At 44.6% G+C, this 72,089-nt stretch overlaps 1 protein-coding gene across 1 annotated transcript; it reads right to left on the reverse strand.

Annotated features, from left to right (window-relative positions):
• Nucleotides 1-17,815: 17,815 nt before the first annotated feature.
• LOC148508387 (uncharacterized) lies at nt 17,816-32,313 on the reverse strand. Its single transcript, XM_088444588.1, has 3 exons — nt 31,843-32,313; nt 21,220-21,266; nt 17,816-18,312 (listed from the first exon to the last, which is right to left on the reverse strand). The coding sequence occupies exons 1-3, from the start codon at nt 32,311-32,313 to the stop codon at nt 18,171-18,173; spliced, it is 660 nt and encodes a 219-aa protein (XP_088300714.1). The 3' UTR covers nt 17,816-18,170.
• Nucleotides 32,314-72,089: the final 39,776 nt, after the last annotated feature.

A 72,089-nucleotide genomic window follows, 5' to 3' on the forward strand; every position in this document is an offset into this window, starting at 1 on the left:
GCCATCACTCACAATGGCTTACCTCTATACCAGGGGGGCAATTTAACAGAATTAGGAGAAATTGCTCCAAGCTAGAAGTTTATAATGAACAAGCTAATGAGATGAAAACAGCCTTCCTAGAAAGTGGGTACAAGGAAGAATTGATTGCAGAAAAACTTAAAGCTACGGCAGATATGGATCGGAGTGAATTATTGACTAGCAAACCCAAAAAAGTTAAAGATGATAGATTCCAATGGGCGTTTATTACAGATTTTAATTCACAATACAAAGGGATTGAAAGAGTTTTTAAAAAACATTCCTCAGTCAGATGCAAGCGACAGTGAAACGCACGTCTCAGACCCGCGAATCCGGCTGTGTACAGGCGGGATTCGTCATTGCAGCATACTGACAGGCTCTTCTAGTGGCAGATTTTCTATACTACACACCGGCTCCCTGGAGGTGAGTGCTCAGGTACTTTTCATACTACACTTTCTTTAGCGCACTGAGTGGCTTTATTTAACAGAGACAAGTTTGTGACCCTGCAATACCTTTAGGGCAACAGAGCTCCACTTGTCCTGTACTAGCCATAGTGCAGCTACACTCATACTCTTTCTTCCTATCACTGCATATGCGATCTGGGTTTCCCACCACTCACCACTACCTTTGGTATATGACTGGCAGCAGCACAGATTGCAAACCTATGCTGTGTTATTTCATTACGATAACTATTGTCTCTATGAGTACTCTCATTGGGGTGCGCCTATTAGAGGTTCCTGCAATGTTTACACCAGGACCTTCTTTTTAACGCAGTCCAACAGCAGATACTCATTGTACTTATTCCCTACCCTGGGAGTACCTTTATAGTACGCTCACATGCCATTCAATGGCTATACAATGGCATGCAGCAGCTGCTATTTTGTAAACTCCACATAAAGGAGTAGCTTTACTTTTTCCTATAACCTTACTGTCTACAAGTACCTGGGTGGCATCACAGGCGACCTACGTGTGATCTGCCTCTCATTACAACTTGTGATTTACTTATATTCATTTTGATATTTGCAGGGTCAGCTATTATTTCATCTGACCCCCTTATCATTGTATTTCTCTGATTACTGTTCAGTGTTATTGTGCTGTGATATCTCACGTAACCTATATTGAATATTGTATGGTTATTATCACATTCTTTTCTAGAAGATTTCCTTGTATGCTTCTGCCGTAATTCTGATTAGCCATTGTGCTATGACGACATTATGAGGTAATTGAACTAGTATATGTTTTATATAGGTCTCAATATTGTATGAGACAGAGAATTATAGACCTATTTGTAATATTTCACTTAGCTTCACACAATTGTGATAAGTATTGTATTATATGTTGTCTTATGTTCTATGTATGTTCGTGTTTTGCTTGTGATCATTTATAGCTGTTATTCCAACAGTAATGCCAATAAGTAACAGGCTCAGACTTGTTTTTGGTATTTTAAAATATATCTAATAAAAGTTATTTTTTATATATTATTCTTATTATAACCTTTACATTCGAGAGCCCCCAACAAGAGAGTTTTCTTCTTCTTCTTCCCCATACTACGTTTATCTATACTCTCATGGGGAGCACCTCCACACTTTACAATATTTTTGCTTGACACCTATACTAGGGTTTGATATTTATAATTGTGGATTTTCATTATTCTTTTGACTAATTATATCCAATATATTATATCCTGTGCTCAAACTATATCCCCCTATTCCCCCCTTCCCTGGTCATTTATGTTTCTATTTTTAAGATTATTGAGTTACAATATCTTATATATTTATGAATATTTATTCTATTAGTATAAATTATATATCAATTGTTCTTACGGATTGACTGTTTTTATGGACTGACTGTTATTATTTGTAGGGCACTCATTAATATAATGGTCTTCAACATGGACACCATACTCCAGGACATTTTAAAAATGTGCCGTTTTTCGTCTATGTGTAAGACGCGGGACACTAATGCCGGCGGCTTCCTGTTATTCCGGAAATGTTGGCTACATCGCCTAAACTTACCCGTCAGAACATACTAAGTGGAGATAACGAAGTTCCGGATGAACGTCAGATACACGCGATGTACGCTAGAAAAGTGACGCGTGGTTACGCGATCCCCGGAAGTGACCGAGCGGGACATAAAGACACGGAGAAAAGAGAAGGTGTAAACACCCCGGAATGTGGATTGTTCAATCTATAGAAATTATATGTAAGGGAATTAGATTTATACATACATGGAGGGGGTCTTTATCATCAATGGTAATTAACTACAGGTTTGGAAAGGGGTATTTAAAGCACCCAATGTTTGAATGTCCCACACACCTTGAAAAAGATCCGAACGGACGGATCGAAATGCGTCGGTGGTTATGGGACTTTGGTGATAAAGTATATTCTCGATTGCTGGACTTTGGGATGCATTAACCTGTTTTGGGAGAAAGATAGCGGATTCCGGACTCCACTATCAGCATTCCACAGGTCGTGATTTTATATATTTATGTTTTGTGTTTTGTCTTTGGAAATAAAATTATTGTTCAGCCACAAACACCATCCTTTTCCTTTTATAATGAGGATATATGAATGGTTGATGAGAAATTGAAAGGACAGTGAAGGGGACCCCAAAAGAAACCATTACGGACATTGCCAGCGTATCCCGAATGTGAGTTAGGTACGCAGTACTGCTTTTGTGTTGGGTCCACCACATATTCTGATTAGAAGCACTGTCGTTTTACAAAAGTGGAAGGATAAAAGATACCGAGATATACATAAACTCACAGCGTGTCATGTGAGTTCGGTACGAAAAACACCTATGATATTTGGATTAAGAATAAGTTGTTATACTTATTGCTATTTATGTGAAAACATTTTTTGTTTTTCCATTAAGAAGTGTTTTCTTTTGTATGTTTTTTCCACATATGTACCATATGGAGTCTCCTGTGGGGGCGATTAAGAGAATTTAAGACAACCTTAAAAGGATTAAGTATTGTTCTTGTTTTCATATCACCCTTATTGTATATCCAGCGCCAACTAAGGGCACATTAAGGTTTTTTGTATTATAGGATTTAATCCTGTTTATAGGAACACAATTACCACATCCATATATCAATTATAAACATGAGCTGCGGTATCATATCTATATAGAGAAAGCATGTGTTTGTGTGTCAGTGTTAAATCCTCCAACTACTGTCCGCATATATCAATTGCTACAATATTAGTAGTAACTGAATAAAGGGAAAAGGAAATAACAACCTCCACTCTCATGGCATCTGTCAGAATATAAAACATCAAACCATGCATGCTAATGATTGCTCTAATTGAGATAGGACTCTCAGAGCTCTCGGGGCCTGATTCAGAGCCAAACGCTATTTGCGCTCGCTCGTTCAGAAAAAGGCTCCGGATATTTAAATAGAGCGCTCACTCTTTGCGGTCTGTTGACGCCTCTATGTCTGAACGAGCGAACGAAACATGCGCTCGCAATTTTTTATAAAACGCCCCCTGGCCGTTCGCATCCTACGTCATCTCTGCTCTTTCTTAGATTAATCGAGTACATCGAAAGGCGTCTGAACTGCTCACAGTGCTTGTGGTTGGATTTTCCTACCGCAATCATGCGACCAGTTCAGGCTAAGAAACAACCAGGTGACGTGGTCGATGACGCTGCTTTGTTAATTATGCACACCCTTAAAACGCCCATTTTGACCGATTGGCACGCCTGCGTTCGGATCTCCACTCCCCGTTTTCATGCACCTTCCCCTGTTACCACCCACAAGCGCCTCATTCTGTCACTCAAATTAGCAGGCATTCGCTATTTTGCGAGCACACAATTTCCGACTGCAATGACTGGTTTACGCATGCGCAGTTGTGCGAACATCGCTCGGAGCGAACGAGCGGCCGCTTACGAGCGGCTCTGAATCAGGCTCTCGGTTCCTGTATCACATGAGATTATTGCTAGTTTAGTGGGTGTAGGTATTGGAACAAATGCATATCACCGTCTAATAAGTTGCAGTGTCTGCAGGGCTGGTTCCAGTGTTGGCTGGTCCCGGCTAAGGTAAATTAAAGAAGACGATCGTTTTGCCTGAGTGGTTTTCTGTCCTTCATCAACATAACCAATTTCAGGTGACAACCTATATCAGGCGTCAGGGAGTCAGAATACTACCATATTTGGACGACCTTCTGATATTGGCACAGACTCCGATTGTTTTACAAAACCATCTTCAACTGACCATAGCCTGCCTACAAAAGCAAGGCTGGATCATAAATTGGAAGAAATAATCGCTTTCTCCAACACAGCAGATGGTACATCTGGGAGCTCTGCTGGATTCTCAGGCACAAATGGTGTTTCTTCCAGAGGACAAGATTGCTGTTCGATCATTGTGAATACGCAAGCTGCTACATAAGCAAAGGGTATCCATTCTGTTAGTGATGCAGGTCCTGGAATCAATGGTATCCACTTTTGACATGTTGGGGTATGCTCAGTTGCATTCCAGGCCTCTGCAAAAATTGATCCTCTCCAGGTGGAAAGGAGAGTGTAATCTAATAAGGTCGCAGAGGATCCTTCTCACTCCAGAGGTTCGTCACTCCCTCCTGTGGTGGCTAAAAAAGGATCACCTGAACAAAGGGCGCCCATTCTGGATTCCAAATTGGGTGCTTCTCACCACGGATGCCAGCCTTCGTGGATGGGGGGCAGTGACAAGTCATTACACCTTTCAGGAAAGATGGACATGTCAAGAAAGTTGTCTGCCAATAAACATTCTGGAACTGCGAGCAGTATACAAAGCACTTGTCAGGGCACAGGACCTGCTCCAGGGCAGGCCGGTTCAGATCCAGTCCGACATCGCGACTATGGTGGCCTATCTCAATCATCAGGGAGGCACAAGAAGTTATGCAGCCATGAAGGAAGTGACAAGGATTCTGTATTGGGCAGAACATCATCTTCCGGCCATCTCGGCAATATTCATACCAGGAGTACTCAATTGGGAAGCAGACTTACATGTATTTTGTGTGATATTTTCATGACGTGTGCTCCCGATTCCTGTGCATGTCGATAAGAAACGGCAAGTGGAGGATGTCCCACGTTCATTCTGCAGTCTGTGACCTATATGAAGTACATGAAGAGTGCGGAAATCATCCTGAACCCCAAAAAGTGGCACGCAGGACAGTGTAGGAGGCTGTTAGTGGCCACCTGCATGAGTGAGTTCCAGCCTGGCTCCGGCAGTGGACGCAGCGCAGCCGTCAATGAGCGATGCTTTTGTGAAGTCATAAAGGGGCTGTGAACTAAGGGCCTGATTCAGAGCCGGACGCTCTGACCAGAGCGCTCGTTCTGAATCAGGGCCCTCCTACCTAAAAATGGAGCGGCCTCCTGGCCGCTCGCATAGCTGTGGGTGACCACCCACAGCTTATGCGAGCGGCCAAAAAGATGGTTGCGATGGTCAAGACCATCGCAACCATCGGGCTTGCGACGAGACCCTGCGGTAGGGTCTCTGGAGAGCCAAAAGCACTCCCACTGACATCACTAGTGATGTCAGTGGTGTCGGCCCCAGACGGTAGGCGTTCCCATGGGAACGCCTCCGTCTGGGCCGCAACGCCCCCGGCACACCCACCAAAGGGGGCGTGCTGTCACTCACCATCGACAACACGCCCCTTTGGTGCGAGACCCATAGTGACAGCTTGGCTGTCGCTATGCGGGTCTCGCGCATGTGCACAACGGAGCTCCCTCCGTCATGCGCACCATCGACCCGCTTGTGAGCGCTCAGCGCTCGCGAGCGGGTCTGAATCAGGCCCTAAAAGCTAGGGATGACCATCAGTGTGGTTACCATCGATTGCAAAATAGCAGGTGGCCATCGATAGTAACCAACTATGCAATGGATACCATCAATGGTTTCACCAACCGATGGTCATCCCTTTTCTTTGACTGACTGGGCCGTGGACCAATCAGAACCAGAGGGCGGGGCTTTGTGGCTGTCGGGAGTGGAGCTATGCTCAGTTTCCGGTACCTTGTAAAAAAAACACATTCGGTTGTGCTGTTCCATCGATGGAGGGAAACCTGCATCTATTTACAAGCACCAAGCCACCGGCAGGTCTGGAAAAGCACAGTGCTAAATGCTAAACAGATTGCCCGAGCAGTGCAAACACTCTTTGTATGCCACTTCATCCATTGTGCCGAAGACACAAGTACTGGGGAGAGAACCGAAGCAGCTGCAGAAGTACCACCTATACTACTAATGTACTAACAGAGGCGAGAAGGCATCTATTGGGGTAAGGTAGGGATAGTCTCCTGAGGCATTGCACTACAGCAGCAGGAATCTCACCACCTCACAAAAAGAGCTATAACATTATATACCTATGGTAAATTTCCTAGGAATCAAATTGCTGTTTTTTAACTTGTTTTATATTTTTTTTTTTGCCTCCACTCATTTTTTTAAAATATTTTTAGCAGTAGGTTTTAAGAATTAAAAAAAATAAAATAAAAAATAAATATATATATATTTTAATATTCTATTTTTTGATGACTGCCATTTCATTCATTACCTAATTTCTCACACACATCTTTTTACACGCATGAAATATACCACATATATACATTTTTTCAATCATTTTGCGACATACTATTATACGCCACACCCTCTAATTCACATTAAACACACATCGCTTCCCTATTACCTATGAAGGAGAGAAACCTTCTGGTTCTCCCCCATCGATAGTAAAAACATTTGACATTGGCCATAAACCATCGATGTTTATGAATTATCGATGTTCAATGGCCATCCCTATTAAAAGCAGTTCGCGGGCAGCCACAGAATCATCTACGCAGTGCACAGGAGTGGTTTCAAGAGAGGAGTGGGCCCGTGTGCAGTCTCCGTCCCGGGCCCCCTCCTCTCCTCTCGGTCTGGCGTCCAGCAGCGCACTGGGCGCAGCGCCATACTGATAGACTCTGGGCACGAAAGTGTTTCCAGAGTCTACAGAGCGGCGGCCATTTCCCTGTGTTTTCCATACTGCTCATGCACAAAACGCTGGGAAAATTCCCGCGGTGGCCATTTTCCAGGTGGTTTTTGCAGCGCTGACACCGGCCCCAATGTGGGACTCCGGCGTGGTAAGTATAATATGGGTGCAGGGTGCACGGTGCTGGCCACCCCCAGGACCCAGGGGCCCTTGTGCACCACACAGCCTGCACCATTGTAAATAAACCCATGGCAGTGCGGGCCCCCCTATGCGCCCGGGCCCGCTAAATAAGTACCGGCTGTACCCCCCTGATGGCGGCCCTACCTGTACCTCATGTAACATTGACCAATGATAAATGCATGAGAGAAAGAGAGAAAACCAAAAACATTGTTTGCAGCTGCACCACATATGTGTATTCAGTAATGTGATAGTCCTGCCAATTTGCACAGCTGAGAGGGAGAAAGAGATAATTACATCACTGCTATTATTACTGTAATGCATATACCAACAATCAGTTGTGTGTGGACTAGTGAGGAGTATTGTACACTGTAGTCCAATGACCGGGGGTCACATTTATTTTATAAATCACATTTGCCAACATCAGCTGCACCTACCGTTATCCTCTGTTCCTAGAGAGAGTACTCTATAATATACAGATATAAGTTTGGGATCCTAAGCATGGTTGATATTTGTGCATACTCAGTACTTACGTACTTTTTACTCCTCCTCTTCTCCAGTGATAAATTCGGAAATATGACGCATGTACAGATACTCGGGCGCAGTGTCAGAGTCTTTGCTAGCTCCTGTGCAATGCCATCTATCTGAATATATCACTAGCAAGATGGCACTCTGCGAGCAGCATAGGGGTTCAGCACACCACACACGGGAGGCACAGTGGTCAGTCCTGGGTGCAGGGTGTGCAGTAAGGAGCCCCCTGGACCCATGAGCCTGGTTGTGCTGCACACCCTGCACCCATGATAGATATGCCACTGTTACAATTCTTCCCCGATAAAATCTGCCTTCCCCATTCTTGAGTATGGGGATGTATAAATGATGTCATTCATCAAGTTCCGAAACAGCATTTTTTTCTGGAACTTGTGTTACTGAACGCCATCCTGAGATGGCGTACACCACCGTGTACATGGTAGCTAGTGCGGAAGAGGGATCTTTTCAGATCCCTCTGTCTCCCCATTGATTCACAACTACTCCTTAGTCCATTCCCCCTTCCTGTCTCCTCTCCACGGCACCCGGCACTGAACCCGAAGCAGCTTCAGTGTAACATCTGCGGCTGCAAGAAGATTGCTACTGCTAGTGTTTTTATCCATATGGAATTGGTCCTGATGAGTACTGGTATTCCAGCCTGCGACTTTGCCTTGTAAGCCTGGAAGCTATTATTAACATCTGATACCTGTCATCTTTACCAACTATTTCGTATCATGCTTGTTGCAACTATTCATACTGTGTACAGTAAGTCCGTGTGGAGCCATGCTATTATATATTGGGGCAGGCTCAAAAGAACAATATAAGGCCGGGTACACATTAGAACGATGTTTATCCCAGCCGACCAATGGAAGAATATTTCAGACGGCCGTGCACACTGCACTATCCTGTGTATGACCGCGCAATATATACTTCCATCCCGCATTAACCTGCATGCGGTCATCAGCGACATCGTTCCATCTGACGTGCAGCACATCAGATGGGACAACGTTGCTGACGACGCGCAATTGAGGGTACACACTGAGCAGTATAGACGATATATCATTCAATATATGGCCTGATCTGTCCCCCCAGAGTATATAAATAATAAATAAATCATAACCTTGTCAAAAGGGTTATAATATTTCAGTATTGATGCGGCCAGGAACAGTATACAAATTGCTGCTATTTCTATTTGTGCATTGATTTTATTTTTTAGACAACTATAGCTTGCTATGGAAATTTTTTTTTTTAATATACAGTATATACTTGTGGTATTTTATTATGTGTCAAGATAATAAATATGCCATTAGTGTGACTGTTTCTTCTTAATATCTTTTATGCCAGCGGTTACCAAACTGTGCGCTGCGGCACCCTGGGGTGCTATGGCGCTATTACAGGGGTGCTGCAGCCTGGTTGTCCAGTCCGGTCGCAAATTAGATTATTTGGGCTAGCAAGATACTAGACTTGCCGCACACTGATTTAGTTATAGCAGCTTCAGCGTGCAGCCATTTGCACAGAGACTAAGGAGTCTATTTACTAAGCCTTGGATGGAGATAAAGTGAACAGAGATAAAGTACCAGCCAATCAGCTCCTAACTGCCATTTCACAGGCTGTATTTGAATTTGACAGTTAGGAGCTGGTTGGTTGGTACTTTATCTCTGTTCACTTTATCTCCATTCAAGGCTTAGTAAATAGACCCCCGAGAGAGAGCTGCAAGCTTCAGCTCCGCCCCCTCCATTCTCCTCCCTGTACGGCTGAGGCTGACCCGATTCCAGGCTGATGCCCCTCTCATCCTGTGACCCTGCCATGGTCTTCCCTCTCTGAGGAGTAAGGAAGTCTCTGCAGAACAGAGTTTGCAGACTGCAGTGCACCCCTCTGTCACCCCCAGCACTTGCTGTCGTCAGGCTGCTCTGTGTGGTCGGAGTTTGTACAGGCAGCCAGCTGCTGAGGGGTCACAGAGGGCAATGGAAGTAGGAGCATTCTGGAATAGTGTTATTGGAACCCTCTGCACCTTCACCTCTGCAGTGATTGTAGTGGGAGTTCTGCTCTGCAGCAGCTGTATGCAAATTAGAGCAGCTAAAAAGCACACAGGGCCTAATTCAGACCTGCTCGCGAGCACGAGCGTGAATGCGCATGAGGGAGCCGGCTCCATCGTGCGCATGCGCGAGACCCGCCAAGCCGTCGCTATGGGTCTCGCTACAAAGGGGGCGTGCTGTTGATGGTGAGTGACAGCACGCCCCCTTTGGTGGGCGTGCCGGGGCCGTGGCTGGCCAGACGGAGGCGTTCCCATGGGAACGCCTACCGTCTGGGGCCGGCCCCACTGACATCACAAGTGATGTCAGTGCTCTCGGCTCTGATAGAGCCGAAAGCACTCCAGGGCTTGCGGCAGACGAGACCCTACCACAAGGGTCTCGTCGCAAGCCCGATGGTCATGATGGTCAAGACCATCGCGACCATCTTTTTGGCCGCTCGCTATAGCTGTGGGTGGTCACCCACAGCTATGCCAGTGGCCAGGAGGCCGCTCAAAAAAACCAGAGGGACGGCTCTGATTCAGAGCGAGCGCTCTGTCAGAGAGTCCGGCTCTGAATCAGGGCCACAGTGTGCAGCCCACCTGTGCCCCCACCCTGTGTATACTGCCACTGTGCAGCCCTGCCTGTGCCTTCACCCTGTTTACATTGGTACTGTGCAGCCCCACCTGTACCCACATCCTGTGTACACAGACACTGTGTAGCCTCATCCGTGCTCTCACCCCATGTACACTGGCACTGTGCAGCCCCACCCTGTGTACACTTGCACTGTATATCCTACTCGTGCCCATACCCTCTATACACAGGCATCAGGGATGATCAGGCTGGGGGAACAATCTGTTATGGGGTGGTGTTGCACCCCCTGTAACACCACCCTATAACGAATAGCTCCCTGTCCAGCTCAAAGCGCTGCAAAGTAGTACCTCAAATTCGCCGCTGCTGCACAGTCACGCACACAGGGTTGGGGGGGCTCTGCCCCAGCACTGCAAGTAAGTGGCCGCTCTGCCTGCTGCTGTGTGCCGGCTCCCTGGGACCATCACACTTCCCAGTAATCATGTGATGATATAGAGCAGCCTGGCAGTAAGTGGCACACTATGGATTGGGTCAAGTGGGCAACGGTTCATTACCCATCTAGGAAAGTTGTCAGGTACTGCTTGGATTTTACCAGGGTTGAAGTCCCAGAAATTGTGACCCGGGTTGACCCTTTCACACAGAAGAAATACCCAAATTAATCCCCAAATTATCAGGTCCAAATGCTTGACCCGGCAATTTGCTTTTCTGTGTGAAGGGGGTACAGGCTGGGACCGGCAGGAAAACCTGTGCATGAAATGCCGGGTTAGAAAGCGTGTTTTTGTATTTTCTCTGTGTGAAAGGGGTTCCGGACTATAGACAGACAGTAATTAGTTACACAATGTCTAGATAGACACCAGATGTTAGACAGTTAATAGATAGACAAGGATAAAAGTTCGATACAGAAAAAAGTCAGACACACTAAAGTTAGACATGTAAAAAGTTCGACAGGTACATAAGATTGACAGGGTCAAAAGTTCGACATGAAAAAGATCGACACAAAAATGGTCGACACATATTTTTTTCTGTTTTTAGTATTAGGGTTAGGTTTAGGCACTTACTGGAGGGTTAAGGTTAGGGTGAAGATTAGGGCTAAAAAAAACCAAAAAATTGTCGACCATTTTCATGTCGACCATTTTAATGTAGAACTTTTGACCCTGTCGACCTTTTGTACCTGTCAAACATTTTTACATGTCTACCTTTAATGTGTCTGACTTTTGTTTATGTCTAACTTTTGTCCTTGTCTAACTATTGACTGTCTAACATCTGGGGGTAAATTTACTAAAGGTTTATTTGGCATTTTGAGTGATTTGAGATGCTATTTTCATTCGATTTGTATTTGATTTTGCTTTTGGGTATTTACTAAAGGCCAAATCGAATGTAAAATCGGACTTCAAATCGAATTTTGAGTCAAATCGGCATCAAATCGACCATCGGAAAAACATTGGTACTTTTACATAGCCCAACACACAAAACCCTTATTTACTATCATTCGATTTGAAATCGACCTCAAAATCGGACTTCAAATTGAACTTCAAATCCCCAATAGAATAGACCTGCTTCATGCTGTCGATTTGAGCATGAGCAGGTCAGATTGACACAGATACAGATACATGCAGACATTAGTGAGATGCCTGCATGTATCTGAATGGAAAAAGTAATGAAACAATTAAAAGTTTTAAAAAAATTTATGTGAAGTTCCCCCCCCCCTCAAATCAGAACCAGCCCCGGACTGCTGAAACCGAGGTCTGGTTGACTAAGTACAGGGAAAAAATTCCGTAGGGTCTCCTTGTACTCAGTACAACCAGCACTGGGCTATGGGAAGCAGAGCTGGTTCTGGATTAACAGGGAAAAATTTGCGTAGGGTCTCCCTGTAAATCACAGAACCAGCCCTAGACCCTTTCTAACGGGGGACTGATGCCACAGCCAGGGGAGCCCTATCACAGGGCCCCCCAGCCGCAGCGTCAGCCCTGACTGCTAGTCAGCCCAGGCCAGGGATCCCTGAGCAGTTGGAGACCCCTTCAAAAAAAGGGGTCTCCCTCTCCAGGGCACCCCTAGCCTAGGCTGATAGCCCGGGGCAATCCCCGACACCCCTGGGCGGTGGGTGGTGGGTTGATTGTGTGAGTGATGTGTAAAAATAGAAGTAATAAAACATTGTCTTTCCAGTAGAACTGCAGGTCCCAGCAAGCCTCCCCCGCATGCTGGTACTTGGAGAACCACAAGTACCAGCATGCGGGGCATTAAGGGCCCACTGGGACATGTAGTTCACCTGTAAAGAAATGTTGAAAGAAACACACACACACCTTACACAGTATAAGTTTAATACATACACTCACACATACTCACCTATATTACCTCGAGTGGTCCCCTTCTCCAGTAGGCATCCATGGGTTAAAATAAGAAAATGAGAAACCGGACCCTCGCACTGAGGAATAATCATTCTAACCTGAATGATTATTCCTTCCCGAATGAAGCGCACAGAGACGGCTTCCTCCTTTGAAGCTCCGTGTCTGTGCGATCATTGGCTGAGAGAGGTCAGGCCCCGCCTCTCAGCCAATGAACGGCTCCTCCATTGTACTCAATGGTGGGAGCCGCAGGGTAACTAGAGTTTGATTCTATGATTTTTTTCCTGGTGACAATTCCGACATTGTTAATAAGGATAGTAACATCACCAACTTCTTTTTTTACCTGGTCTGCTACTTTATACACCTCTGAAAGAGCGTCCGGCTCTGAATCAGGCCCTATGTGTTATACCACACCCGTGTGAAAGTGGTATTACCTGTAACATGTATACTTAATAAAACAGCATCTTGTTCTCCATTATACGTGTACAGTGTTTCTTTAATAAGCAAAAATTTTAATTTCACATTACAAGGATAAGGTCTCTGAGTGGAAGTTGCATTTTATTATACATTATTGTACCTATTCACATGTATACATTGTAATAAACAGCATCAGACTGACAAATTAAATAAGCAACAAATAGAACAAACTTAAACAATAATCTGTATACATATAATAAATAGTTTACAATACATCTATTTTAGGAGTATTTAATGCTTTTGTTTAAGAAGGAAAATGCTCCATAGTTTCATTTGTATCAGATTAACCAAATAATGGGCCAGATGTAATAGCAGTAAGATTTAAAGCTGTGTTTTCTTTCTATTTAAGTCAAAAACACTTTCAGCCACCCGCAGCCTATTACATTTCACCCTGCAAGTTTTTTTTTATATCAGGCCAAGAGGCAGATACTTAAATAACTGTTGTTTCCCTGGAATGGGATTGAAATGCCGGCGGCTCAAATCCCGACAGCAGATGCCCAACATGAGGAGTCCCGACTGAGGTAGGTAAGTATACTAACCCTCCCCTGTACCCCCCCCTAATGCTCCCTTAGTGGTGCCTAACCCTAACCTCCCCCCTTAGTGGTGCCTAACCCTAACCTCCCCCCTTAGTGGTGCCTAACCCTAACCTCCCCCCAGTTGTGCCTAACCCTAACACCCACTCCCCGCACAATAAACCTAACCCTCCTGGGGGGGTGCCTCAACCTAACCTCCCCCCGGTAGTGCCTAACCCTAACCTTCCCTCCTAGAGGTGCCTAACCCTAATCTCCTCCCCACCCCAAACCTAACGCTAACCCCGCTAGACTCCCTAATACTAACCCCCCCCGCGACTAACGCTAAGGGCACCCCGGACATCACCTGTGCTCTATCATGAATTTCCTTAAAACATGGAGTGTTAGGGTGCCTTGAGGACTGAGGGCCTGATTCAGCAATGAACACACAGATGCAGACGCACGCACCCGGCAGCTGCGAGAATATGCTAATGAATACATACGCATGGCAATCTCAGCACAAAGATGCAGACGCCTAGCACTACATAATGCCGCCCCCTTTACCGTCCGCTAACGTCCATACTGATGCGCAAGGCTGAGAAAACATCGGGAACATCGAGTCAATTCGGGGCAGCCCGCAGACTAAAGGTAGACCAACAGCTATGATGATAAAATGTTGACATTCTCATAATGTTTAGCGTTAGACTGCGTATGAGAGGGAAAGTCAGGCTGCTGGGGGAGGTTTTGGTTATGGAGGGTTAGGGATAGGGGAGAAATTCCCACCTGAATGCCGGAAGATCGGAGGTCAGACCCGGAAGTCACAGACACATGACTGTCGGGACCCAGAAGACACTGCTAGAGTCATTGCAGCCATCTGGAGCAAGGTAAGTCACCTCTGGACCACCAGGGACAATATATCGACATTCTAACATGTCAACATTTCATCACTGTCTACATGATGAATATCGACACGGTCAATAACGACATTATGAATACCATACCCAACCCTGGTCTATTTATGAAACCCTATTATCTGGGGAAAGGCCTAATCTCCGTTTCTCACAAGTTAGCAAGAGGTAAGCCATGCTTTCTCCTGCAGTACCTCATTCTCCAAAGCATCAATGAGTTTATGGGGACAGCAGTTTAACAAGTCAATTTAACAAGCATCAAAAAGCATAGACCTTTCCCGCTAGCCAATGCCATACTGGTGGCGTTAGCTATACCCAGAAATGGGGACCAGCAAAGCAAAAGAGAGTTGTACATATAACTGTAACCTTTCACCGGCAACGACAGGCAGCCCATAACCTGGAGAAACCCTTTCTGAGGATCGGTACTTTCGTCAGAACTACCACATAGTAATTGCAGGTAGTACATTATGTATAGCAGCAATACATAATTATTGCTAACACAGCATCTTGGTAGAAAGACCCCCTTTATCAGAGCCATAACTAGACCTTTTGGTGCCCTGTGCCAGAGAGAGCATTGCCCCCACACCCATTTTTTAAATAGGGACATAAGATAGTGCACCTGAAAAAGGGTCATGGCTTCATGGGGAAGGGCCAGGGGAGAGATAGGTGAGGCCAGGAGATGCTGGGGATAAAAGAAGAGGAAGCTACAAGTGAGAATGATAATGATCAGGAAAACTGACAGGCCCAAACAGCGCCTCCTGCCCTGCGGTGCCCTGTGCCATAACACAGGTTGCACTACCCTAGTTACGGCTCTGCCCTTTAGTGTATAAGGTGCTCACTGGCATACTGCTTGGCAGTTGGTTCTGCATGTCTGTGACTGTGCTCCTTCCATGGATATGTATGACATGGTGAGTGCAGGTCACACATGTACTGAGGACAGTAGAAAAGTATTACGAACATATCTGCCAGGAAAGGGAACTATCTGGGTCCTATGCATGGGTGACAGAAGAAGGGAAGGCAGCAGATAGCCAGCAACTACTGCCCTCCAGTGGAGAATGTGAGGTTTTAGTCTTCTGTGACCACTACAAGACCCTCTGCTCACTTTATAACAGCTTATAAATGCCTCTGTCTTTCATCGTCTACCACTATGCCTTGGTCCTGGCTGATAAGTAAACCTGAAATTGGATATATATTATTATTATTATTATTATCCTTTATTCATATGGCACCACAAGGGGTCCGCAACTCCTTACAAGGTACATAGACAGAATCAGAATGAACAAAACAAGAAAAAAGTGACTTATAGTACAGAACACTGCAGAATATGGACATCGTATAAACAATGCTACATCAGCAGTCATAATACTCAAATAGGCAACAGGGCAGCAGAACTTTGGTTGGGGTTGGGCACCAATGGCAATAGGTAGTAGATGATGGTGTAAGCAAGGGAAGAGCACATGAGGGAAGAGGGCCCTGCTCGTGAGAGCTTACATTCTAAAGGGAGGGGCAAACAGACATGGGTGACACAGAAGGGCGAGACAGTGAGTATTGTTTATATAGAGCTTATAAAACTACTGCAGATCCCATGTGATTCGGGCATCTTTGTTGATGACTTTATATGTTATTTTTGTAAATTACAATTATTGTTGATTACTACAAGGACATAAATAGGAAATGTAAAAACATCACAAATAGGTCCATTAAATGTTTTTGACATTGATAACCACAGCACCATGGTGCTGTGGTTATCAGGGGGATGTAGTCAGTATCCCAACGGTCAGGATGCCGGCGGTCTGAATCCCGGCAGCAGTCTGAACGGTGTGTATTAGGGATAGGGTTAGGTTGCGGGAGGGGAGGGTTAGGGTTAGGCTGCGGGATGGGAAGGTCAGGGTTATGGTTATTTTACCAAATTATGTTGGTAATCTAGCTGTCGGCATCCTGACCGCCGGGAATCCCGTACCCAACCCTTATCAAGCAAGTACCATTAGCCAGCCTTTGTGCCTCATTCATAGGCTTTACTCTATATCTCACCTTGGGCGGGATACATGACACATCGCACTCGGGATTCGATGCATCCCGCCACTCTTCGCATGCACGCCAGCGTTAATTACACCGGTATTCATGAACAAAATCACAAAGGACAACTCTCTCGGTAAGAGCTGTCCTTTGCGAATGAGGGACTTCCGAGTCTATGACCCAGAAGTCCCTGTGATGTTATTCTACGCATGGCAGAATGACACACACACCGCGGAGGGTGCTGGGAGGGGATCAGATTGTGGTGCATATGAGAAATGCATCCAAACCCGCATTTTCGGGGGTTTGACCGCATTTCTCACAGTGCCACATCCCGCCCCAATATATTATTACATGATTCATCCATGGGACTATGCGCCTGATTCAGAGCTGCTCGTAACCGGCCGCTCGTTCGCTATGAGCGATGTTCGCACAACTGCGCATGCGTATGGGTTGTAATGCGCATGCGCAAACCAGTCATTGCGGTTGGAAATCATGCGCTTGCAAAACAGCGAGGGGCTGCTAATTTGATTGACAGAATGTACCGTTTGTGGGTGGTAACAGGGGAAGGTGCTTGAAAACGGGGGAGTGGAGATCCGAACGCAGGCGTGCCAAACGGTCAAAAGGGCGTTTAATGGGAGTGCATAATTAGTAAAGGAGCGTCATCGATCACGTCACTTGGTTGTCTTTTAGCCTGAACTGCTCGCAGTGATTGCGGTAGGAAAAACCTACCACAAGCACTGCGAGCAGTTCAGATGCCTTTCGATGTACCCGATTAATCATATAAATACCGAAGATGACGTGTGATGTGAACGGCAAAGGGGCGTCTTTACAAAATAGCGAGCGCATTTTTCGTTCGCTCGCTCAGACATAGAGGCGTCAACAAACCGCAATGAGCGAGCGCTCAATTTAAATAGCCGGCCCCTTTTTTGGAACGACCGTCGGCAAATAGCGTCCGGCTCTGAATCAGGCCCTATGCCAGTTCTAAAAGAGTCATTAATAGATATTCTACATGTAAATGTAACATTTTAACATCAACATTTGTTCAAAACGTACAACATGCATCTATTCTTTATTCTGGACCTGCCATAACAAATATTGCTAAAGTAATTTTATAATTGAAACAATGCAATTATCTAAATGATGATAAAAAAACCGATGGCATTCTCTACATTATAGCAGCATCTGAGCCATAACACTGGGTGTATGATTGTCAAGAGCATGAAGCTGTAGCTATCAGATGCCCAGGTTACACATCATTCTTAGCTGACATGAAACTAACAAGCCCCCAGGCAGGAAATTCTGGGCTAGAACAACCCCTGTCATTTTTTAATTCAATAGAACATAAACATTCGTCATTAACTTCCTTTTCCAAGCAAGCATAAAAGCATGCACAACTGCACATTGTAGCTGCTCAGGAAATAAAAAGAGTTATTAGATATTTCTAGTTATAAGTGTGAAGTGTCTGAAAAATATCAACTTTAGTGCACATATAATTAGTGGCCACTTATAGAAGCGCAGTGGGTGGGTCTTGCCTTTGGCAGTATAACATAAACGTTTGTGAAGCAATAAATAAATAATATAAAACCCCAAACAGCCAGGTGGGTGTAGCACCGTTCAGGAGTATGGAGTTTAGTTTAGGGCATCTCTCTGTGGTCTTTGGTTGTTTGCTCTCTCCTTATATTTTTAAACTACATACAGGGGTGTTGGGCTGTAATAGTGAAAACTCCTGTTCAATGCTGTCCATCAGGGCTTCTTCAGTGTCATCGTACATGACAGGGGCCGGTGCGTCCATCTCAGCAGGACATGTGTGTGGAAACCTGAAAGTCCATAGAAGACACAGAGCAATATATGAACTACATGAGCTACTTTTAATGTGCATATTATATAGACCAACCCTGGCAGTCCGCCCTCACTCGCGAAGGGGGAGTGGTTGTTATCAAGGGAGCGTGCCGCAGTCTGGCCTCGCGGCACGCTCCGTCTCTTCACGGCTAAGCACACCGCACTGCCCCATCACTGCCGCCACTCTTTCAGTCTCCCTGAGCTCACATAGTGAATCCGGAGGTGGGGGTGGAGGGCGGGGACACTTCCACCCTCCTTGAGCCGGCCCTGAGGCCATCGGCCCTTCTGAAATTTGCCAGAAGTCCCCAATGGCCAGTCCAGTCCTGACTGGAACAGTCCATGTATTAGTAAGGTGTCATAGCCAACAAGATCTAAAGTAGCCTAATTGGTATTTGAATCCCTTAGAGAAATAAATTTGCTCTTCATTTAACATAAATGTGTTCTTATAAGCTGATAAACCCTGTGTGGGGTTTTGGTTATTCTTATTTATAAGATATAGGGGGGGAATTCAATTAGCTGAGGTACTTTACCGCCAACTAATTGATCCCCCGGGCTAATTCAATTAGCCCCGAAGCTGCACTTATAGTGGGTCGTGACCTATTTGTGGGAGGTGTGGACACACCCCCACTTAGGAAAAAATAAATGTATAAATAATTGTCGCCATGCTGTGAGCACCAGCCGGGGGCAAATCCAGGAGATTGGGGGATCTCATTTCTTTTCAGGATTTCAGCTGGCTCCAACCCCACCCCCCCTCACCCCCCCCCGATAACTATTTGTCTTCGGGCAGGCGCAGGCGTTAACACATAGGATCATTGAACTTATTCACCCGAAAACAGATAATTGTTCGGGTGAATAAAACGGGATCTAATTGAATTGCCCGAAGCGTTAAAATCCCGTTTTTACCCGCCCGAAAAATGATCTGGTCTAACTGAATTCTCCCATATTGTACTTAGGTTTATTGACAGCTTGATTGCAATTAGCTTAGATTTCCCATGAGTTCTGGTTTTCACCACTAGACAATTTAACTTAAAAAATGAATCCAATCAATTAGGAGTGATGCAAAAGAACACAGAAACTGTACATACAGGAGGCTGAAATGATCCATATTCATAAACACCTCTATGGGGCCACACACTAAAATGCATGATGTATAGGCTATTTATGGACGATGGGACCTCCTCTTACCGGCATTCAATTGCCATCACAATGGCACTTTGCCAGCATCTCCCCTACATTGCTCTGAATTGAATGGACCCTCAAATGCTTATTTTCCTAGATGTCCAATTCTTGATACAATTATAACTATTGTATCAAGAATTGTTTTCATTGACTAAGCAAACTTCATGTTCAATATGTGTTCCAATTTTGTGTAGATTAAGGTAAAGGATGACTAGGGTTCCATAACATACACTGAATAGTCATTACTGTATATTCTGGACAGCATCTATCAACTATAAAACCACATTATTGTAACATTTTTTTTTTCAGTCATCATTTCCTGATTTGTGGGATGCTACACCGAACACTACTTAGAGGAAACCAGAAGATCTGTTCTTAATATATTTTCAAACTAGGACAAACCTATTTCTGAACAGTCTTTTTAGTTTAAAATTTGTATATTTAGATATTCCATGTAGGGATGGACAATTTGTGGTCCGCTATCGATATTCCCGAATTGATACATGATCGTAATATGTTATCGATAAGGGAGGGGGAGATCCCATGAGAATAATATTGATATTCTTACAAAAAAGAAAGTTATTCAATACTAGACATGCTCCGTTGCAGTCTTCACCATGTCTGCTCTCAGATTCTTTGAGATGACTAGAGAGCCTATCATAAGATCATAAGAAGTTCTTGGTGCCTTCTCTCTCAGCCTCATGGAGAATCTCAGGACAGCCTCCAACGAAAGCAGGAGAGAGCTGAGATGGGAAAAGTAGCTAGGTGGCTGGGAAAAAATATGTCATAATGGCAGGGGAGTTTCTAGAGAGGAGGGGGCCCGTGTGCAGTCTCCGACACAGGCCCCCTTCTCTCCGCCTGGCGGCCGGCAGCGCACTGAGCTGTGCGCGGCCAGCTCCGGAGTTATAGACTCTGGGCACTAGAGTGTGTCCAGAGTCTATAATGAATGCATGCGCAAATGACGGGAAAATGGCCGCGGCCATTTTCCAGTCGTTTTACAGCGCCGGACAACCGCGCTGACGTGGGACTCCGGAGAGGTAAGTAATATTATAGGTGCAGGGTGTGCGGTGCGGGGCCCCCCTGGACCCAGGGGCTCGTGTTCCCTGCACACCCTGCACCCATTATAGATACGCCCCTGCATAATGGCAGAATTGATTCACACAATAGATCACACCAACAAAAATATTGTGCCGGGCTAAAATGTTGATTCAAAACAAATATCAATGTCCATCCCTAATGTTATGTCTATGTCGGACACAACTGAGCGATTTTTTTTCTCTTCTGGTAATGCGTCTGTCGCAATACACATGCCCAGTTGCGATTGAGACGCACAATCTCATAAATATCTTGAAAATGAATTGAGCGTACCAGCGCGGTGACTGGAAGGTGAGGCGGAGGTGGTTCATCTTATGGGCATGGTATGGAAGTATGGCGGGCGTGACGCTGAAGTGGTGGCAAGCTGAAGACGCATAATCGTTCGCATTGGAAGCCATACTCAGGCAGGCAATCTGCATGAGGTTGGTGGAAGTTTCGATGGTTCCACCGATAATTGTGTCTAACAACACACCTAAAGGTATTTCAGCACTTAAAGATGCTCTAGATGGGTGTTTCAGTCTTTGTACACACAGAAAAGAATCAGACACAGACGCTGCAGCATCCAACTCAGAATAATGCCCGTAGTGGAGCTATATTCTCTCAATACTTACTTGAGGAGGTTGTTTTCCATGTCCGGGACGATTCTGCTTACACGAGGCTGAAATGGAACAAAGTTGGTTCATTTGTTGGCTCATGCCAAAGATTTATCGTAGCATTATGAATGAAGAAGGACTCTTATAAAACGCACATATTACCATACTACATCCTAGCAGAGAAGATTGTTAGCTCCCTGCCGTGTAACGACAAACTAGTGACTATAATTAGTGATATTAAATAAACATTAAAACATAACAGTTTATGTCATGCCTACTGGTTATTTCAGAGATATCCACTTACTGGGGTAAATGCAATAGCCTGTGTGACGCAGGCACCAGAGACCGGTGAGTTTACCTGATGCTTTGAAGGGCAGTCATTTAAATGGCAAAACCAGGTTGGCATTGCCTTTCAAATGATTGTTCCTTTAAAACATCGGGCAGAATTTCCGGAAAGTTGCTGATGCCTGCGTTGCACAGGCTGTTACATTTACCCCTCTCTCTCTTCGCTGATGTTGGGGTATATTTTTTGCACCTGTCTCCACTGTGTTAATAACACTAGTCAACAAGGTTTCGGCACAGATGAAAACTGTACTTTTCTGGTGACTTTTATGTGCGGATTCAGAATATGATACTAAAAATGTTCTGTCACGTCACATTTTTCAGATACAAGCAAAAATATCTTAAGAAACGCTTGAAAATGCTTAAAAAATGACAATGCCGTCTGGAATTGAACTGCATTCCCTTTCTATGTTGCATTTATTTATAAGAATGGACACTATCTTTCCGGTTTACATGTGGAGGGATAGCGGTGGCAAATAACAAGTACTGTTAAAATCCTTTTTATGCAAAAATATGTAATAATTCTGACCCATCCCTATCTGTGTTGAGTGCCTGTCGGGAGATTATTAATCAATAAAGTTGTCCTCCATTTGAACCAAATACAAAACACGTTTACTTCAGGAGATAGTTTTGGTATATAAGCTGCAGTGGTGTTTGTTTTGTGAGATATATTATACAATGGAGCGATAAACCCTGTGCATATATAAATTCGCCAAATATTTTTTTGCTTTATTTGTGGACAATTTACAGTGAAGTCACAACGTCAGTCAATCACACAGAAAGTGAAACTAATGCAAGTTACTATGCTTATTTAAACTGCCGTGTGGGTGATCAAGATAAGAGTTGAGCACAACATATATGCTGTATAATGTGCTATGTAAGTCTGATTAAATGGATGAAGGAGAACATCGGTTTGGCTTATGCGGTTCCATGTACTGTCATAAAAAGATCAATCACCTGTGTAAATACGCCAATAGATGGTTGATGTGCTAAATGCTGTTAACAACAAAACCTACTGCAGGGTTGCACTGAAGAGCATATTTGTAGCAATTCAGGGCTTAGGTTCCATTAGACCAGAGGTTCCCAAACGCGGCCCTCAAGGCACCCTCACAGTCCAGGTTTTAAGGATATCAATGCTTGACCACAGGTGACTTAGGGCCTGATTCAGGTTTCTATTGTAGTTGCTAATTTACATGCAGTTGGCTGAATGTTGCGTTCTGCCCATGTGTACTCATCGGGACTGCGATTGCAGAGGCTACGCAGACCCATTGCAGAGTGATTGACAGAAAGTGCCGTTTGTGGGCGGTGATGGGGTAATGGTTGGTCGAACGAAGGCGCGCCAGTGCGTTTGCACGCCGTTTCAGGGGCGTGTATAAATTTGCCACCACTGCGAAGCCATACACAGCCTGAGGTCTCATAGCGTGCGTGGCTGTTAGCAATTTCTGAGTAAGGTCAGGGCTTGTGCAAGGGTGCGTATGGGGCCGATGGTACTCGATTGTACCGATGATTTCGCTATTCTGCTAAGTATTACGGATGTGCATATGGTAAAGTGTGCGTCCTTATGTAGAGCTGAGTTTGCATTGCTATCGCAGTGGAGTGCCCAGGGGCGCCGAGAGGGGGGGAGCGGGTACTGATTACCCGGGCCCGGCAATGCCAGGGGGCCCGAACCGTAGCACACCAGCAACCGGTTTGTTTTTTATTAAAAAAAAATAAAAAATCACCTTTATTCAATCTCCGTCGCCAGGGGCGGCAGTTCGTTCATATGATGGTGTTGGTGGGGGGGTGGTGGATAGTGGGTCACCGGACTACCAGAGTGTGCTGCTGCATCACTCACTCGCTCCCAGATGCCGCGCCGCTGCGGAGCTAATGGTCTCGCGAGATGATGACGTCATCATCTCGCGAGGCTCTAACTATACTACACCAGGCTCCGGGAGACGGGCGGGTATTGGGAGAGAGAACAGGGAGGCAGTCATCAAGCTGGACGGCCCCTGGACTCAGAGAAGGAGTGATGTGACAGAGGGGAAGGGAAGAGCTGAGGAGTGCCACGCTGATTGCTGTGAGTGACTGACATTGTGGTCCCTGCAATTTCTATATTTTTAATTTATAAATGCATCCATCCCTTAGTGTATTAGATATGTATATGTATATATATATATATATTATATATATATATATTTATCATTTGCAAATGTGTATATATATATATGTTTGTACAAGCGGACCGGCACTCAGTCTCCAGACTGGTTTGTTTTGCCTGAGTGCCCTCCAATGTAATAATGCAAAAGCTATACAAGAATGAGGCAACACTCCAGGTCTTATGTAAAGATATTTGTATTAATCCATAACACGATACACCGATATATATATATATATATATATAAAAATATATATATATATATATATATATACTGTGTGTATATATTAGGGATGTGCAGGCTCGGATAGGTTCGAGTTTGCACGTTGAGTTCGGATTTTTCCCTCCAAAAAAACGGAACTCAGAAAGAGACTAAACGTCATCTTACATGGACGAACATCATCATTCCTGGACTTCATCATTCCTGGATGAAGACCGATCACCACCGTGTTAACAGAAGCCATGCACGGCGCACAGCATTTTTATACCATGATGGGAGAGCTTGGGGGAAGCCCAGCACCGCCGTAAGTGTTGGGCATGCCCCATGTGTGATGAATTGGTGGCATGTCACAAGTACACGCCCATTCCAGTTGACCACGCCCACTTTTCAGAATGTGCATGCAGAGACTTCCTGTCTTGCACGCAGTCTAGTGGAAACACTAATCCAGTTGCTATACGCTGCGGCCAATAAGATCTTGCGTCTCCTCCAATAGACAACAGAAATGTCAAGCGCTGCATATGGCTAGGGGGGCCCCAGAAGTTGCTGTAGCGGGGCCCAGGATTTCTCTTGGCAGCCCTGGGAGTGCCTTGCTATCACAGTTGAACTGCGTGCGTACGCAGTATTGCGATCCATAGTGGATCAGGCTCTTAATTAGTGCCTCAGTCAATTTGATTTAACCACCTGTGCTCAACCTTGGATATCTCTAAAACCTGACCTGTTGGGGAGCCTTGAAGACCGCGTTTGGGAATCTCTGCATTAGACTACATTTTTAACTCTTTCATTTACATATTTCTCAGTTTAGGTGTGCAATTTAATATTGTAAGCATTGCTGGTCAGCGACACTTTTATTAGTAGATCAAGTGATCACAAGGAGTAAATACGGGTCCAGAGCGTTATGTGGTAAATTACAGACCCAGGGACTTACAGTATATAATAGGCTGCGAGCTACAGACGCTTGCGGAACTCCTGCGAGTCTTCCTGTATTTTTAAAGCGGCAATAATTTTAAAGGCAAAACCAGCTTGGTTGTGCCTTTAAAATGATTGCTGCTTTAAAAATACGGGAAGACTCGCAGGAGTTCCTGCAGCAGCTGCAGCTTGCAGCCTATTACATAAGCCCCCTAGTGTATGCCTATATGCATATAGAAATCAACAGAATCTATTCTACAGAATATGTTTGTGTCAGATTCTGAAACATGGCTGCATCCCACCCTTTCCTTATCTCTCATACACACTATGGTCTCTTATCTCTTAAAGGAACAAGTTACTAAAGCACACAATCTTCAGCTGCAATACACATTTTTCTCTCATCCCACTTATTTCTCAGAAACATGGCATTAAGGGTGCAAACTTATCACATCCCACATTTTTTAAATTAATATTTTTCGTTGGCATTTATCATAGTTGAAGTGCCAGACAGAGCTTCCTGCATGCATCAATACTGGCTGATGGGGAGGGATCCAAAGGTATCTCTGTAAATAAATAAATGCAGATATCTTCTTCAGTCACCCCTTCATAAATCCTGGGGATGCTTCATTTCCTGGGTGTAAAGGATCCAGCTGAAACAGACGTCCCATCGCCGTCCACATGCTACGATCAGGCAAGGAAGTCAGCTCACACACCCACCACACTCTTACGTAACAGCAGAGTTCCATGCCCCGGAATTGCCCATTTCACGGAAAGTGTGGTCCACCAACGGAAGGATCAATCTGTAATCACTAGCGATCTCCGTCCATGTATGAATACCTTATCCGGTGCATGCGCAGAAGCCACTTTCTTTCTTTGGCGCATGCGCAGTATGATGTAACCCTTAAAATCCTTCCTCATTACGACTTGGGTGTGACACAGAATCAGCCCTACAGTGAGTAGTTTTATAAGGTCACAGATTTTATTTACTAAATATATAAACAAATCTGTGGCCAAAGAAGCATTGTAACTCCCAGCCCTAGTCCTAAATAAAATTAACAAATGGGGGGGTGGACGTACACCCCTGATGACACCTGAGATGCTAACCCCTGGCACAGTACTGCTGGACCCAACTTCAAGGAAGAAGTCCAGGTATCTCCGTAAGTGTAAAGACAACTTGCACAGCAAAAGGGAAGAGATCTACAGCCTCTTCCATATTCTAAGCTTCTTGAAGCATGTTATTTTGGGCAAGGGCGACGTTCCCACACATGAGTAGGGGGACGGCTGTAGCGCTACTATTTTTTTTATTTAACACAGGTGACATCTGTGATACATCCTGTGTTAGACCCATTTCAAATTCCACAATAACCTAAATGTAGGATATTCAGCTGTTTCCACATGTTTATTGAGAATAATAAGTTCAATAAAATGTTAGTGCCCATGTAATGCTCCAAAATAGGGAGCCAGCTGCAGACATAAAGGAGAAAAACTTTTTTTTCATGTGAAACAGTTGTGAACCACTCGTGAACTCCAGTGATACATTGGGAGTAGGCTGTGATGTCTCAGCAAAGCATCACATTCCCAGGAGCAGAAGGCTCCGTCCCCTTCCATAGGAGAGTTTTTATGTAGTTATATCTTTTTGATTTGGGAAAGAGTATAAAAATGTATTACAATTATTTTTATAAAGCTGATTAGCTTTATTGACTATACTTAAAGGCTCAGATGCCAGTGACACACGCAAGAGAGTGGGGTGATCTGAATACCCAGAACGACTAAGTCTCTACTATGCCAATGTTCTGCCATATTTACAGGAGATATGTGGCCCTTCTGTTACATCCTCCTGTATTTAAAACACAAAATGCTCAGCATGCTCAGGACTTGAACTCTCAACCTCATACACCTAACACATGGAGCTATTTGTTCCTGCGTAGGAAGTCCGGTAATTCTAAGATCTAAGATGTAGTGTGTAGCTGCGTGTAGTTACACACTGCATAGATCTGCTTAGCTGCAATGGTTTAATACTAACATTTACAAATAGCTTTGTATACTTACAATTACAAGCTCTGTGAAATTGGCTTCATTTCACCAGGGTTTTTTTTTTTACACAGTTTATTAAATGATACACAAATACAATTTGTACATTATGGAGATACTAGCCAGCTGCTATTCCCCAGTCAGATCTATTAGAATCATTTTTTGGTGGATAGCTTTCTGTCAGCTTATCTGTGGTCTTTATTTCACCACAAGGTGATGCTGTGAGGCCGTAAGCAAGCATACAGTGTGATAGCTTTAGTTCTCTACAGTCTGTGTAACCTAAGGTCTAGGCTGTGGACTGAAGCCAATTCTATATGAGGCATTTAGCTTTTCCAGTGAGGGCTCAATTTAAAGTCACCTGCTGCATACGAGTATCTCCGAACATCTGTAAAGGCCAAAGAGACGTGTGTACACAGATACACATTTGTTAGGCTTTGTGAACAGACTACACAATATACAGTATGGCATTGTTAATGGAAACACCACTGATAATCTGCGGAATGAATACCACAACTGTGTAAAGTCATTAATATGACCACTGTAGGCAAAATGATAAAAATGGCTCTTAAGACTTGGAAGGACTAAAGTGAATACAGCTTTAACGGCACAATATGTGAAAATATTTATTTTTATTTTCTTACCTTCACTTAACTAATACTTTGGTGGGGACCCCTCTCTCTGTGTGTGCAATCTGTTCTACTGAGCAGAGGACCGGAGTGAGAGATGAACGCAATGGTCATTCCAAATGCAGATGGAACGATGGGTTGCCATTGCGTATGCATGTAAGTCACACTGCACGTGGGCTGCAGATTGCACTGCCCTTTTGAACGCACATAGGAATACATTGAAAGTATGGGCGTGGTGACAGGGGGGTGGTCAGAAAAAGGCAGGTGTGTCTGTACGTTTGAAAGGCGTTTCATGGGTGTGCATAGATTAGCCACTGCGAGTGCATACGCAGCATGAGATCTCTCTGGTGAGAGGAGAGCTGCCAGGTCAGACCTGCCGCAAGGGTAAGATGGCTGCCCATGTGCGTTGATGTTACCGATATTTACTCAGGTATGCTTTGTTGCATGCAGATAAGAAGGCAGCAGTGGGCGCCTTTATGCTGGGTGATCTCTGCAAACATTAGCATATTTTCGCAACTGTGTTGCGTACGAAAACACAGCTGTGATCGCATTAGTGTTCATCTTGGAATCAGGCCCAGAGTCCTAATACATCGCTAGGAACACTTGTTCTCATCTACAGCAATCATTGGCTGTCTTCTTAGCAGGAGAGTTCCAATGCAGTGATTGTATTTGAAAGCTTGTGATTGGAGGAATTCCTACCAAAGTACGGTACTATAAGGTACAGACAGGAAATATATAATATATTGCATACTACCTTACATTGGGGGATTGTAGGGTTGTTACGTCCATGGCTCCGGCACCATACTGTCGACATTATGAATACTGACATTGTGACTGTTGACATGTTAACCAAATCCCATGATGGGTGCTCACAGTGGTTGTCTAAATCAGACATGCTCCACCTGGTTACAGGTGAACAATTGTTACAAGTCGCGGTCACGACTTGTCTTCTTCCAGCGATTTACCTTCTTCTGGCGGTGCTGTTCTAGTTCCGTCGATTGCTAGGCAATCTGTATGCCACAGGATGTCACGTGTTATCCACAACACGGCATGATTGGTTCCTTCCACTATTTGTGCACGCTGACCCTTTGCCGCCTCGCCGTCTATAGCGTTCCCTGTGGATCTCTCGGCTCTACTGCATGGTCAGCATTCCTGTAGTTTTTATCCATTGGTATTGTATCCAGTGACATCGGCTTCCCATCCGCACCATCAGCTCTCAAGCTGCTACCAGCTTTGTTGCCGCTCCATCGGCTTCCCAGCCGCACCATCAGCTCTAAAGCTGCTACCGGCGTTGTTGTCGCTCCATCGGTTTCCCAGCAGCACCATCAGCTCTCAAGCTGCTACCGGCTTCGTTGCCGCTCCATCGGCTACTCAGCCGCACCATCAACTCCCAAGCTACCACCGGTTTCATGGCCGCATCACCGGCTCTCCAGCCACTCTACCGGCTCTCAAAGCTACATGTTACCACCGGATCACAAGCCACACTACCAGCTCTCAAAGCCGCATCTCACCACCGGTTCATAAGCCGTACTACCGGTTCTCAAGGTCGCATCTCACTACTGGCTCACAAGCTGCATTACTGGCTCTCAAAGCCGCATCTCACCACCAACTCACAAGCCACACTACCGGCTCTCAAAGCCGCATCTCACCACCTGCTCATAAGCCACACTACCGGCTCAAAGCCTGGCGGCCACTTAAGTGCCGGTGAACGTCTTCCAGTTCTAAGGGAAGAGCAGACGGCTGTTAGTGGCGGAAGACCTCGCTAGCCTAGGTTCTAGAAGTTTTCACGGAACAACCTAGGAATCAGTAATAACAATGTCCTGTGGCAGAGGGGTTTATCTAATTATAGCACCCTCTGAAAGCACATTATATTTCAGGAGCAGATACCTAAAAACAGGGCTTGATTATGGGGGGCGACAGAGGAAGTCGCGCCGGGACCCCCACACAAAGAGGGACCCCTACACAGGGTCAATATGACCCTGCCGAAAACAGGTGTCCAGCGGCACCTGTTCCTGGGTGGAGGCTCAGCAGCTGCAGCTGTTCTACTGCCTGCAGCAGTGACACATGTCCGTGACCCTGAGGAGGGAACTCAGCAGTAGCTTTGCCGGGATGTCAGGTGAGTCCGCAGCGGGGGGGATCATGGACCAGTAGGCTCCGTATGACTTTGGGGGGAAGGGAGTACAGGTGTAGGCTCTATGTGGGGCTTGCAAGGGGGGTGGGAGTAGGCTTCATGTGGTTTGGGGGGGTTGGGGGTAGACTCCGTGTGGGGATATCAGGGGGGGGCGGTAGGCTCCGTGTGGCTACCTAGTTGCCCTGGGGCTCACAAAAGCCTTAATCCGGCCCTACCTAGACACAATGGTTTATGTTTATGCAAATTGTGCTAATTGTGCTACGGTGCACTAATATTTCTTCTGATATTGATATCTTACATTTAAATAGATGTTATGTGATGGATGATGGTCATTTATGACTTCACTTTACCAAAGTAAGCCTCATTTCCCCCTGGAAAAACTATACTTATTGTTTTATTCCATGCTGATTAGTGGTGCACGCAGTGCCGATGCCACACACAAGCGGACAATGTTTTCAGCCTGCGCATGCATCTGAGTTGCACTACGCATGCACTGCCTGATGGTTACCGCCGCCGGGAGCTACAGAATGAATCAAGCCCTGTAGCTAATTATTTTTAAATATATTTTTATTGAAGCAAAAAAAAAGTGTAGAAAAAGAGTATGTAAAATACTGCGCGTCACTCACTGTAATGCAATATAGTGGTGATAATAAGGGTATTAACTCTTGTGCTTTTAAGATTCTAACTCTGTGCATGTGTTGCAGGCTGCATATGCTAACGCATGATTCAGAGTAGTGGGCATTTCAGCCATTTGTCGGCAGCCATTAAATCAGCGTTTCTAGCCGGCAACAGAACCGCTTCATGGGTGTACCGGGGTGCGCTGTGGGCGTGCAGCCTGAGTTACAATGCGTATCTCCTTGTCTTTTGGACTTGTACCCTCAGCATTCACCTATTACCAGCACCAAGCCGTCTTATGATCTATTAATTTGGGGACCCACGCGGCTACAGAGACTGACGGCATATGGGAGTGTTATCTCACTGAGATACGGGACTCCCTTCTACTGCGGGTATTACATTCTACCAACGCCGCCTGAGGCTGCTGATGAGAGGTGACGGAAAGTACTAAAACTCTCAGTAATACACCAGACCTACATTTCCAGCTGGGGTGCTGGGAAATAGATGTCCTAATGTTGAAATCAAATTGAGAATGACTATATGAATGTTTTGAGATGGACTGCCGTATACTTGTCATGCCACTTGCGGCAAGTGAGGATTTTATTTTGGATACAAAGTGCAATAATTCCATTGGATACATGAGACTCATTTTTTCTTATGCATATTATGTATCACATCTGATGCATCAGTGCACAATTGAGCAAATAAGTTGAATTAATTTGTGATTTTGTGTTTTACTCCACAGACCCCTGACTAGGGATTTTTTCCTGTTTGGGAAAGTAATATGTGGTTCCTATACATAGGGGTAAATTTACTAAAGTGAGAGTTTTTAGAAGTGAGTTTTAAAAGTGATGTTGCCCATAGCAACCAATCAGATTCTACTTAACATTTAACTAGCACCTTCTAGAAGATAATACCTAGATGCTGATTGGTTTCTATGGGCAACATCACTTTTAAAACTCACTTCTAAAACTCTCACTTTAGTAAATTTACCCCATAGAGTCTCATCAACTCTCTGTATTTTTTATAATACTATCTATATTGTTATCAGTAAGATATATACAGTATATTCCTTTAGGTAGTGTATTTATTGGTATTTATGTCTATGTAAATTAATGTACTTTTTCTGACCATACGTGCGGGTAATTAAACCTATTAATTGTTTACGTGTGTTTGAATTAATGTCCTGAGTGGGGTATTTAAGCGCAGTATATTGTCTTTTCTCTACAATGCATATCCATTGTGGACTCCAAATTCAGATGGACCTCCAGCACCTAGTATGGGGTAGGTGAGATGAGAGTCACGTTGGCTGCTCTCATGTACAGAGGAATGGGGGCGGTGCGTTCATGAAGTTACGTATGGCTCAGAATATGGGCGTATAGACGCATTGGCATTTTGTTTGCAGCTGGCGTCTGGAGTTGCGCTCACATCACATGCCATTCAGATTCAGGATAGAAATCTACAATACAGCCAAAATTTCCTAATTTAGCAAATTAAAATATAAATGTATATACTTGTATTTTATATGCATAACAACTCACACGCTACTAAGCGTGTGTCATGGCTGGCCACGTCTGCTCTGTTGCTGTCTACATGAAGTGACACTGCCCTCGGCTTGCACCCATCTTATACTTACTCTTTTGTTGTCACCCAGCGCTTGCTGCCTGCTTTGGTCATCACCCCCCTCAGGAGATGGCGTTTCCAGCCCTGGTGTGCTCTGTAGCGTCCTGGGGGCTCCCTGGCTGTGGTTGTGACTTTGCTGGACTTGTGACAATGATCCGGGGTTAGAGTTAGTGCGAGGCGAGTGTCTCATCGTCTGCCTCTCACACGTGGTCTCCTGCCAGGACAGGCACCCCTCAGACTCAGCCAGAATATCATCCAGTAACTGCAGGTTTGTGTCAATGGCAGTGAGTCTCCCTTCCTCAATATTCATAGTAGGCACATTGCTCTTTGCAGGGATTCCTTTATTCTTCTTTCTTTCCTTCTGCTCACGGGAGACTATGCCCTCTATAATACAGTCTCCTCTGTATAACTCCGCAGCGTCCAGCGGCTGATGACTACAAGCCTTGGTGGCCCGTCTCCTGCTCTTACTGCTGCCACTTCCCATAACAGCAAAACTTTGCTCTATAATTTATAATCTTATTATATTAACTCCTGTATATTCGTTTCTTCCCATATCCATGTATGTTTTGCAGCTCCATAAGCATCACTTGTAATCCATCCAATGCATCCCACTAACAAGGTCTCATTATTCAGCACCTCTTAGTAAATTGCTGCCACTTTTGCAGATAAACTTTTTTAAACGCCTATAAATGCATTTCCCAGTTTGCTTGTGACGGCACAGCCCCTCTCTCTCTCTCTCTCTCTCTCTCTCTCTCTCTCTCTCTCTCTCTCTCTCCTCCTCGCTGCTAAGTTTCTCCCTGACAGACACCAGCTCTGCACAGTTACATATTAAAGTCAGCCTGAAACAAAAGCACTTTGCACTTGAGCCAGAAGCTGCAGTAAAAAGTTAACTCAGGCAGAGGAGTGTCGGCCAACAGGCGGGGCAGGGAAAAGAGCCTAAAATAATACAGCACGGAAAATGTGAAACCTAGGAACTTAGGAAGGTTTAGGAAGCTAAACTTAAAAAGGGGAACGAGGAGTGGGAGGAAAGTTTGGATTTGCACCATTTTGGAAAAGCAAAAATATGACATTAGAGTAAGATATTAATTTTTGATCAGGATGTTTATTTAGTTATTAATATTTACATTTATTATTAGCAGAGTGCTTTACATTTGGGATGTTGGATTTTATTTGCCCCGATAAAGCCATGCCTAATGGGGCAATGCACGCAGGTGGTTGCCTGAACTCCACGTTTTGGAGTCTACAGTACATCCGATTTTTGCACCTTGAGCTTTTTGGCAGTACTAGGAAAAGTATGTTTGGCTATAGGGTATTCTGTGTGAATTACTCTCATGTATCATATTGACAATATACTTATGCAGGGATTGCTTTATAATAATTAGTGCTGACAGCAAAGCCTCCAATGTAGCCCTCTGTAAACCACCAATGGTGTAAGCACTTTATTGGGTCTATTTACTAAGCAGTGTTAGGAGACAGAGTGAAAAGTGATAAGGTGCCAGCCAATCAGCTCCCAACTGTCATTTTTCAAACACAGCCTGTGATATGGCAGTTAGGAGCTGATTGGCTGGCACCTTATCACTTTCTTATCACTTTTCACTCTGTCTCCTAACACTGCTTAGTAAATAGACTCCTATATTTGTTATTTACACTTATGAGCAGATCCACCATGATTAATCTTGGGCCCTGGTATGACCACTTTTGGGGCCCCTGCCCTCAGGCTGTGTGCACGGCATTTGGCAGAAGCAGCTTACAGCATACGAAGATGTGTGACTGTGTGGGTGCTCCTAAACTGGGTGAGCACCTTTGGAGTGATGTGACCGCATGGGCAATTAGGAAGCTATAGGTTTATTCTGTCACCTTTCCCAAGAATCCGGCTTAGAAGTCAACATGGTTGGGAGGATGGGGCCGGTGTCTCACTGTTCCCACAATAATTGTGATATACACTCAAAAATGTTGCATGGAGGGGGGGCGTGGCCTGGCTGCCAAGTGGAGTGGTCGAGTTTCCTTGCAGCTCCTCAGGATCTTCTTTTATAATACCCCGATAGTGCTGTTGCAGCTGTTACAGTGGCCCCACTAGCCCTCCCTTACCTCCTGCTGCCTTGTTGAGTGCCCTGCTGGGATCCGGGGTGATATCCGGCTCCAAAAGCACCGCAGCTTACACCTTTCCCAGAAGCCGGCGACTAAATTTTGGAGACCCGCGGATCGGCGGCATCGCGATTACTACCGCACATCATCGCGGCCTCCCTGTCCTCCTGCTCGATCTGGCTGACAGTGTGGGGATCTAAGGGGTGCTCCATACCCCTGAAGGCCTGTGAAAGCAATCGCAGCCGGAGCGAAATCGTGGGTGCCGCCATCTTGGAGAGAGGCCGGATCAAGCTGGGCTCTCTGCTGTTTAAATGTAACCTCCATGCTGCGCAGCCTCCCCCTTGCTGGATCTGCTCTTCTGACCTGCCCTGGAAGGTGTGGGTTCCCCTTCCAATTGTGCCCATCGTGCCGCTGCTGGAGCATCAGAAGGAGCTCCCCAAGGCAGAATTTTACCTGCGGGTACCTGGGCAGCAACCTGGAGGTCTGTCCTGATCATAGGCAGCGCTCCCGGGATTGGGACTAGTCGTGACTCCCGACCCCCGAGCTCGAGTGGTCCCCTGGCTTCCTGGTCCGCTTCCCGCCTGTCCTGACTCCCGCGGGCGTCACGCTGCATTACACCCAGTGCTGAAGCCGGTTCCCTCCCGTCACTCTCCTTCTGTGGATCGCCGGTGTGCAGCTGGCTCCCAGTCAAGGATCTCACATGGGCGCCCGGCCCCCGACTCGCCTGCCTGCACATCCTGGCTCCCGCGGGTGCCGCGCTATACCACGGACCGTGCTGTGCTGGTTCCCTCTTGGGGAAATCCAGGTTTCTCCACCAACAGTCCACTCAGTGTCAGGGCCCCCTCGCAGCTTCTGACCCCCTCACTACCTGCCTCCTCACCTGGAGCTAATAGCATGACCACCTGGATACTATCTATTTACTTATCCTAACCTGGCATTTTATTTTTATCAAGATATTATGAGCAGAGCAGGTACCAGAGCTAACAAAGGGGGATCACAAGATATTACTCACCATTTCTCTCGATGTGACAAGCAATCTTCTGTTTCCCCACCCAATTTGCTCACCAAGCCAAATATGACGGACCCTGGATCAGCTCCGTCCACCAAGGGCGATATCCATTCTCTGCAGGCCATGATCTTAGATTTAAAATCATCCTTTACTACGGCCCTCCAATCGGCTATTGGAGAACTTAAATCTGATATAGCGGCCCTGGACACTTGCACCTCATCCTTGGAAACTCGTGTGGATAAATATCAGGAATTTTTAGGAGGTGGTTGGTCGAGATATGGACTACCTACATGGGGAATTGAATTTCCTTAGAGATAAAACAGAAGACGTAGAGAACCGTGAGAGGAGGGATAATCTACGCATTCGCAATGTCCCCAAATCCATATATGCACGCGATTTGGACTCGTATCTCAAGAAATTGATCATTTTGCTGGTCCCATCACTAACAATGGACTCCATCCAAATAGAACGAGTTCATCGTGCTTTACGACCCAAACCCAAAGATTCCGACCCTCCATGAGACGTGATCCTCAAATTTCTATCTTTCAAGACTAAAAATCAGATTACAATGGCTACCAGAATGACTTCTTCGACTTTCTATGAGGGCTGCCAGATACAGATATTTCAAGATCTGGCACCTTCTACCATTGCATAACGACGGGACTTTCGCAAGATCACTACTGTCCTCCGAGACAATGGATACAAATACCGTTGGGGTTTCCCCTTTCGACTCTCAGTGGACATTGAGGGTCGTTTCCACACCATACGATCAGTTGAAAACGGGATGCAACTGCTTCGCAAGCTCCGTCTTACCTCACCATTGGGCTCTTCCACTGCTAGACCTATTGCTTCTCCTCCCACTTGATCCATCCCGGATTCTGGTTTGACTCTTTTCTCATGCTCTATATATCTTTGTGTCTTAATATTATTCGTTATAATATTAATATAGATAAGGGTTTTTTTTATGCCTTAGAGTTTACATATATTCTCTGCTAAAGTTTTATTGTTCTTTTTCTATTTCCTCTTAAAATTATGTGCAACTAGGTACTATTTTATGATTTTATGGTTTCAGCTCTGGGTGGGACGTGGCAGGTTCTCAACCGAACACTCTGTCCCCCCCCAACACTACTAGGGTTTATAGTATTTAATTTCAAATGGATTCCACGTTGAGTCCATAATTAGATATTTATTCATTTTTTCTTTGTATCCCGCACGTGAGCTTTTTTTTTACTGTAGAGCTCAATCTTAGTGGCAATTCATCAGCTATATCTGGTGAATTTTGTCGCTTATTATTTTGATTTAAATTGTCCCCCCCCCTTTTTTTATCTTCTCTTCAGTTTTATATTACTCCAATCATGAATCTAAACGTAATGGGGTGGCATTACTTTTTCGCGCTTCCCTTCCATTCCAATTATTGGATACAAAAAGGGATAATGAAGGTAGATACATTATGATCCATGGTAAGATCGGACATGAGGAGGTTATGCTGGCTAACCTATATGCCCCCAATACTGCCCAGGCCAGATTTTTTCGTAATTTTTTCCATGAACTTTTTTTTATATAGACGGGGTAAGACTTTAATAGGCGGAGAGTTTAATTCCATTCTCTACCCACATTTAGATAAACCAGGTCTCCCCACAGGTGGTAATTCAGCTCTCAATTCTTCTGCTCTCCTTAAGTGTATAGCCGAGGCTGGTCTGTTTGATGTTTGGCGCTCCCTCAATCCCACCATTTGAGACTATACCTTTTATTCTAACCCTCATGACGTTTACTCTCCTATAGATTTGTTGTGCGTCTCTATCACAAACAGCTCATTGTTCCTCTATTGTCCCAAACACATGGTCTGATCACTCTATTTTAGTGGCAGTTTTTGACCTCCTGGAATCAAAAGGGAGTAGACCTTCTTGGAGACTAAACGAAACCCTATTGAAAATTCCTCAGTTTCAGGAAACTATTAAAACCAAACTTCAGGATTATTTCACTTTAAACCTCCCCAGCGAATGTGACCTGTCTGCAATTTTGGAAGCCCATAAGTCAGTTATAAGGGGAGACATGATTCAGTACGCCTCACGTAGAAAAAAAGAACAAGAACAACGTATTAACTCTCTAACCACTTCTATTGCAGATTTGGATAGGGAACACAAACGCACCTTCTCTAGAAAAGTTCTGTCTCAACTTTCTCAGGCCCGTGCTGAACTGCAATCCCTTCAAACTGAGAAGGTTGAATGCTCCTTACGCTGGGCTAACCAGAAGCTTTTTGATAAAGGTAATAAGGCCCATACTTGCAAATAAACTCCGTGCCAAACGAGCTTCCCAGGCTGTTACTTTTATTAAAGATGCTTCAGACAAACCAATTTATGACCCCAAACATATCAATAATATTTTTTTGAAATATTATGAAGCGTTGTATAATCTGCCTCCTCCCTCCGACCGTTTAGTTCATGTTGAGAAGTGTCAGGAATATCTAGATTCTGGTAACCTACCAAAAATTGATATAGCCTCTCGCGAATTATTGAATAATGATATTTCTGTTAAGGAATTGGAAGATGCTATCAAATCCCAAAAACCATCTAAGGCACCAGGTCCAGATGGATTTCCGATGGCATACTATAAAACATTTGCCCCCCAACTCATGCCCCATATGATTCATTTGTTTAATAAGATCATGCACGGAGCACCATTTCATATTGACTCGACGACTTCTCGGCTAATAGTCATTCCGAAATTGGGTAAGGATCCTTCCCTATGCACTAATTATAGGCCCATATCTTTATTGAATACCGATCTTAATTTTTTTGACAAAACTTTGGCACACAGATTAAACAAAATTTTGGCTTCTTTAAGTGACCCTGATCAAGTAGGTTTTATCCCGGGTAGACAGGCCTTAGACAACACGATATGGACTATTAATATAAATTCACCTCATTAATTCCACCAAACTTTCTTCGGTTATACTGGCCCTTGACGCGGAAAAAGCATTTGACCGCATTTCTTGGCCTGTTTTGTTCTCAACAATGTCTACTTTTAGTTTTCAGGGTCACTTTATGTCAGCAGTTAAAGCTTTATATTCCCATCCCTATTCATCGGTTACAACCAACGGCCTTCACTCCGCTCGATTTACTTTATCCAATGGCACACGCCAGGGTTGCCCACTTTCACCATTACTCTTTGCTCTTTGCATTGAACCACTGGTGGCACGTATCAGGGCCAATGTGAATATTGGGGGGATCACTCTGGGGCAAAACCAGTACAAAATATCCCTATTCGCAGATGATGTTCTATTGACATTATCCAATCCATTGGTGTCTCTTCCCAACCTACAATCTGAATTGTCAATATACGGTTCTCTTTCAGGTTATAAAATAAACAAATCCAAATCAGAAGCTGTAGCTTTAAATACTTCTCCCCAAACTCGGACAAGCCTGGCCTCTAAGTTTCAATTTATTTGGAGACCTTTGGCTATTAAATATTTAGGAATTGCCATCACTAAAACATACTCCTCCCTATACAAAGCTAATTATGTCCCAATGATTAAGACAATTACATAAGATCTAGATAGATGGAATCGACTGTTTATTTCATGGATAGGTAGGATAAACGCGATTAAAATGAATCTCCTCCCTCGTTTATTATATTTATTTCAGACTCTTCCAGTTACAGTTCCCAATTCAGCCCTTGTTCTCCTGCAGAAACTCTGCAATAGGTTTACATGGACTGGACATAAACTCTGCATTCGGAGATCTATTCTAGCTAAGAGTACAGTCTCGGGTGGTCTGAGCCTACCCATATTGCAGGACTTTTATGCAGCATGCCAACTCAATCATATTGTTTTGTGGCATTCTGTACCAGGACTCAAAAAGTGGGTGGACATTGAAAACTCTTTTATCAAGGGAGGGAATCTTGGCTCTATGATATGGCTCCCCAAGTCGTGCAGACCAGCCTCGGCTCTTTCGGCCCCAACTATCAATTTTACTTTAGTTTATGGGATAGACTTTGCAATACTCGTAACATATCCTCTTTTGGAATCATCCTCTGTTTTTCACAGGATGTGACAACACAATTGCGACTATGTGGCATAATAAGGGTATAGATCGAATCACTCACATTAAAGGTCTATTTGCCCCCTCCTCATTTATAGATATTCAAGCTCAATACAACCTACCTTCCTCGTGCCAATTCCAGTATCTTCAGATCCTTAGTTTTATCAGCTCTCAAACCAAATCTTCCTCACTACGTATGCCCACCCCATTTGAACGGTTATGTCTTTATTCAACTATTAGGAAGGGTAATATTTCAACAATATATCATTCAGTTTTATCCCCCGATCCCCCAACTCGTGAACCCCACGAATTAGCGAGGGAAACTGACCTATCGGTATCCATGGAAGATGAGCAGTGGGAGGAGATCAGATTGCATACAGCCAAGGCTTCCATTAATGTATCTATTAGAGAAACATGTTATAAAGTCTATTCCCGATGGTATTTAGTTCCTACTAAGGATACTGGCCTATACCTTCTAGGTTTTGATGCTATTTGCATACGCGGTCATACAGTAAATAAATGCCTTCAGACCTTGAACATGTGTTTCCAAAGCACAAAGTATTATTCAAGTAAAGTACAGTTAGTTACACGCTGTGATCTAAGTACAATTTAGCGCAAAGAAATTATACAGACCCAAGATAAAGTTATACATACGCACGTGCACTGGGACCAGTTATTGGCATCCATAAGAAACCTCCATCAACAGCATCAGCATGAAGACTCCAGATTGGGGTCAGAACACACATATACAGTATATACCCTTACAGAACTAGACAATACAATAGAGAAGTTTGGCATGGTTTCATTGGTTCCCAGTGCAGGTGCACCTGTTACAGGATATTTAACAGGTTGATTCAAATGGACACAGACCAGCCTCCAACAGCCTTTGTCTCCGTTTTCCCCCTGCATGCAAATCTAGGCTGTTAATTTTACAAAGTACATTTTGGTGTTTTAACTCTCTATGGTCCATAAGTTGAGAATGCATGTTGAGATCTTCACACCGATGATACTGGAAAGAGCAGATCAGTACAATACCAAACACGGCTTACTTATCACGTATTAAACTTTAGATACCAAATAGCCTTTATTTCACAGCATTTGTAATAAATGAATAAAACTTGAATCTTATGCTTTAAAGCTATGGAACCTTTTATGTGAATGTGCAGTGTGTAAGTATTCGGGATTTGAGAAAAGACGCTAGTTAACTTGGGGCAGATGCGTGCGCACTAAGCTAATAAACAGCGTTTTCATACAGGATCTTATGCATTCGCTAATGTGCGTTATGTTAACAGCGCAACTGTGCGTAATGTGCGGTGTTTATGCATGTGATTCTATTTATGATGGATTTAATATATATATATATATATATATATACACACACATATATATATATTGAGTTTAAGCAGTTCTTTTCATGCAGATTTCTTACCATTGTTCATTCAGTCAAATTCAAGTGTCTGTACCATATTACAATTGCCACAGCTACACCTGTCCAAATGTGGGGTCTCTCCATTTACATGCAAAAACACCCACAGTTCCTGGTGTATTGTCTTTTCTAATTACTTTTCTCAGGAAGCTGTTTTTCTAGTTGTTTTGGTATTTTTTCTATGCAAGGTTGTCCCCAGTACCAAAAACATTGGCATCTGTACTTAGCTCGTGAGTTGTAACTTAAAATGGTGCTGGGAGATCAGTCACAAAATGGCGTCTTGCAGATTCTTATTTTTAAGATGGAGTCTGGTTGCCATTTGCAAAATGGCGTTGCTCCAAGCTAATTTTACACTGATTCTATCTCAGCCACTAAACCAGCTTCGACACTACTTAGCTTCACGCCATTTTTCCAGCAACAACTAATTTGTGTTGTAGGTCATGTGGGACAGAAGGCACTTTTTTTCCACACATGGTGGCCTGTCCTGTGGTAGTCCCATTTTGGGACCTGGTTTGTTCCTTGATAGGTTGTGTACTTGGTTTTGGAGTGACATTGGAACCCGTAGTTGCCCTGTTAAATGCTCCTATGCCAGGGATTTCCAATTGTCAAGACAAACTACTGGTACACATTTGCAATGCAGCTAAGTCTTTCATAGCCAAATTTTGGAAGGACCAAAACCCACCACCAATATCTGCTCTTGTGGCAAAGATTAATTTCATAGCCTCAATGGAGTATATCACCAGTTTGCAAAATAATGGGGTTGTTAAATTTCAGACAATTTGGTCCCCATGGTTCCAATCTCAGTCTCTACCCATTCCCGGTCTCAGTTGAGTTTTACACTCTCCTTTCCCTCCCCCTTTCCTTCACCATTTTTGGTTAATTTTTACCCTTTTATTTTTTATATATTTTTATGTGTTGTTTTTTGTTATTTCAATTGTCGTCAAATATTTTGGAGATATTTTAGTTTATTTTGTAATTTTTTTATTTCATGTTGCAATAATATGTTGGATCTATAATTTGAAAATGCTATATTTTTTAATTTTTTATATGCGCAGCAAATTTTGATGTATATTTCGGCTGTTTCTATTATTATTTTTGTAACCAATATTGTACATTGCTTTTTTTTGGTTGTTTGATTTACTATAATTAATAAAAATGTAAAGATTTAAAAAAAAATGTTGCATGGATGTTTTTTAGACTCCAACATCTTGATCTAGAATTTGTATTTGTATAATTGTAAACTTTTAAGACTTGTCTTTACTTTGTTTCCTGTTTCAGTTGTGCACTATTGCATCAATGTTTGCTACCACCTGCCCATGTTCTATATTTCTGTATCACTTGATATTGATATTCCATAAAAAATGTAAATAAAATAAAAATAGAATACAGTATGAGGCTTATGTATTGCCAGTAGCATATGAGCACGGTTTACATCAGGTATACATTTCATACTCTTACACCCATGTTGTTAACCATTTGTTTTGCTTCTTTTCACTATTAGTTTTAATAAAACTTTTAAAAAAAATCTCTAACACAGCAGGGACAACTCTCCATCTCATGTAAGACAAAGAGAATTGCTAAAACATGCACACAAAAAGATAGCTTCACAGATGAATTTGCAATCAGCGAATTGGATGCAGTTAAGTAGCTCTGGCAGTCACCATTATAACCAGTGTGTACTGTATTTGCTAAGGGCACTCAGGCAACAGTGATGGAAATGGCTACTGACAGGCACATACAGTATATGTCGAAATGAAAACGTGTCCAACAGTGGCGCATTTACAAGTTCCCACTTTCAATACACACACCAAAGGATCAAAGTCAAGGGTACGTTAAAGCTTTTCTTACACTAAGGGGTAAATTTACTAAGATTCGTGTCTGATCGAGTTTTGCCGATTAGAAACTCGATTTGCATCACTGAAAATCGGGTGATTTTACGCTTCTAAAAACACTCAAATTTACCAAGAAGAGTGTTTAGCTGAGATCGTGTTTTCCGTTTGTGTATCCGTTCGAGATTTCTCCCCCGAGTTGCAAGTATCTGACCGCAGCCAAACACTCCCGAGCAAGAAGCCTGCACATATCAGTGAGATATGTGAAGGCTGCTTGTTTGTTTTTAATGTAAAAAAGGGTTAAATGTGAACAACAAATGATGTGGGGTCCCCCCCCCAAAAAAACAAGCATAGCCAGCTAACGGGCACCTCAGCCAGTCCTGGTTCCAAAAATATGGGGAAAAAAACCTGTAGGGTTCCCCCATATTTTATGACACAGCACTGGGCTGCTGAGGCAGTCCTGGTTTTAAAAATAGGGGGGGGATTGCATAGGGCTCTCCCTATTTTTAAAACCAGCACTGGGCTCAAATCTGGCTGGGGTGTAGCTTACTGTGCTAAATGTAGAGCGGCCGCTGATTGGCTGTCGGCTCCTGATAGTTTCCACGTGGGATTGTCAGTCAGTAGCTAGGTAGTGATGTACGTGGTCACACATCACTACAGTATGAACTGGTCCGGGTGTCGGTTTGTTATTTTGCCAAGACCCATGGATACTACGGAGACCAGTGCAAGGACTTAGGCGAGTATCAGATTTTTTTTTAACAGGTAACCCATTGGAATTCTACTTGGAGAAGGGGACCGAACAGCTGGCAGCAGGTAAGTATGTATGAGTGTGGTAGGTATGTAATAAAATTTAGCTTACTATGGTTTGTGTGTCTTGTGGTTTTTTCACTATTTTTTTTTTAAAGCGAGGACATGCATCTGTTTGCAATTACGTGAACCAAACACACCTTTCCTGTACTCAGTGTACATTAAATTCCAGTCACAAGCGTTAGATTCACACATCTCTATACGCACATATGCCTGCAGACGGTTATCTGGGCATGCACAGACCCCATTTGCATATGACTACTGACAGTTATTTACATAGCACCAGCATATCCTGTTGTATTTTACAATTGGAAACAAACCGTAATAAAACAAGACTGGGTAGTAAGTAACAGACAGACTGTAGATGTGTTGTATTTCAGATAACACTCATGGACTCAGGAGTGTAGCATAACCATTTACTTACAATAACATCAGTAACTGAACTGAGCACCATCAGGAACTCCCTCCCAGCATGCATAGCCCCATGGAAAGTCTCATCCTGCTGGTTCCTAGCAGGATACATATCTACACAGACATTGAGGTAAGAGGGCCCTGCTTGCAAGCTTACAATCTACGCATTCCGCAGCTCACCATCAGTACCAAAGTATTATAAACCCTGACTCCAGCTTAAACCTACTTTAGTTTCAGCCTAAAACCTTTGGTGAAATACCGATGGGTGCATGTTTAGGCGCCACCATCAGTCGCACCATAGAAACTTGCCCCAGCCCTATGGCAGGTTCAGATTCTCTTTCCGAGTGTGGCCTCCTACATGAGTGGTTGTGCACCTGTGTCCGCAACCACTTTCACCAAACTGCCTGCGACGCTCCCATAACACACCAATAAGACGCATTATCTCCATGCGTGCGCTAAGCCACCTCCTAGTCACTGCCCAGGATTTCCCAGGACATTTCCGATGCGGCGCTTCTTGATAGCATCAGTGTATAGATCTGTGTAACGCAGGCGCCGTAGCAGTTTTTAGGGATTTTTGTGCATGCACAGTAGAAAAAAAAAATCAGTCAATTACGTGAACATCAGCTTCGTGTGCGGCGCTGGTTCAGGCCCTATATGCTGCAGTCATGAGATGAAAACAGTTGTGTAATGGGGATAAAAACCACCTCACAGTGACTCTTTCAGAGTCTTTGGAGTCTATTTACTAAGCAGTGTTAGGAGACAGAGTATAAAGTGATAAGGTGCCAGCCAATCAGCTCCCAACTGTCATTTTTTAAACACAGCCTGTGACATGGCAGTTAGGAGCTGATTGGCTGGCACCTTATCACTTTTCACTCTGTCTTCTAACACTGCTTAGTAAATAGACCCCTTTGTCCCATGTAACAATTGGCTCAATGGGTATTTCCCCTCTGTGGCTTTATAACCGTCCCTCTCACGCCCTTCTACCAGTTACAAAGCACCATTGCAGTGCAGGGGTCTGTCAGTCTTGTTGAGTTATTCAACCTAATAAAACTACTGGTAATGGGTGCAGCCAGAGTCTGACCATTCCGTTGCTTGAGTGTGAATGAGGAAATTGGGGATGGACATTGAAAATAGACATATTATATGGGTAACATCTCCACTTCTAAAAACCGTCACTTTAATAAATATACCCCATAAAAAATTCATCAACAACGATTTGATCAGCTTGTTATTTGTTTGCTTTTTTTTTTTTGTCAGCTTCAAACTTACGGATTTATCATAATCAAAATCGCGGAAAAATTGCTGAAATAATAAAAAAAAAAACATGCGATTTTCAAACACACCCACTGCAAATCAACATCCTGTTTTTTTTTTTTTAAATGATATGAATTCAAATTGTCAGATTTATTAAACTGAGATGTCACAAAACCATAATGATACATCACCCTATAGTGCCTTCTTATATTTACTAAAGGTCGATTTTGATCAATTTAAAATCGACCAAAATCGATCAATATCGATGTTGTGTTTCTGGGGCTAAATCACAGCTCCGGAAACACAACATCGATGTTGATCGATTTTCATCAATTTTAAATCGATCAAAGTCAACCTTTAGTAAATATACAATTGAGGCATTGAATTGTCAGATCGCATTGCAGTTTCAGCGATATCAAACTGCCAATGCACAATTTGTTTCAAGCCTCCAAATCACTGTATAATAAATTTGGCGGTGAATGCAAAATCGGCAGCAATTCGATGCAGTTTTGGAATCAACGGGAAAAAAAACGATATTTAATAAATCTCCCCATCGTAGGGGTAATTTCTGGAGTGCAAAAGGCCTACTCTGCTGTGAGAAGCAGTACTGGACTCACCTTACACCTCGATTTGCACAAATGCTTCTATAGTTACATGGAGCAAGGCGGCCATGTTTGCAGAAGAGTAGTTTTCATAGGTAGTGGGAAGAAACTGGGCGGAGTCATGGTAACCTATTGGAGTGCGGAGGAGATGCCTCATTTTGTTGTGCAGTGCAGAAATGAGGTTTTATTTTTGCAGAGCGAGATGATTGTAATGCGATAAATGAGTGGTCAGTGCACATTATTAGCTTGTTGCTTATGGTGTGTAGGGGCGTATGGCCATTTTCCCTACACAAAAAGGCTTCAGGTACTTTTAAATGGACGCATTTTGTGCCTACACGCTGCATTTACTTTGTGACTGGTTAGAAATGTTTTATACTTTATTTATGCATTTTAATATTCACAACATATGTGACTGAGCGTAAGCTGTCGCCAACGCTGCAGATGGTAAGCCATGCATTTGGCAGGCAGCGTATGCTTACAGAGAGCAAGGCTGACTTGCCCTAGATAAAAGAAACATATGAGGAAACTTCAATGTTCTTATAAATCTACAAGAATCATGAAACCTGAACAAAACAGAAACGTTAAGACAGACGATAAAACCTTTTAATCTAATTTTCAAGTATGGCGCTACGGTTGTGAATACTTCATTTGACATATTATTTTACATTTCACTAGTTTTATTTTAATTTGTAGTATAAATTTGTATTTTATTGCTATGCTTTTCAAAAAGTTAGTCCATACCTTTTGTATTTTTATTTTATTTCAGATATGAGTCTGCCATTAGCAATGGAAAGGTCTCACATATAATAGGCACCCTAAATGACTTGTGCTGATATAAATAGTAGCGTTATAAATCAGGAAACATTCTTTGATCATATTGACAAGTTTATAGTATTTTATTTCCAGGAAGAACATGACCGGCGCTTCTGGCAACTGTGTCCCCTGCACTTGCTATCGATACGTGGATGTGATGTCTTCATTCTGACCTATATTGTGTATGTTGGATTTTTATATGGACCTGATACAAGGAGGAGATTGTGTCCTTCATCAATGCAATAGTTGCTCAGGTATCCTTGCGCCAGTTGATTGAAATTCCCATTGTGTGGAGTTAAATTGGTGCATTCCATCCCTAGAACTGGGGCATCCCGGAGATCAGGGAACAAAAAACTCTTATTCAGCTGTCTCTTAACGAGAAATTATGAGTACATTCCCCCTCTGCTCCATCTTTCCAGGGCTGTCAGGCCTTACATCACAGCCGAGCTGTTGTTTAAACAGTCATCTCAAATATCAGATTGCGCAGAATACTGCCAAGAGAAGACTGGCAAAGGGGGCTGGATTCTGTATCCTATATTAGGCAATTCCAGAATGATTACTGGGGGACATTTATGAAACTCTGTGAGAAGGAGAAAGGCGGTGCTGCCCAAAACAGCCAATCGGATGTTTGCTTTCATTTTCTAAAATTCACCATTATACAGCATCTATAACCTGATCCATTACCCTTCATGTAACACTACTGGCCATACGTAACAGCACAATTAGCTGCATAAAACATTCATTGTATTAAAGAATCTGCATTTCTTACACATGAGTGTTAACAAGGGTGTCCTGAGGAGGGGGGGTGTACTACTTACCAGGGCCGGTTGGAGGGGCCCGGGTCAGCAGCCATCCCCACTGCTCTGCCCACTACCGCTAACCGCATCTGTATAGTGCTCTCGCTGGGCTGGGTGTCAAGCCTATATGACCTACACACAGATTGGATTGAGTAGCTATAGAAGATGGAATAGGGATCATTGCTCCCTATTTGTATTCTTTTTTTTTTTTTTTTGTTCAGCTGCATTTAAACGTATCAAAGCACTGTATGTAATAGGGCTGGAGTTCTGGAAAGACCCAACCGGCACTCTAGGCTTGAGGATGTCCCTGGTGACATCATCATGAGATCACCAAAGTTCCCTCAATTACAGGCTAGTTAAACCTTCTACTCCCAAAATAAGAGGTGCAGGACCAGAATCAATTCTTGATCCCCTAAGTGGATCCATAAGCATAGGGCTATTGTAACCAGAGACTTAAGGTCCCCACACACTGGACGATTTTAGGCACGATTTGCATGAAAACGATGCATCGGAACGATACATCGGTTAAAAACGTGCGAATCGTGCAGCTTCCAGGAACGATAATGATCCGATGCGCGGTCCCGCGTCTCGTTTGTCGTATCTTCAGATCTTACCTACTGTTATGTATAAGGGCAAAAATATTCTCTTAATCAATAAAAGAAGATTGCATGGCCAGGTGCTCAGCTCAGATGCCTGGTAACACCTGCCCAGCATCTGCAGATATCTGCATAGGTAGTGGGACAGGTTTGGGCTTTCAGTTCCACTAATGGTAAAACTTTTTTTTTATATTATTTTTTTAAGTTTTATAAACTAAATATAATTTATTAAAAAAAAAACAACAACTTTTTAAAATTTTCATTCATAAAAAAATATGATAGCGGAACATTTATTGCAGAAGTACAAATACCACTGCAGCAATTACATAGAAAGCCGTTGAACTGGTGGTTATCGCCAGCGACAGAAGTGTTTTTGCCGGTGGCAGACCTTTCATGTGATTCTGTGTGAGAACGTCTTTCCTATTGTTTGTATGTATGTATAACGTATATCCTCACATATCCGTGAGTATGGGTTTCATGCATTGTTCTTTTCTATCTCTACCTCTCATCACTTCGGAATGGAGAAAGAAGTACTCTTTTCATCTCTATTAAAGAGGACGGGTTGGGTTAAGATGTACTAAGCTCTGGAAAGTGATAAAATGGAGAGTGATAAGCTACCAACCAATCAGCTCCTAACTGTCATTTTTCAAACACAGCCTGTAACATGACAGTTAGGAGCTGAGTGGCTGGTACTTTATCACTCTCCAATTTATCACTTTTCAAAGCTTAGTACATCTGGCCACCTGAGAGTTGCAGTGCAATATGGCTTCTGGTAACTTTGATTAAGCCCCTGAGAATGGTGTATTCACGCCACCAAGGTGACATGCCTTCAGTCTCTGCATGACCCCAGCCAGGCCACCCCTCCTAGTACCAGGCGGATCTCTTGCTGGCCCAGCACGTAAATTACCATATTGGACAAAACTTGATCGGTTGTTGCTCGGGCCAATCAGCATCACAGGGACCTGTTATAGTGGTCAGCAGACAGCTGAAATTATCTTCCAACGTCTCCAATAACAACCAAAATGATTTTAATCCGATAACTATTAGGCATGTTTTGTTGGGATACTGGTCATTTGGTCAACAATTAAAAAAAATGTCGACATTCAATATGTCAACACAAGAAGGTCGTCACATTCTGAATGTCGACATTAAAAAAGTTGACTTGGTCATTAGGTCAACATCATTCTGTAGACATGTATTTAGGTTGACAGGGTTAAATGGTCGACGCAGTCAGACGACTGGCATTTAACATGTCGACCCTAAAATAGACGTGATTTTTTCATGATATTTAGGGTTAGGCTTAGGGTTAACCCTGTTGACCTAAGTACATGTCTACAGAATGGTGGTTGACCCAATGACCATGATAACCGGTTTACTGTCGACAGTCAGATCAGTCGACCTTCTGGTGGTGAACTTTATACTGTCTGCCTTTTACGCCAAACCAGATTTGGGGCTACATATACACAATATGAAGGCAGCATGTTTGCTAGAATCAAAGAGATTTCTAAATAAGTTTCTTAAATACTACCCGAGTTCAATATACAGTACACGTAAGCCATTTCAAAGGTAAGATAATTGATTCCATGCTTTACCCATCAATTTTTTTTTTAATGCCATCGATGTTTAAGATTGTGTTTACATTTGTGGCATTGCGCAACGGGAGCAGCTGTGTGTGGGAAATACTATCACAGCCACAACTTTATCTGTAGTGTTGATAAGCTTATGAGACAAATCACGCTCTGTTTACTCAGTGCCGGACTCGCAAACCCTGAAACCAAACCTAAGAAGCTGATATTGCTGGAAATGTATGTTCTAGATGACGCTGATGTGTAATCAAAATAATATCTTGCAGAATAATGTTCTAATTATGTAAACAATAATAATCTTGTTTCACTGATTTACAGAACCTGACAAGTCCGTCTCTCGTGCATTGGAGGATGTGCTGAGTACTATATGAAAATGGGAAACATAAAATGTAAGGATTGCATTTTGTAGTCTTATCCTATATATTATGGAAACAAAGTGGCTCTGATTCTATAAGGATGAGTAGATTCATGACACAATTGTGTTGGATGCTACTATATATACCTAGAGTGGAGTGGCCATAGCAACCAATCAATTCGGAATCAGTATGAATGACCGCCGGCCCTATGGCGACGCCGGAAGACCAGCAGGAGTGAAGATCCCGACAGGGGATTAAGGTAAGTAAAACTAACCCTTCCCCCCCCAACCCTCCCTTAGGGGTGCCTAACCATAACCTCCCCCATAGTGCCTAACCCCCCCTAAGTGCCTAAACCTAACCCCCATGTCCCCACAGCCTAAACCTAAGTCTCCTGGGGGGTGCCTGACCCTTACCTTCCCCCTGGGGTGCCTAACCCTAACCCCCCCTTCCCCTAGACTAACCCTAACCGTCCCGGGGGGGTGCCTAACCCTAAGTCCCCCTGGAAGCCCCTAACCTAACCCTCCCCCCCAGCACGGCTTACCTTCGTTTGGTATGCCGGTCGTCGGGCTCCTGGCATAGGAATGATTATAGGAGTCGGGATTTTGACACCTATCATTAGACCCCTGCCGGGATTTCACAGTCGGGAAGCCGGCGGTCGGCATTTCGACCGTCGGCTTCCTGACTGCATCCCTCAAATTCTACCTATCATTTACCTTGTACATTCTATAAAATGCTAACTAGAGTTTGATTGGTTGCTATGAGTAACTTCTCCACTTGTCTCCTCTAAATGGTTTGATACATCTCCCTTTATCTTTTCTAACTATATATATTCAGTACTGCTATGCGTTTACAGCACCTACAGTATGATGCCTCCTATCCACTGCTGTCTATGAGTTAATATTGTATTTAGAGGATCCGCCAAATTTTCATACTGCAAATCAAGCCCTTCCCACCCCAACAACCAGAGGCATGTAGATTAAATTTACATTATTATCATAGGACTTTCCCCACCCACTCAATGACACAAATCACATTATGAAGCCCCACCCACCTCGATGAACACTGAGCAGGCAGGAGAGTGATGTCATTTGCATATTCTCATATACAGTTTATAGCATATAGACTTACTTATGCAAATCATGCCATCCAGCCTCCGCCCACTCCTTCATTGCAAACCACGCCTCTGCATCTCCAGGAAGATAGGTAACAAAAATAAAACACTTTAGATGAAATGAGTCCATAATGAAACCTGCATGACACCTGCGATGGGCCAGCGCTTTGTGAAGACTGCGACTATTGATCATCAAACTCGTCTTTTCATAATTCTGGAGTGTGTCAGGTCAACAAACCATATTTTATTCCAGGCCAGAAACTGGTGTTTACAGGGATTGCAACAGCTCGTTAAACAATGTCAAACATTGGGAGACTGATTGCAGTGTTAACATTTGGATTTTTCCAGACTGTATTTGTAGTTCATTAGTATTTCTGAGAAACGTTTGGAGCAAACACAGTGGAGGAAACCTGTTTACAGCAATGCCATAAATCAGTGTTCCCAAGTGTAAGTCTCATTCCTATGGCTGAGCCCACAGCTTGTGACTTTCCTCTGAGCATAGCAATTTGGAACAATCAGAAAAGACACAAAAAACCTATACCATGTCCAATGGCGGAAATGTACAGCTCTATATGAATACCTCCAGCAGCATATTTATATAAGGGAAATATTTTAGCTTCAGTGGTCCATTAAGGTGTCTGTAACTGCACGAGAGACTTCAGAACAAGGTAGCGTGTAACACCACATAGCTCTACAGAAATGAACATTATGCACATACTGAGTAAACACATTGGGCTGTATTCTGAGATTCACGCACAACCCAATGTGGCCACATCCAGCGATTTTATTTTTATGCTGACTGCGCGTGCGACGCAGTGAACATAATGCATCCTTGCGTACCTCCGAGCGGTTCAGAGTCAGGTGCTAGACTGGCGCTTCTCTCCATCCATGAAATAGGTGTCTGCTGGGCAGCAATTGGGCGTATGCATGGTGGAAGACTGTGTGACCAGGGGTGCCAGGAGGGGGGGAGGGTAGCAGGTACAAATTACCTGGACTTGATGGAGGGGCCCAGGTCCACCCTCCCTCCCTTACCAGTGGCAGCAGTTTCTGCTGGGTGTGGGGGCTGCGCACCATCACCTGGAAAGTACCAGGGCCCGGCACAGCTCTCTACGGCCCGGTGTGTGACTCGGAATACCCGGAGATACTCACACACTAGACGTCCATTCGCAGAATGAGTATGTAATTTCAGCAGAGCTGCATGAATCAGTCCCTTATACACGCAAAGCATACCTATAAGTATTACAGCAATATGTATGACTTATCATTACTGATTTTAGAGTAATGCCTTACATCTGTCCATTGTGGAGCTCTAATACAATACTGTATGTGTACTAACCAATGCAGACATGTCTAGTACTCAAAACAATATACCACTTTGTCTGAATGTAACCTCACAAGGTTCCTATGGGAAGGTCAGTATTATTGAATTAGTTAATATTAAACCAACCACTGAGCCAGGGGATGGCAGTGACTCAGCGGCCTGGAAACTGGCTTGTTTTTCGACATTAGAATCTACCACTTCAGTATCACCCTTTAACTATTAACCTGTTTCAATTCTGAATTTGAATCAGATCCTTTCTTTACACAGAAAAGCAAAATGCACTAAGGCATGGCAGACTAAAGCTGGCCACACACATAGCGATGTTTTACCTGATCTGACAGATTCCGACACATTGGAACGACAGATCGTGTAAAATATGGCCAAATCCTGAGTAAATCGTGAGTGCCCACTCACGATCACGATGCGTGTCCCCACTGGTCGCACATTGCATCTTCAGATATGCCGTGCAGTAGGGCAGATCTGACAATCTAGGAGGTGATGCACTGTGACAGTCTGGATGCAGGAGAGATCGTATGAAGATTGGACACCAAATTGTGTGCATATCGTGTGCAGAGCTGCCGGGGAGAGTTTCAAGGGAAATCGTACACAAATCGTACACATCGACTGATCGTGTGCAGACCGCCATGTGAAGAGTTGTTAGTACTTGTCAAATTATAATATCTCAGAAGCTTGTCAGAGTTAAAGGATATTTCCATTTATTTATCTTCAGGCTCTCAAAACAATTTGAGACCTCTCTCTGCATCTGGACGCAAACGATTCAAGTAAAGAGGAGTTTCCTTTGCTATAATAATTGATTCAACCTGTTAGGGCTAAGTTTGATTTTGGTCGTCAGCATTTGCATTAAAAATGCTGAAGCTGAGTCCCACTTTAGCACTGTGATATTAAAAAATAACCGATGATCAGGCATGAAAAGGCAGCAAGTGTTGGGACCAGCACAATGCTTGGTTTACAAACAGAACCATATGCCTGATTTAATCAGGGACACCAACATCACACAGAAACGGTATTCCAGGAGCGGGACAAATGCAAGTCAAATAGGTACAGTAAGGGAATGGGGGATAACTTTATGTTAAAATATAGGTTTATTTTTTTATAGTGTATAATAACATAGTATACTTGGGTGGTATTTTTTGCCCATGCATGCCAAACTTCAGAACTCCTGAGAACCATTCAGCTGACAGTGCTTCACCTTGCTCTCAGGCTGTAGGCCATACTTGCCGACTCTGCCGCAATGGCCAGGAGGATCACAAAATCGGGTGGCACTCCCAGCTTCCCCACCCTCCCTCCTCGCAAGATAGGGTAAGTCTCCCGGGCTGCCAGAAGGGGTAGCCAGAAAGTCGGCAAGCCTGCTGTAGGTGCCAAGGGGAAGGCTCGCTTTTAAGGCATGTGCACCATTATTTGACATGGCACCTAATCCACATGGCAATCATGCCAGTGCTGCGTGACACATCCCCTTGTGTGCCTTATCCCTCTCAGGCACAGGTGGCCTAGCGTTGGGAGATGTGCACCGCATTCCTCTCACTACAACCACAACAGCAGGCATTGCCAACCTGTGGCTGTCCAGCTGTTGTGCAACTACAAGTCCCAGCTTGCTCTACCAGCTGATTGGTGGGAGGGTATGCTGGGACATAGTTTCACAACAGCTGGAGAGCCAACGGTTGGCCAGGCCTGCATTAAAGCATCTGGTCGGGTAATGTAGTAGGCACTGTAGCCCTTCTGGATACTAGACAAGCCTATACTTCTATAAGTACCCTGCAAAATAGTGGTGGGGGGAAATCATACACTTTCTGAGTAAGCAGGAAGTTTTCTCCATCACATTTCCTTGGTGTCAATATTTAACACACACTGTTGTCCTCTAGTGGCAGTAAGGGAGAATTACATGTAATGCTATTTACTGTATGTATATCCTAAACTATTATTAAAAAAATGTGCAGCTACTCTTACAATTAGTACAGCTTTTGACCAGTTTGTACCCACTATTTCACAGCTGGGTCAGTCACTAATTGCTAAAAATATTTTGTTATCATGAAAGGAAAGAAAAAGGAGTTTATTAAATATAACAAAAACAGTGTTTGGAGGTTGCATTTCTTGTTGTTACCACTGTTCCCTGCATAGAGGTTACCAGGATTCTAAGAAGAGAACAATCCATGTAAACTGGTTGGGGACCTGCCCAAAAGGAACCTCAGGAATTTACATTCTTTATCTTTACGATGGTCTGTTAGCTCAGTGGGGAACATGTATAAACAGGTGGGACGAGGATGCAGATAGATTTGCTTACATGGGTTTTTTTTAAATCTTGTCTGGCATTTTCAGTCAAAGTTTAAACATGATTAATAATATAGTCAGTTACAGTTACAATTATTACCCATAATATAACATTTGGAGGCTGAAAATAAATAGTACCCCTCTTGTTTCCCCATTAAGAAAAAAAACCTGTAAACCACCTTATAAGCACATTCACTCATTTACACACACATTTATTTATTAACAGTTTCTTATATAGCGCAGCATATTCCGTTGCGCTTTACAATTGGAAACATTGATAGAACAAAACAGGGTAATAACAGACAGACATAGAGGTAAGAGGGCCCTGCTTGCAAGCTTACAATCTATAGGGACACATCCGCATTCATTCCCTCATTTACACACACGTGCGCATTCATTCCCTCATTTACACACACGTGCGCATTCATTCCCTCATTTACACACACGTGCGCATTCATTCACTCATTTACACACACATCCGCATTCATTCACTCATTTACACACACGTGCGCATTCATTCACTCATTTACACACACATCCGCATTCATTCACTCATTTACACACACGTGCGCATTCATTCACTCATTTACACACACGTGCACATTCATTCATTCATTTACACACACGTGCACATTCATTCACTCATTTACACACACATCCGCATTCATTCCCTCATTTACACACACGTGCGCATTCATTCACTCATTTACACACACGTGCGCATTCATTCACTCATTTACACACACGTGCGCATTCATTCACTCATTTACACACACGTGCACATTCATTCCCTCATTTACACACACGTGCACATTCATTCCCTCATTTACACACGTGCGCATTCATTCACTCATTTACACACACGTGCGCATTCATTCACTCATTTACACACACATCCGCATTCATTCACTCATTTACACACACGTGCACATTCATTCACTCATTTATGCACATTTGCTAACAAACCGACACGCCGACGCGTTCGTACTGTAGTGATGTATGTGTGATCACATCGCTACCCGGCTACTGACTGCACATCCCACGTGGAATTTGTCAGTCCCCACCACGGCGTAGAGAGCCATGCCGGACCCAGGTGAAGTGCCTAATTGTGGGAGGTGTGGCCACGCCCCCTTGAGCTTAAAACAAAACAACATGTAGCAGCATTGCGCGCTGGGGAGGGGGGCACGCTGTGAGCCCCTCAGCCCAACGTAAAGCCAGGGGGGGAAGCAATCAGTGTGATCGCCCCCCCAACAGGCATAGAAGATTGCTGCTCAGCAGCTGCAAGCAGTCTCCCTGTGTGCTGGACTGCTGTGAGGGTGGGAGGAGTTAGGGAGGGGGGGCAGTGCCAGACCCAAGCCCCCACGGACCCCTCTAGCAAGCCAAGACCCGGGTAATTAGTACCTGCTCCCCCTCCCCTCTCGGCGCACCTGAGTACCCAGAGCCGCCAGCCAATCAGCAGCCACTACATATAGCGGCCGCTGATTGGGGTACAAGTGCTGAAGGGCAGGCACACTGGCACCTGTAGTTACACTGTAAAAAAGCAATAGTTGACATTATTATTTCAACTCTATTACCCCCTGCACCCACCGCTCCAGTGGTGCGAGTAAGAGCCCCAGGCTCCAGCTTAAGCCTGGGGTGCTTTGGAGAGGGGGGGCCCTTTATTGGGGGGGTGTCCCCACCTCCCCTGAGATCCCCGGCTTGGGCTGACCGACTTGGGGTAATAATGCTTTGACCAGGGTGAGCCGGTGTAAAGGTCCCCTGGCTGTGGCATTACACCCCGACTGGCTTTGAGCCCAGTGCTGGTTTTAAAAATAAGGGGACCCCTACGCAATTCCCCCCCCTATTTTTAAAACCAGGACAGGCTCGGCAGCCCAGTGCTGGTTCATAATACGGGGGAACCCTACTCATCAGAGTTTGTCTTTAGTAAATTTGCGAGTTGAAAAAATTCCTAAACATACCCGAGATTGTAATCCTCGACCAAACACAATTCTTAGTAAATTTACCCCTCAGTGTATTCTTAGTTTCATGTTTCTAACTCCATCTAGTGGTACTATGTAAGTGTTTATAAGGTGCAGCTGTTTTTTTTTTTTTACTACTTGTGTTTGCACAACATGACTATTTGGAACTAGCATGCAGTGTTTGCCATTATAGGATGCTTTTGAAACATGGGGCCAAATTTACTAAGGGGCGGGTTCTAAACCCTGGTGTTTTGGTGGTGATTTGACGTGGGTTCTAAACCCTGGCGGTTTAGTGGTAGTTTGATGATGGTTTCTAAATGACACCAAAACCGCTGACTAATTTTAGCCCAAGCCCTGTTCTATTCTATTCTAAAATGTGTTTTGACGGTTGTTTTGCTGCGGCTTCGGCCTTAGTAAAACTGTGGATAGCAAAACCACTGCCAAATCGCCGGGGTTTAGAACCCGCCAGATGGTAAATTTTGTCCCTGGTGTCAGAAGTTCCTGAGCCCACAAATGATGCTGGTTATTGGTTGTGCAACAGTTCAGGATTATGAGAAGACCTGTGGTGACAAGGGAAGGTTAAGGATTGTGGAGATATCAAGTGGATTGAAACATCATTGTGATAAACTTTAATGCTTTTCTGGAGTGTGAGTACACCAACATGGCAACTAGTAACAATGGACCTGATTCAGACCCACTCGCGAGCGGCTGTCCGCTCGCAAGTGGGTCGATGGTCTGCACTGAGCATGCGCACGACGGAGGGAGCTCCGTCGTGCGCATGCGCCAGACGCGACGAGCGAAGGAAAGTCCTTCGCTCGTTGTGTCTGATCAAAGGGGGCGTGCTGTCGATGTTGATTGACAGCACGCCCCCTTTGGTGGGCGTGCCGGGGGCGTGCCTCCCTGACGGGGGCGTTCCTAAGGGAACGCCTACCGTCAGAAGCCGGCCCACTGACATCACTAGTGATGTCAGTGGGAGTGATTTTGGTTCTGATAGAGCCAAAATCACTCCGGGCCTTGCGGTTGAAAACCTCAACCGCAGGCTCCGGCTCGCAGTTTCGATGGTTGCGATGGTCAAGACCATCGCGGCCATCAAACTGCACGCTCGTATAGGCTGTGGGTGGTGACCCACAGCTATACGAGCGTCCAGGAGGACGCTCCATAGTTATGGAGGACGGCCCTCATTTAGAGCGTGCGCTCTGCTCAGAGCGTACGGCTCTGAATGAGGGCCATTATTCCTACACCTGATGGGATGCAGATGACTGGCAATTTGTGTATTAACTGGGAGAACTTTAGAGCTGAGTTTGAAGATTTTTCTTTAACCACTGCCCTTAATGAGAAAGCAGATGAGGTGTAAGGTAAGGGTGCCACCCTGAGGAGAGTGATGGGCAGTGAATATCATCATGTTTATAAGCACAACCTGAATCTCTCTGAGGAGCATCAAAAAGATGTACAAACAATCCTGGATGCATTGGAGACATATTTTAAACCTGCAAAAAAATTGATATATGAAAAGTATATTTTTGGCTGCAGCGAACAAGATGAAGGTGAATCCATAGATAAGTTTGTTACCTGCCTGAGAGAAAAAGCAGCAACGTGAGAATATGACACATAAAAAGATGGACTTATACGAGATAAATTAGTAATGGGCATAAATTGCGAAAACAAACATCGCCATCTCTTAAGATAGCGGAATTTAGATCTGTCGGCAGCTATTGAAACTGTGTCGCACAGCAGAACTCACTGACCGGAGACTCAGAGCAATAGACAGACAGATTGACAATGTTAATGATCTGATGTATAGCCGAAGGTATAAAAATCAGCAGCAGAGCTCACCAGCCGCCAAATATACAGCCTGCAAATACTGTGGTAACATGCACAGCTGAGGGAAAGAGCAGTGACTGAACCAGCTGACTGGATTAGCAATATGGTCATTGTGGCAAAGCCTGATATTAAGGAAATCTCATTATTATGCCAACATTGGAGGATGTTTTATATAAGCTGTCCAAAGCACAAGTCTTTACCCTGGTTGATGCACGTGATGCAATTCTGCAATGTAAGCTGGATGAAGAAAGCAGCTATAAGACCACCTTTTAGACCCCCTGGGGTAGGAAAAGATGGCTTAAACTTCCATTGGATTTCCGTAGTACCTGAGATCTATTGGTCTTAGTGCCGATAGCGGGTGATATTCTTGTTGGCTGTGGTGAGACAGAAATGGAAGCACAGGCTGATCCATGACCACAAGTTGCTAGCACTGCTGAATCATTGCAGACAAGTGAAATGAAAACTATGGGGTATATTTACTAAAGTGCAAGTTTTTAGAAATGTTGCCCATACCAATGAATCAGATTCTAGCTATTATCTTCTAGAAGGTGCTAGATAAATGTTAAGTAGAATCTTACTGGTTGCTATGGGCAACATCTCCAATTATAAAAACTGACACTTCAGTAAATATACCCCTTAGTGTGAAGAAACTGCAATTTATGTTGACAGAGGTTAATTTTCATGGTCTTATCCTGTCCTCTGAAGGTTTCAAAGTTGGCCCTGAAAAAACTAGAGCTGTCCTAGAAATGCCAAAGCCCACTTACGTAAAGTCCATGCAACGTTTTATTCAGTTTGCGACCTATTTGGCCAAATTTATGCCTCACCTTTCAGAGGTGTGTGAACCTCTGCGCAGACTTCTGGATAGAGATGCGATATGGCACTGGCTTCCAAAGCATGATAAGGCGGTGCAGGAAATAAAGCATTTGGTCACAGTTACACCTGTGCGGAAATATTGTGATGTCACCAAGCCAGTTACTATAAAGAGTGATTCAAGGAAAATTGGACTGGGATGTTGCCTGATGCAAGAAGGACAACCAGTTGCATTTGCTTCAAGGACATTGACTCCAACTGAATAGTGTTATGCACAGATTGAAAAGGAGTGCCTGAGCACAGTGGGCCTGATTCAGAGCCGGACGCTATTTGCAAGCGGTCGTTTCAATTGAGCGCTCGCTCTTTGCAGTCTGTTGACGCCTCTATGTCTGAGCGAGCGAACGAAACATGATCTCGCTATTTTGTAAAGTCGCCCCCTGGCCGTTGACATTATACGTCATCTCCGTAGATTAATCGAGTACATCGAAAGGAATCTGAACTGCTCGCAGTGCTTGTGGTAGCTTTTTCTTACCGCTATCACTGTGAGCAGTTCAGGCTAAGAGACAACCAAGTGACGTGGTCGATGACGCTCCTTTACTAATTATGCACACCCATTAAACGCCCGTTTTGACCGTTTGGCACGCCTGCGTTCAGATCTCCACTCCCCGTTTTCAAGCACCTTCCCCTGTTACCACCCACAAATGCCTCATTCTGTCACTCAAATTCGCAAAACCCTCGCTGTTTTGCGAACGCATGATTTCCGACCGCAATGACTGGTTGTAACATGCGCATTACGACCCATATGCATGCGCAGATGTGCGAACATCGCTCGGAGCAAACGAGCGGCCGCTTACGAGCGGCTCTGAATCAGGCCCAGTGTTTGCTTGTTTCTGTTTTCATTACTTTCTATACGACCAGGACGTAATCACAGTGGAGACCGATCATAGGCCCTGATTCAGAGCCGGACGCTCTGACTCAGCGCTCGCTCTGTATCAGGGCCGGGCTATTTTTTTTTTTGAACGGCCTCCTGGCCGCTCGCATAGCTGTGGGTGACCACCCACAGCTACAGCGAGCGGCCAGGAAGATGGTCGTGATGGTCAAGACCATCCAGACCATCGGGCTTGCGACGAGACCCTTGTGGTAGGATCTCGTTGCCGCAAGCCCTAAAGAGATTTCGGCTCTTACAGAGCCGAAATCTCTCCCACTGACATCACTCGTGATGTCAGTGGGGCCGGCCCAAGACGGAGGCATTCACATGGGAACGCCTCCGTTTGGGCAGCCACTCCCCCGGCCAGCCCACCAAAGGGGGCGTGCTGTCACTCAACATCGACAGCACACCCCCTTTGGTACGAGACCTGGAGCGACGGATTGCCCATCGCTATCTGGGTCTCGAGCATGCGCACGACGGAGCCGGCTCCGTCATGCGCATGCACTCTGGGCCACCATCGACCCGGTTGTGAGCGCTCGGCGCTTGCGACCGGGTCTGAATCAGGCCTATAAGCCGCTAATTGCCATCTTTAAGAAGCCTCTTCTTTGTGCACCTAAAAGACTACAGTGTATGATGTTAGCATTTGTTACGTAATCCAGTACAGTTGTGTAAGACCTCTAGAGCCAGGGAGAGGATCTTCCACCAATAACAGCCACCCACTGTTCCTTTAAGCTGCATACACACACAACGATTTTGTTACCAACGATTTTATGAACGATTTTCTCTCAGATTTTTTAACATGTAATGAACGATTTTTTTGAACTACAAAGATTTTTGCATATTCCCTTAATGAAAATCGTTGAGTTGACAAGTCTGACTAAACTACAAACGTGAACGCGCATGAACGATAATCAGAAAGTGAACAATTAACGCTTATTGATAACGATATCATTTATCGTTCAATCGATGAAAAAAATCGTTCACTTTCTGAGTTAAAACGATGAGCGATTATCGTTCATGCGCGTTCACGTTTGTAGTTTGTAGTTCAGTCAAACTGACCAACTCAACGATTTTCATTAAGGGAATATGCAAAAATCGTTTGTAGTTCAAAAAAATCGTTCATTACACTTTAAAAAAATCTGACAGATAATCTGACAGAAAATCGTTCATAAAATCGTTTGTAACAAAATCATTGTGTGTGTTTGAGCTTTAGTGATAGATATTCACATGGTTACGTAGGTTGCCACCTGTACTTAAGCCTCCAGCCATAGAGGCTTACACAACTGACGAGAGACTGTAGGACTGCTGGCTGGAGACAAGGTAAAGCTGATAAGTGGCAGTCCTACCACTGCAGGAATTAACTGGAGTGAAGCTGCAGGCAGAATGTAACTTGCACAGGGCCGATGGAAAAGGTACACTAGCAGCGCAAGTGGTGATGGTCTCAGGTGCATCAAGGGGCTATGGTGAGACTGGATCTCCAGGCATGAGGCAGCTAAACACCAGTTAAATAGTCATTAGCTATGGAGCAGGAGCGACTGGGGCTGTGTTAATGCAGGGCCTCAGGCTATGACACGACTGACACTGAATTCCAGTGCGGCTGAACCGCGGGCTGTGAAGTGGCTGGATTGTGGTCTGGAGTGGCCAGACTGCTGGCTGCTCGATGACTGGACCTGGAACTATACTGATGTGGCTTAGACTGCAGGCTGGAGCAACTGGTCCGTGGATGGTAATGCAGCCTATGCCACGGACTGTGGAACAACAGAACAAGGCACAATAGTGTGGCTGGGCCACTGGCTGATGTAGCAGACTAGGGTCTGAACTGTGGCTAATCGACTGGCTGTGGTTTGACAGGCAGACGGATGCTGATGCGGCTTTAACCACAGGCTGGAGTGACTGGTCCATACTTGCCTACTTTTGGCAAAGCATTTCAGGGAGCCTGTGAAAGCAACACCTATGAGCGTGGTGGGAAAGTGGGTGTGTACTGCTACATCTGAGAGGCGTGTCCTAAAATTGACTTCAATCCAAATGTAAATGAGACCAAAAGCAGTTAGTAAATCTATTTGCTGATGAAAACACACTAATACTATTCAGAAAATGCATGTAGCCATAGGGATCATTGTGCCGTATACCATACTTACCTACCTATTATCATCTCTTCCCGGGAGAAGCCCGGGTAAGAGAAGCAGCAGGGGGGCGATGGGGGCGGGGCCTAACGATCCGCATCATTAAGCCCCGCCCCCTCACGGTAAAACTGACGAAATTGGGTAACATTTACATAGGGGGCGGGGCCGAATGCTGTGATTCATGCAGAATCACATCTTAAGCCCCGCCCCCTTCACGGAGACCCGCGATCGCCGCGGGTATTCTCATTCTGCCCACTTCACTAGGAAGTTGGCAGAATGCGGGAGAAATGCCTACCCTTACGAGGGTGCGGGGGGTTACCCGAAAAATCGGGAGCCTCCCGCGAAAACCGGGAGGGTAGGCATGTATGCCTTATACCCAATGCAGGGAAATTATACTAATGATCCCATTTGAATGTACATATTTCTGTTTTTTTTTATATATAACCGCTTCATAATTGGAGTAAAGGTGCCCATCTACTAGGCGATTACATTGAGTGATTGAACGATAACGATATCGTTACCGTTTGATAATCGTTTGCAGATTGTTTAAAAAATGTCTAAAACGACCAGCGGTTGTTTAGACATGTATCATCAGGCAAACATGCTGGACAACCTGACGATAACGTCAGGTTCAGCATGTTTGCAGATGATTGATGATCCTACACTGAACGACTGCTCGGTGTAGGCACATCACAGACTGACAAACGACTGCCCGATTACAATGTCGTAATCGTGCAGTCGTTTTGAGGCCTGCTAGTGGATGGGCAGCTTTAGGTGCAATCAGGGAGATTGCTAGCTTCTTCAGGGAGTCACAGAGATTACTACTATTTCAGGAAGTCTCCCTCACAATGAGGGAGAGTTGGCAAGTATGGACTGGTCTGTGGACGGTGATGCGTCCTATGCCACGGATTGTGGAACAACAGAATAAGGCAATATACTGTGTCTACGCCACTGGCTGATACGGCAAAAACAAAGACTTAGGTGCGGTAATGCTACCGGCTGAGGACGGCTGCAGTTGGAATCACAGCAGATGACACCAGGGTGACCTCAGGCTAGGAAAGCTGGCTCAGGAAACAGGTAACAATGAGTTTGATTGCAGGAACTGCAAAACAAGGTAAGGACCGCCTAAAACACAGGCTTCTGAGCACTAGGCACACACATTCTCCGGAAGTCAGGCAATTTGCACCGACAGGAAGTGTAGGGCTGGCTTTAACTTAACAGAAGCAGGGACCTATAAGAGCAATCCCTGCAGAAAGCCTCCCTAATGAAATAAATGGTTTGCAGCTGTGAGCTGCACACAGATTGACAGAAAGAAATGCAGCTATGAGCTGCACAGACAAAGTTCCAGCTACCTGCAACAGCCGGAACTGGAATCAAGGCATGATACAGCGTCCCAGTCGCCTACTGCGGCCGGAACCTGCCACCAGTGTCGGAATGGGTCAAGAAGGGCTCACCAGGGAATGCAGTGGTAGGGGCCCATGCTTCAGAGGTGTGGCCAGTCTCCAGAGGGGGTGTAGCCAACCACACCCGGAGGGACTTGGACAACCATTAGATAGGATATAATCAGCCTGCAAAACACAGATCCCCTTTATAAAGAACAGACAAGGGTATGTCAGGAGGGCTAATTTGTATGTAGTTTCCATAGAAACGAACTAAGCACGGAATTTTTTTACATATAATTTAAGTGCACAGTATAGAAACTCACCCCAAGAAAATAAAAGGGGGCCCTCAGTCAGTGGGAACCACCGGGGATTTCCCCTGTACCCCTGTGGGCCAGTCCAACCCTGCCTGCAAGCAAGATGATTATAACATTACAGCATTACAATACAAAGGGTATTTGCAGCCCAGGGCAAGTTAAAAAACTGAGCCCCCAAGTATGTGCGTGCAATGAAAAAGTGGGCATGGCCACATGCCACAAGGGGAGCGGTCACTGAAAAATAGGGACGTGTCAACATGACACACCACAGTTTCTTGTCACTCTGAGAACATTCCTTTCCATTCCATATGCACCTTAATGCCCCAAGAAGTAGTGCCCCTTATGCAATGTCCACTGTAGTAGTGCCCTTTATGCAATGTCCACTGTAATAGTGCCCCTTATGCAATGTCCACTGTAGTAGTGAATCTTCTACAATGCCCCATATAGTAATGCCCCTTATGCCCCCAGTAGCCAGTACTTCACTTTATCCCAGTGTAGTACAAAATGTGTCAGAGCAGCTACAGCAGAGGAAGCAGATTTCTAAGTTGGGAAATGATAAATTTGCTAAGGAGTTGCCTGAACTTATTATTGGTGAGCCAATTCGTATGAGCCCCTTCCTGGAGATCACACAGGCCATTGGAGGCTTGGTTCCTGTGTGCGAAAGGTTGCACCACACTCATATCTCGTAAATGTGGAAGGTACTTTGAGCCTGATTCAGCAAGGAACGTAAAGGAGAGAATGCACGCACTTTGCCGATGTTTTTGCTCTGGGCATTGTTATGCATCGCACTGCGCAAGCGCGAACTAACCAGTGCGATTGGTTTATGGAACGCAGGTGTTATAACGCCGTTATAGGGGGGTGCATAATTATGACAGTGCAGTAGCATACGCAGCCATACTGTAAGCTGTACACAGGAAGCGCCTAAATCCTGTTTTCAGGTCAGGTCAACCACTATTGTGCGTATGGGTCCGATGGTTCTCGATTAGGGATGAGCTGGTTCGGTTTTACTCGGATTTACTCGGATCTTTAAACGGCATTTTATTGGCTATCACCTATCATGTGTTTTGGATAGCCAATATAATAAATACGAATTTGCGGTAAAGTGGCGATAAGAACCGAGTAAATCTGAGTAAAACCGAGCCTGCACATCCCTATTCTCGATGTTACCGATGTTTACGCTATCTTGCGTACTGATCAGGCTGTGAGTAAAGGGAGATGGGCGGCTTAATATGGGGCTGGGCGTCTGCATCTTGTGCTGCAGTGTCCGTGCATATGCATTGATTTGCATATTCTCGCAGCAGATGGGTGCGTGCATCTGCTAGCGTGCGTTCCTTGCCCTTTGTACAAAAGCAATCGGGTGGATTTGAAAATAGCGGCCAATTCTAAATGTAAATGTTGGGCATTCTGTTCCTGGCCTGAATATGGAACCGAATGCACCAATGGTGGGTCAAGAATTGGAAAGGCCACAAGTCATGATATCAGAAGAATACAGAGTAAATGAGAATATGGAACATGTAAGCATACCAGATGACAATCCATCGTTATCACTAGCTAGTGTTATACAGACTTTTGCCCAACAAAATCCTGTCTATACTCGAAGTGGACGTCAGTCACGTTCACCTGACAGACTTAATTTATAGATTTAATTTATGATTTAAAATATTAAAAAAGGGAGGTGTTAGCGTATTGTTAGTTTCATGTTTCTAGCGCCACCTACTGGTGCTATGTAAGTGTTTATAAGGTGTAGCTACCTGTGATGGGGGTGTGGTTTGTTTATTACCTGTGTTTGCACAACATGGCTGTTTGGAACTAGCATGCAGTGTTTGTCATTATTGGATGCTTTTGAAACATACTGTAGCTGCTCCTAATGGGCCTCCAGATTTAGCCTATATCTAGAGCTGATTAGATATATTGCATAATTATTGTGTATGGGAGGGGGGGCAATGCTCTTTCTGGCCCAGGGCACCAAAAAGTCTAGTTACAACTTTGCGTATCTTGCCTTTTATGCGCAACAGTTCCTTTATCACTTCTGTGTTGCTGCTATTTCCTTAAAAATCTTAAATGTGGCTGTCTACAGTATGTCTCTCCATGTGTGGGGGTGCTTTGATGGCACGATAACATTTCCACAGTGGTTCTGAAAGTCTGACCCCTCCAACCCCTCACACTGAAAATCAGATTATTATTTGGCGCGTTCTTAGTGGAATGTTGCAGAGGTGAATGATGCTGGGTGTTCATAAGGAGATTAATCTGGGGAACCCCCTTTCCTTGGTAGTTTTTTTTCCACTGGGCCACAGGGGTTGGTGCTGTGTTCTGTTGAAGGTTAAGTTGCTGGAATCCAAACTGATTGGTGATGGTTAATTTGTGGTCTTGATCAGAGCCGGATTTAGGGCCTGATTCAGCAAAGATCACAATATGCACTGCACGTGTGCGGAGATCGCACTGTGATTACAGAGGCACTGTGTAATTCATCGCAGAGTGAGTGACAGGCCGTGAGCGTTTGGGGATGGTGACGGGGGAGTGGTTGGAGAAACGCAGGTGTGTCTGTCCGTTTGAACGCCGTTGCATGGGCGTGCATAAATTAGCCACTGCGATTGCCTACGCAGCCTGCGTGCGACGAGACTTGCAAATTCTGAGTCAGGTCAGATCTGCTGTAATTGTGCGTGACGGGCCGATGTTATGTATACGCAGGACTGCGAGGTATTACGGATGGGAGAAGGCCGCAGGGTGCGTCTCTATGCTGGCTGAGCGGTGGCAGACAGCATATTTTCGCAGCTTCACTACTTGTGATTACGCAGCTGCGATTGCAGTTGCATTCCATGCTGAATCAGGCCTTTAGACCTCATGGGGCCGTAGGCAAGATACCAGTTTGGGGCCCCCCTACCTCAAACAATCCATAGCACTATACCTTGGCACATGCTCAGTGCGATCATGGCACGTGCGCAGTCTACCTATAATTGCGCAGCCCATAATTATTAGCTCTTCAATTTTAAATCAGATTGAACAAAATAAAAAAAATTACAAATCAATCTATATTACAATAATTGAGAATAACACAGTATCCTGCCTGGCTGCCCTGCTTCTCTGCCTGTCCCTCTGCCCTCTGCGTGCTGCTGGTGGGCTGTTGCAAGCCTGGGGTGAGCCACGGGCCGGAGCTAGATTGGGCAGCTGGGGCTGGGCGGCTGACCCGGTGACCCTCCTCCTCCTCCCCCCTGCAGTCACTCTGAGTCTGTGATAGTGCACTGTTCAAACAGCGGCGCCGAGCCGCAGTGGGACTCTCTGTGAGAGTAGGCGGGACTGCGTGATGTCATAACGTCAACTTATACTAGCGCAGTGCTCCTCTTGGAGTGGTTTGACCGGACAGATTTCTTGGAGCAAAGAGGCCTCTCCACAGGCCCCTTGGGTCCCGCCTGGCCCTAGGCGAGCACCTAGGTTGCCTAGTGGGAAATGTGAGCTTGGTCTTGATCCAACATTGTAGGAGACCTTTTCAGTTCAGTTGCTTAAATGAACTTGCTCTGATTATCTGGAGATGTCTGAATGGTATAAGGCACTAAGAGCCTGATGAGAGATGGACACAATGGCGATGTTTCTGCAGTTGAGTTATTATCGGTGGTCTGCGCATTAATCTGATTTGCGCACGCGTCATGTTTCATTACCGTTGTTGCTTGCAGTGAGGATTTATTTGCAAAGTGGTTGACAGGCAGAGACCGTTCATGGGGGGGGTCGACGAAAACGCAGATGCATCACAACCGTTTTTGGGACGTGTTTCCACCTGCGACCCCATAGTCACTCAGAACTCCAATAATTGCCAGATTTGCGTCCGATGTTGCGTCTTTGTACGCAGTCATATGGATTTGCAATGCCGCAGGTGGACGTCTCAATACAAATCCCGGTGGCTGAGACATTTGCATATTTTTGCATAACCAGTGCATACAAATTCCCAGCAGCAACATTAGCATACATGTCTGACTCATGCCCTGGATGTGGTGTCAGGAGCATTGGCGTCTGCCCCCCCTCAACATGTTTTATTTATAGTGAGTGTTCTCTACTACTTCTGTGCTTCTGATAATGGACGACCTTCCCTTCACTGACACATGTACGAAATTGATTTGACCTATTAGTAATCCAGTCATCTGATATATAGACCACTCATTTGTCATTGTTGATCCTCCCTCAATTACGCTGCACTTTCAGGCTCGTCACTCTGGATTACCCCCTTATGATCTGCCCTTATGGCACAGAGAAAGCTGGGTGACTGTTTATGTTATGTGGGCTAACACAGAGTACCCGCTGTGCTAGCAGCCACCTTTAACGCTGGGTTTTTGTAGTAGCGCCACATATATGCAAACCAGTGACCCTTCCAAAGCTGCCTTTATTTCCATACATGACAATCAATGCCACATAAACATCCAGAGAACCATGAATAAAGTGGATTATCATAACAAAATAAATATTATACTGTTCTATTACAGAATTCCAACAATGGAACATACTAGCTCTCTATAAATAAATGGTAATAACATAAATAAATAACTGCAATGCAATTTAATTTACAAAATATTTATTATTGTATTTTAGATTGTTTTTGGCTGGTCAGTTGCAACCTTTTTCTAAATGGTTTTAGCTGATGTTGTGATATATTGAATAAAAGTATAAATTCAGAAATATAATTTAGTACAAAAGGATGACTGAGAGGCCAAGAAATCTGGCCCAATAAGATTTTACAGTTGCTAAGTTTTTTTAAAAATCTAGGAAAATAGGAAATATAATATATAATTATCTTGATGTGCATTGTAGCTTTCCTGCAATTCATGCGTTTATACTGTTGCATTGTAATGCTTTGGTAAATATGTTGTATTACATTGTTTAAAATTGTATTTAACATGTATTAAATACTGCATGTCAGTTAGGTCATGCGCTGTGCAGTCCCTTACGTGTCCTCCTGCTGTGTGAGATTCATAGGTCCTGATTCCTGAACCACACTCTCACAGAGTGTCCAGGAAACTCCAGGATCTTGGATGGCTCTCCCTGACACCCTGGAAAGCAGGCAAGTCTCCTGCTGGCCCAGCAGTGGGCAGTCTGGGCTGCTTGATAAAGTGATTTGCCCCCTATTTTCCAATGTCGGGAATTGGGGTTTTGTATAGCGGGGTTGGGGCCACAATGAGACGATAGCGGCACATTACCCAGCTGCACCGTGGCTATCTGAACCTCCAATCTGGCTGCCCCCTCCCGGTCGGAGACAGCCAGGATGCAGGCAATAATGTACTGATGGCCTTACAGTTAGCAGGCAGGGACGTTTGGGTTGACGCCTCTTCTCTGACATAATGCGGTTGCTCCATACTTTGGGTTAGTGGGCGGCGCTGGGGGTCGGGGATACATGTCATGTAGGCCTTTCCAGGCGGCCAGGAGCAGCACCCAATTCAGGGGCAAACGCAGGATTTCTAGAGGGGAGTTTCCAAATGCTTCATTTTAGAGCAAGCGTGGCCAGTCCATGAAGAGAGCATAATTACTTAACCAGCTAGAACAGTGGTTCTCAAACTCGGTCCTCAGGACCCTACACAGGTCACATTTTCCAGGTCACCTAGCAGGTGCATAGGTGTATTAATCACTCACTGACACAGATTAAAAAATCCACAGGTGGAACTAATTATTTCACTTGTGATTCTGCGTGGAGACATGGAAAACATGCACTGTTTGGGGTCCTGAAGACAGAGTGAGCTATAATTTATGTCAAACGAAGTATAGTGTATGTAATAATTATGACATATATAGGATCAGCGATCACAGTAAGCCATTATATGCGGAAGTAGGGCCATCCTGCCTGAGCTAAATGTTTATATTTCAGTTGTGGTCTCCATTCCTGATCATTTGACCAAGTTTGGGAGTCTGGGGGAGCAGCAAAAGAACCTAGTACCTGCCCTGGACATATAACTACACATTGTCTCCTTATACACTGGATAGTGTATTATACAGTATTAATAACTGACCCTAAAGATAGTCTATATCAGGGCAACCCTAACAGTGCATGTTTTCCAGATCTCCTAGTTGGTGCACAAGTGTATTCATTACTGGCTCACACATTTTAAAAGATCAACAGGTGGTGCTAATTATTTAATTTGTGACACAGAGGGGATCTTAAAAACATGCATCTTTAGAATTATATGCTTATTTCTATTGTGGTCATAATGGATTGGGCTGAGGATGGGGGTTTCCAGGCAATCGGAAACCCCCCTGCTTTGCCTATGCGATTCGCTGGAGCTTCCTGGTCACTCCAATAGGGTAACTTGCTTCTGCAAGTGCAAATAAAAGGATTCTTTCATGTTAATGCCCAGAAATAATGCGGTGCTTAAATAGCAACTCTGGGTTTTAGTAGTGCAGCCTTAGCACAGAGAACCACAGGCTGTAAACAACCTGCTTTATCCTTCTCATTTCATCTGTGTAATCCTGCTTCAGAGAATGGCCTAATTACCTGCTGCTATTAATGTGTTGCCAGTACCTGAGGATCATTACCACAGGTTCATGCCTATATAAGCAGCTTCCTGAGGAACAACTCCTGGATCTCAGGTGACCACCTCTCTAACTCTGAACCAATAGTTACTCCTGGACTTTGCTATACTTGAGTCCTAAGGCTCATCCATTGTACTTAAAGGGTTGGGTAGACCTTTTTCACAGTAAAATGTTCCTGCTATTGCAATACACCAAACCAGTAACTTCTATACACATATCATAAACTCTGATGTTAAAGTTTAATATTCAAAAAAATGTCAGTTACCAAAAAAAGGTTGCATGTACTGTAAGAAGGTTATTTGATGTATATGTTCTACATTACCACCACCTTGTGGCTCTTTTGTGTAACTACTTTCTCACAATTTTCAAAACTTTTATTTCACCATGTTTTTTTATAGTGCTGAATTAATTCAGTGGCATGTCTTTAGAGTAATTGAAAAGAGCCTGAATCCTGATTGAATAAATTACCCATTAAATCAGAAGTTCCCAAACTCCGCCATTACAACCCAAATGGTTAAATCATATTGACTGATGTACTAATTAAGTCACCTGTGCTCAAGCATGGATATCCTTAAAGCGTGGCCTGCAGTGGTGGCGTTTGGGAACCTCTGCATTAAATGATGGTTAAGAAAGTTTTGGGGTAGAATATCAGAAGTTATAGTCCATGCCAATCATTTACTTAGCTGAGGTCTTGCATTCACAAAGTGTGACATGCATCCCATTAGTTTCCAGCAGTACGATCTCAAAGCGCAGCACACTACCTGTACAGAATAAGACACGGGCTCAGTAAGAGTGAGGGTGGCATTATTTGGCATTGTGATAACCCCAAAGTGGGGCATCACTTAACAGGAGAGAGCTGGGGCTCAAAAGGGGCACATGCCTCTGTATAACAGCTATGGGAGATATATTGTGAAACTTTATAGGATGACTCCTGTAATTGCTGCAGTCAGAGAAAGAGGAGCGGAGTGATATAGCTCTGGGTGATTTGCCCAGTCAGTAAAAGGAGGGCGGGGTGAGAGACAGGGAGAGCGGTGGTGATTCCTATCTGTGAGAAGGTGCAGCAGCTGCGCTGTGTAGCTGCGCGGGGAATTGGAGCTGTGATGTAGTGATGGGACATTGTCGGAGCTGTGACGCTGGGGAACGGAGTACAGTATGTGCAGGAGTCTGCGCTGGTATCTGTAGGTAGACAGCGTCATAGAGGAGCTGTCAGGGAGGACGGAGCTTCCAGCCAAAGAAAGCAGGTCCCTGTTACCAGGAATTCAGGTCTGTTACTGACCACAGCGCTCTGCACCACTCATCACTGCCCAGGGGCTAACTGGCCTGCCGGTAGGCCGGAGTATTCCCCGGTAGGCCCCACTGACTCAGAGCCCCACCCTCTATTGTAGGTGGGCGGAGCCTATTAAGCTGCTGCTTTCCACAATGGGAGTCCTCTATCATAAAACATGAGAGGCTGAGGGTTTTTTCAATCCCTTAACCACTTGCCTGGCATGGTCATATCAGATACGACCATACCAGACTGGGCTTTCCCTGACATGGTCGTATCTGATACGATCAGTCAGAAAAGCACTGTGGGCGGCTGCTGAAAAATCATTTTCTAGCAGCCACCAATCATAGAGGGACCTCCTGGTCCCTCTGCACACTTTGTCCCTCCCTGTGGGCCGATCACTGCAGTGATCAGCCAGCCCAGCGCCGGCGCACCCAACCCCTCCCCCGGCGGCTGCCGAGAGGACAGGGCAGAGAAGGCAGCACTGATAGCGCTGTCCTTCTCTCCCTATTCTGCCTAGCAGCAGCGGCTGCTGACAGGGAAGAGAAGGCAGCGCTGATAGTGCTGTCCTTCTCTCCCTCCTTGCCGGCTAGCCGCAGCCCAGCGGCTGCTGACAGGGCAGAGAAGGCAGCGCTAACAGTGCTGTCCTTCTCTCCCTCCAACTCCGGCTAGCAGCAGACGCCGGGCAGGGAAGGTAGCGCTATCAGCGCTGTCCTTCCCTCACTCCACCCCCACTATCAGCAGCCTCTCCGCCATTGTGGAAAGCCCCACCCCCATGAGTAAATCAGAGCCCTGGCCATAATATATATATATATATATATATATAT

Source organism: Taudactylus pleione, unplaced genomic scaffold, assembly GCF_031769625.1.
Source record: "Taudactylus pleione unplaced genomic scaffold, aTauple2 ptg000367l, whole genome shotgun sequence".
Taxonomy (NCBI): Eukaryota; Metazoa; Chordata; class Amphibia; order Anura; family Myobatrachidae; genus Taudactylus; species Taudactylus pleione.

Coding starts and splice junctions, on each gene's coding strand:
- LOC148508387 (XM_088444588.1), bottom strand. CDS start 32,313: ATGGGAAGTGGCAGCAGTAAGAGCAGGAGACGGGCCACCAAGGCTTGT. Junction 21,267..31,842: donor CGCTGGGTGACAACAAAAGA/GTAAGTATAAGA, acceptor GTTCCATTTCAG/CCTCGTGTAAGCAGAATCGT. Junction 18,313..21,219: donor ATGGAAAACAACCTCCTCAA/GTAAGTATTGAG, acceptor ATGGACTTTCAG/GTTTCCACACACATGTCCTG.